The 72,089-nt window shown below is 39.0% G+C and overlaps 2 protein-coding genes and 1 long non-coding RNA gene across 7 annotated transcripts in view; 1 reads left to right on the forward strand and 2 right to left on the reverse strand.

The window, feature by feature from the left end:
* Positions 1-9,246: 9,246 nt before the first annotated feature.
* MEMO1 (mediator of cell motility 1) lies at positions 9,247-37,666 on the reverse strand. 2 transcript variants are annotated; one of them, XR_014024583.1, is made up of 10 exons: positions 37,210-37,666; positions 24,760-24,841; positions 23,501-23,569; positions 22,822-22,934; positions 20,684-20,795; positions 18,224-18,366; positions 15,446-15,522; positions 11,679-11,783; positions 9,675-9,881; positions 9,247-9,577 (listed from the first exon to the last, which is right to left on the reverse strand). XR_014024583.1 is itself a non-coding variant. In XM_081313576.1 (9 exons), exons 1-9 carry the CDS (start codon positions 37,268-37,270, stop codon positions 9,750-9,752), a joined length of 894 nt encoding a protein of 297 aa, XP_081169702.1. In that variant the 5' UTR covers positions 37,271-37,666; the 3' UTR covers positions 9,247-9,749. The 2 variants fall into 2 exon arrangements, 1 of the variants encoding a protein (XP_081169702.1); XM_081313576.1 differs by having other exon boundaries at positions 9,247-9,881.
* Positions 37,667-66,434: 28,768 nt separating this feature from the next.
* The window catches only part of DPY30 (dpy-30 histone methyltransferase complex regulatory subunit), a 50,077-nt gene continuing 44,422 nt past the window's right edge, over positions 66,435-72,089 (reverse strand). Inside the window, exons 1-5 of one of the 3 annotated variants that reach the window (XM_081313583.1) lie at positions 68,831-68,966; positions 68,371-68,432; positions 68,231-68,278; positions 67,150-67,292; positions 66,435-66,649 (exon numbers count right to left, since the gene is read on the reverse strand). In XM_081313583.1, coding sequence (XP_081169709.1) covers positions 66,577-66,649; positions 67,150-67,292; positions 68,231-68,278; positions 68,371-68,406 — 300 coding nt within the window. In that variant the 5' untranslated portion in view covers positions 68,407-68,432; positions 68,831-68,966 and the 3' untranslated portion in view covers positions 66,435-66,576. The other 2 variants (XM_081313582.1, XM_081313581.1) reach the window with 2 other exon arrangements.
* On the forward strand, positions 68,952-71,730 carry LOC308659696. Of its 2 annotated transcripts, none has more exons than XR_014024587.1 (2): positions 68,952-68,993; positions 70,815-71,730. It is a non-coding gene; the product is annotated as an uncharacterized lncRNA (long non-coding RNA). The 2 variants fall into 2 exon arrangements; XR_014024588.1 differs by lacking the exon at positions 68,952-68,993 and adding an exon at positions 69,052-69,094.

The raw sequence follows: 72,089 nt of genomic DNA on the forward strand, positions 1-72,089 counted from the left end.
CTTTGTAATATAAAATTCCCTAATTGAATGTTCCACCTATGCCTTCTCTCTGGACCCCCTTTCTATTCCTCACCAAACATCCAGTGACCACCTAACAATAGTTGTCCTTATCTTCCACTTTTTCGGCATCTGGGTTTAAACAATATAGCCATTGTAACCTAGCATCTGAGTATGCTTTGACTTAATATCCACGATTACTGGGTGTTATACTCACTTGTGTATATGCCATAACTGTGTCATTGTTGCTGCTGAATCATGTGCAGGAATCAATATGAACCAACGAGCATCTCCAGAGTGGCTGCCTGCCTCTTCCACTCTGGGGAATCTTCGCAGGAGAACAGCAGCTGGCTTTGCACTAAGGAATCCAGGGAGGGAAGCACTGGCTATATTTTCACATGCAGTATTTTCTCCCCGCTTGATCTTCAATTTCTCAGAGTGAAATATTATCAGGAATGTTATCTAGATCATGAAGAAGATGGACATAAAAGCAACTTTGTTGTAGGCATCATCATTTGCTTGAAAGACCGAAGGACACCCGATCATGGGAAAGCTCAGAAATGCTGAACAGGAACCTAAGAACACATCCAAAAACAACTCATATAAAACAGAACTGCTGCTGTTTTTCTTATTTCAAAGAAATAAGCTGTTTTCATTGTTTCCCCTATCTTCCGCTGTTGACACTATGATTTATAATTGCTGTGTTTGTCTCTCTTGTGCTTCAGTGTGTTTTTTTATTTAAACACTGAGATGCTGATTGGTTTGCGAAGTTTAAAAACTAGATTCCTTTTCCAATGTGCCATAAAACAAGAGACATGCAGACAACTGAAGAAATAAGATAAAATCTTTCAAACACAGGACTTCCTCCTCATTACTGAAAGCCCAGTCAGACATTTGGGTGGGCTATCAATCTCCAGACGTTCTCAGCTCCTTAACATTTACTAAATTTGGAGACCTTCCTGTATTTTTTGGGCAGAACAAGTTGTTAGCTTGACTGCTGTGCAAACAAAATGTATTGAATATGAAAAATATCTCAAATGCTAAATCCCTTGAAATCCAATAAAACACCCACTGGTGAGTTAATCCAACAGTATGATCCAACAGAACATACTGGAATGCTTTCAGACAAGCACACAAGCTGCAGAAGACGTGAATTTAGTCCATGTTATTTGCCAGATTCTTTAATGGAAAGTGATCAACATATAAGAAATATTACAGGTTTTATTACTTTCTGGGTCCTTCTTTGTGCAACTCACTCAATCCACTCAGTCACTAATTCAGACAAATCTTCTTGCCAGTGGTTCCAGCAGCACTCAATCACATTAACTGGAAATAAGAAGTCATTACTTTGTGTATGCACTTTCCGCATTCATTGTTTCTATGAAAAGACTGGTACTGCCCAGGCCTTCTACCACCAGAGCATTGGCATGGATTCATGACATCAATGGTTTGTACTCTATAGGTGGACACTCAATTTGTCTTTGCCATTCCAATCAGTCAGTGTTTAATAGGTGTATGATGGTATGTTGTCAAGCCCTGGAGGTGAGTTCTGAAATTAAGAGGGTTGTTTTTTCAGTTACTCTGTCTTTTCAGCTCTTTTCCTTGGAGAACTAAATAGACAAAACGCTATTGGGGGTTAAATCTAATGCCCTTAGAATTAGTTTATTAAATCTGCTGACATCTTATTAACCCATTCAGGTATTAGTGAAAATAGGACATACAATGTATGTGTCTTATGTAGAAGACCCAGTATTTTTTTTCATTTCATTCACACTCAGTTAAAGTGAGGATGAGCAATCTTTTGTTGTTTAGTAGCCACATTTAAATATTTGAGGTGTACGTATTGAGTGTAGATTCGAATGCAAATTGGGTGGATTAACATCATACCTATGGGGGACACATTGAAGTTTTAGTTTTCTGGGACAGGAGTACTGAAAATGTCAATGACTGTTATTTAGTGCTAAGTGTAAAAAAATACGAGACAAGGTTTGGATTAAATCCCGAGAATGACAAAAGAAAATGGTACTGAGTTTAAAGATAAGAGAAAACAGGGGGGTGTAACTTCAGCTAGCACAGGGCAATCCATTACTTGAGGTGAGTTCAGTTTTAATGATTCCTCACTAGCTGTTCAGTAATAGGTGTGACAAGTTTTAGCCAAGTTTAAGCCAGCTAAGAGAACAAGCCTGACGGGCCACATTGGTAGGATAGAGATTTTTCAGGATTTTGGTTGTTGTTAACTACAGTAAGCTTATTTTCAGATTTATACTATGCTACTGTGTTCTTGTTTGTCCCCACCCGGGAAATGATGCCGTCATATTTTGATAATTGCACTATAATGCAATTACCAAAATTTGTAGTGAGTTCCCATGGCCATTAAAATAGGTCTTGCAGGGTTGCTCGATCTTGAATTTAAAAATGTCAGAGAAATAATTGGATATTTGATTGGGACACCAACTATGGGCGTTTAGTAGATAGATCTTAGAGTTCTGTGGCATTTCCAGTGTCCACTCCTAATACTTTTTGAATATTCTTTAATTTTAATCCATTTGTCCTTGCCTGTTACAGGTTTCAACTAAGCATAAGTGTCAGTTTTCAAGATACTGTAAATGTTTACCATATAACCCCTTATCTTCAAATTTTCAAGCTAAACATGACAACTCCTTTAACCATTCTTCACAGAGTTTGTATTACAGTTCCAGAAACTTTAGCATACTATCTTCTGAACCTACTCCAGCTTCTCTATGTCCGTTTTAAACTGCAATGCTCCAACTGGATGTAGCATTCCAAATGCAATTTAATAGAGCAGTGCAAAATGCAATTATTGCATTTGTGTGATTTGGGTCAAATGCTTCATAAAGCTCAAGAGTGCACTAACTTTTTAACCTAAGGTGGACTTTCTTGTTTTTTCCCCTTGAAAATGTTTCATTTCTCATCCAAGAAGTCTCTCCAGTTCTATCTTTTTAAGGTGCTCATCAGATTACTTGCTCAAGTTCAGTTGGTGGTCTCTTAGGTCTCCTAGATCTTTCTGTCACATCCTGCAGCCAAACCAAGACTCTGATGAATTGTACATTGCATTTGATTTTTCTACCCAGTTGCAAGTTGCCATTGGCCCTAGTTTGGTTTTATCTGAACATGTAATCAGATCCCTTTTATTCTATCCTCTGTGTCATTTAACCATCCTGATATTCAATATCTACTTAAATGATGATGATGGAGCCCTGGGAGACCTGATTTGATTCTTTTTTCCAGGACCACACAGAATAATTTATGAGCATCTATTAGGTGCAATTGTCCAACCAATTGTAAATCCCAGACTGTATTATTTTCTGGCCTACATTTATCCATCTTGTTTACAAGGATATCAGTATTTATTTAACTTTCTCCTGAAATCAAGGTATATTTCATTCCCCCCCCCCCATTTCTATGATCTATCAAAATGTCATCAAAAGAGAAATTATTTTGATATGATTTATTCATGCTGGCTCCTGGTAAGGCTAGCATTCTTTATTAAGTATTTTGAGACATGGTACTTGACAATCCCTTCTAATACTTTTCCAGGATGGACATAAAACTGACTTGGCTGTACATTTCTAGGTTCTCTCTCTTATTCTTTCTGAATACTTAGACTAAATGTCTCGGTCTTCTGACACTTTTCCAGTTTCCTAGATTTTTCAAGAATTACTCAGCAGTTATCAATTCAATTCCTTTTGAGATGTAATTTGTCTTGAGTATATTTAACATAGCAGGGTGAATTAACATGCCATCCCCTTCTTGGAACTGTATTGCATTCTTTACCTTTTTCTCATTCATATTCACTCACTTTCTTCCTCTTGTGACAGAAGACAAATATAAAAGAGAAAATCAGTTCTTTCTCCTCCCTATTTACCTTTACTACTTCCCCATTTCCCCTGTGTAGCAGACCAACAATCTCCTTGATTTTTTTTGAATGGATATATACTTCCCAATGATAGGGACGCAGTGGCTCAGTGGGTTAGGACGCTGAGCTTGTCGATCAGAAGGTCGGCAGTTTGGTGGGTTGAATCCCGAGTGCCGCATAACAGAGTGAGCGCCTGTTACTCATCCCAGCTTCTGCCAACCTAGCAGTTCGAAAGCACGTAAAAATGCAAGTAGAAAAATAGGGACCACTCTGGTGGGAAGGTAACAGCGTTCCGTGCGCCTTTGGTGTCTAGTCATGCCGGCCACATGACCACGGAGACGTCCTCGGACAAGCGCTAGCTCTTCAGCTTTGAAACGGAGATGAGCACCGGCCCCTAGAGTCAGAAATGACTAGCACGCATGTGCGGGGGAACCTTTACCTTTACTTTATACTTCCCAATGCGCTAGTATTACATTTTGCATTCCTTATTTCTCAACTCATTCCAGGCTTTAAGTTTCCTGACTCTGTCTCTGCTTACACAAACTATCAGTCTATATAGCTTCTTAGCGACAGCCCATTTCTATTTCATACACAGCTCTTTGTTGCTTCTTAGCTTGTCAGTGATTCCCTACAGTCATCTTAAAATATTTTTTTATTTTTCCTTCTAAGTTTTGTTTCTTTGCTCTTTGTATCTCATTTTCTTCTAGTGTCTCCCATCATGTTTATTTTTTAGGATTGCAAATCAAGGTGTGCTGTTTACCTTGCTTTGAAATTTATCAAAATGTATCAGTTTCAGTCAAAATTAAAACTTGCTTTCCTGAAATCTAAAATATGTAACTATGTCAGCTTTTCCTCCTCTAGTTATCTAGACTTCAGAAACTACAGGGGTATTTCACGTTGTCCATCGCAGGCAAGATTTTTGCCTGCATTCTCCCGAACAGACTGTCACTGTTCTGAAAAGAAACCTCCCAGAGACACAGTGGGGTTTTCAGTCAAAATGGAGTATAGCAGACATGACATTTCTTATGAGGCAAGTCCAGGAAAAGTGCATTGAGGAGAACAAACCTCTTTTATCTGTCTTCATTGACTTGACAATGAAGTGTCATTTGGCACTGTAAATAGGGAGCTTTCTAGATTGCCCTGAGACATTATGGATACCCAAGAAAATTGATGAAGTTAATTCAGCTACTCCATGATGAAATGATAGGACAGGTCCTTTACAATGGTAAAATCAGCCACACATTTGCCAATTCCATGGAGTGAAACATGGTTATGTGACAGCTCCAGTCCTGTTCAATCTGTTCTTTGCTTGCATGCTGTCCAGGGTCTGTCTGGGGAGTGTACAACAGGTACTGATTAGATGGCTCTCTCTTTGATCTTTGCCACTCGAACACATAGATGAAATACCTCCATTCAGGCATTCAAGAAATCCTCTTTCCTGATGATTATGTGCTTTTGTCATACAAAGATGGCAATCTACAGTTGATGCTGAACAAATACTTTTCAGCCTATCAGTCTGAAAAAGACTGGAGTACTTTATCAACCCATGCCAAATATCAACTCAGTAGAACCAAAAATAACTGTTGATGACACCCAGCTGACAAATGTTAACAGCTTCAAAACTTGGGAAGCATCATCTTGAGCAATGGACCTTTGGACAAAACAATTGACTCCATGATCAGCAAGGTCAGCCAGGCTCTGGGCTGGTTGTGTACTAGAGGGCTAAATCTCCACAAAGCTAAAAGTCTACAGGGCTTTGGTTATCCATTCTTTCCTATAAGAATATGAGTCCTGGACTCTGTACTGATGGCATATCAAACAACTGGAGAGATTCCACATACGTGCTCTCTGCTCCACCCTTGGCATTTGTTGGTAAGACAGTATCTCTAACCTGGAGGTCTTGGATTGTGCAAAGTCTAGGTGAAGACTCAATGCTAGTGAATCCCTGATTATCGGCCCAGCTGAGATAAGTAAGACATCTAATCAGAATGGATGACCACTGATGCCTCACCAGTTGCTCTACTGTCTCCTGGAGCCTGGGAAGAGACCTCAAGGTCAACTACGCAAGCACTACAAAGACTCTCTGAAAGAACCCCTACACCACTGTGATATCCACCCAAGGGGATTAGAAGTTGTTGCTGCTGACAGAACCTGCTGGGGACTCTGTGGTACAAAGCTTCCATCAGCTGTGAAGACAGGTGCTGCCAAAAACTGATAGAAAACTGTGCGGCATCACACAATAACATCCACCATTGTTACGACAGTAGACTTCCAGTGCCCCCATTATACTAGATTCAGTGCTCCCATTCTGGGATTGCAGAGCTACCTCCATTATCTACAGATGAACTGCACATTAGTGTGTCTTTTTCCAACTTGAAGGACTACCTTTATGTCTTGAATTCCAACATGGAATAATTAATTTTTTCCAAGGTGCCGGACATCTTCAATCCCTGGACCAATTCCTCTTAGAGGCTTTAATACAGGTTAAATTACTCCTTGCTTCTTCTTCTACTTTCTAAAAAAATGAAATTGTCTGCAAGAGAGGGCAGAAATTTGCAAGACTTCCCACTCCTAATTGAGTTAGTTTTCCAACAGATAGCAGGAGTGTTGAAATCTCCCATTGTATTTGTTGGCTTCCTTTTCAAGAACTTGGTAAGTTGCTTTAGAAAGGTATTGCCCTTTTCTTGGAAAAGTGGTCTGTAATTAAATCCTACAGAGATAAAAGTTTTTTTTCTTTCTTACTTCTTTTAATCCTGTCCAAGTCATTTCAACAACTTTCATGCTCAGGGTTATTAACCCTTGTTTAAAACCTAATACAGACCTAGCTGTATAATAATCAAAATTGATTAAGGAAGAAGTCATATTGTAAAAATTGGTCTTATTAGAAAATGGAGCTTTCCAGCTAATTATCAACTAGTTTGGAACTTTAACACGAACAACAAATATAGCTTATTAAGCAAGTTTATGCATTCCAGAAATCCAAATGCATCTATACATAATGACCAATCAATACAATATCTTAAATAATGCTTGAGATTAATGATATAGATCAGGCATGTCAAACTCGCGATGTCACGTGACGTCGCGTGACGTATCGGAACTTTTTCCCATTGCCCTCTGGATGCCCTGGGATGGGCGCGGTTTTTCCATGACGCTCTGGCCCGCGGGCTGGCAGTTTGACACCCCTGATATAGATTAAAAGGCCATTAGATAAGCAGTTGACAGTTTATGGGGAATTTAGCATAAAGAATATTTTAGTCTAGCATAAAAAAACCAATCAAATAAGCAGTAATTGATCTACAGTATGAAACGTAATACAATCAGTTTAATGAGAGAAAGAACAAAAACTGACTTCAAAGAAAGGTTGGGAACATACATAAAGTTTATTTATAGACTAGGAAACAAAAAAAGCTGCAACATTAAATGTTTCTTCTGTAAGAAAGACATCATCTGAGAAAAGGGCAACAGGAATTCCAGTTTAGGCGGGAGAGGAACAGAGAAAAAGGAGTTTTTTTCTTTTGCAGAGCTGGAGGGGTAAAATGTCCCCTGAGAATGTGGATATTTGCTTACTAACAATAGTCAGTGGACTTTCCAAGCATACCTAAGCAAATAATCTGCAGAATTTCAAGGGGACAAGCCCAAATCTGGCATTATTCCCTCAAATCAACCATGAAGATAAAAAGGCAGAGGATGCTTGAACCACGCCTCTAGGAATTTTTAAGTTATCTTTTTATTCACGATTTGGCCAAACACGGAGCCAAACTGGGAGGACATGCTAGGCGGAGAAAGCAAAATAAGTAGCAGCCTATTGTTTCTCTTTAAAAGTGGAAAGAAATAATTTCCACAACAGGCTGTTACTTATTTCTTTCCTGAAACAGGATGAGAATATATTGTCTTCACTGAGAGGGGGGGGGATACATTTGGGGGAAAGAGGACGATGTATGGTTAGTGGAACTTCAATGTGGAAGAAGGGGCATTTTTATTTTATTCAGTCCCTTGTTTTTTGCGGGTACTTTAGTGGCTCCAACGTAGGGAAGTAGATAAAAATCCTAACGTGTGATCAGATGCTTGTCTGAATACCGTATCTTTTAGAAGAACAATGCATAAGCAAAGCTGTCAGTTGACACTACCTAAAGTCAATGCTGAAGATACACATTTGTAGCAGTAATTAACAAGGAGCAGGAAGAATAATGAATGTTCTCCTTGCTATTAATTGCCTTTGGAATGGAAGGGAGTACACAGTTCAAGTCCTTTCTTTCCCACACAAACCCACAGTACAAGCAGTATGTTCACAAGGGGAGGGGGAAGAATACTACTTGTTCTTTGAAAAATTGTCAGCTGTTCTTTGCTTGCTCATTCTTTTCAAGCACAAAGGTAACAGCTCCCTCTATTGTACACAACTGGTAAAAGCATGCTACCATCCCAAATACTGTTAGGAACTGTCAGTTTCAACAAAATAATCTTAAGAGAAAGGCATGTCTTTATAGATCTTATCCAGGATTCTTGAGCAGCCTCCCCCTCTGCAATACCCTCTGGATGCCCTGGGTTAGAACTCCTCAAATCATCAACCTTGCTGATTGGGAATTGTGGGGGTTGTAGTCCAACATATCTGCAAAACAGGTCTGGCCAGTTATATCTAATGAAACATCAGATTAACCTTTTTGAGAATTGCTTATAACGTAATGTGCTTATATGTTGGCAAAGCAAGTCTATCAGCTGTAACAGATCAGGCTAGAATTCTCCCCAATGAGCATCAACAATCACTCCATAAGCACTCCACCCAGTTTGTGCAACTTACGTGCATGTGATTTACTCTGCTCTTCTAAAGGCAGTTTGATACAGGGTTTTTTTTTATCCTGTTGCTAGAAACAACCTGTATGTTAGGAACTTTGGAAGAGGTGGAGAGTGGGTTCTCTAAATTAAGACAAGAGAGCTTAGTTATGCTTTAAAATCTTTAAAGCCACAGCAAACTCAGAACATTGCACTCCTATGAATCAACTTGTGGGAGGAAAATATTGTCAATCCATGCAGATTGAGTCTATGCATGATCCAAGCTCTCCAATGAGAGTTGCAAAGAGCAGTGAAAGCCAAAATATCAGGAGACCACCAAGTTGCTCTTGATGAAGACATAGTCCAGAGGTCCCCAACCTTTTGGGCACCAGGGACCAGTTCCGTGGAGAGACGTTTTTCCGTGGACCAGAGGGTGCGTGGTTTTGTGTGCTACCTGCATCTCGCAGATGGGGCTTTGCTTGTTTGTGCGGACCGGTTGCTGGCATGCTGTGGCCCAGTACTGGTCCACGGATCGGGGGTAAGAGACCCCTGACATAATCAATTTTGTTTAGCTTAATGGAAAAAAAAATCACATGTAGCCATTTTGGTTGTGCAGCCCTTTATTAGCAACTAAAATAGAAGATATTTGTTGTACAACACGGGTAGTAATTGACTATACTGGAGTTTTATTATATTCTAATACAGGATCTTTTATAAATGCATTTTTTTTATTAAAAAGCTTCCATCCTTTTCTGTTTAAACTTGCAAAACTATTCTGAAAGCAGAGTATGTGCACAGGTCTGCAGAGTGCAAATCTGGGATGTGGTAAATGCTTTACATGTTGTATTTTGCAAGGACCGTCTGTCACCATACCTTTATAGCCACTGGTTTTTAGAAGTCACAACATTTTGACACCAGCCTTCCTCCCTTGTCCTAAACAAGAAAGCATTTTTAAAATGAGTTGTAACTAAGGAAGGACTACACCTACTAGAAAAAAGAAGAGTTCTATTAGTTTGAGGTTTCAGTATACCCAAAGATCAGGAACTGCATCTTTGCAAGGGCAAGGCTGGGACCCCATTGAGTGTGCAGGTGTCATCCCTGAGGTTCAGTGGACCAATAATGCTCCTGCTGCATAACTCACTGAGCTATCTTGCCAGTTTCGACACTGGCTTGACTGAGCATAATTCAAAAATGAAAAGCTCATGTTCATGCCATTCTTCTGGAGCTCTGTGATAGCCTAGATGGAATAAAAAGAAAGTTTTATAAAATGACTACTCAGATCATTTATGACACTTCTTACACATTCGCGATACTTGTTTTTTTTAATCAAGAACTTTGAACAACAACAAGTATAGGTTGAGAAGTATTATATAGTATTTGAATAATTCTTTTTTCCTTTTTTTTCTGTTCTTTTTTTCTCTTTCTATTTTGGGGTTCTTTTTCCTGTTTTTAATGTATATTTAATATTATTAAGGTTTGTTTTATTTTATATAAGCTAGAAAGTGTTTCTTTTATATTTTAGTTTTTTATATATATTTAATATTGCCAAGGTTTGGTTTATCCTATATAAGCTAGAGAGTGATGGATTTTAGAATTTATAGTTGTTAGTACATGGTTGCTTATATTTGCCTTTCTTTTTTTTTTCTTTTTATATATATACCTTGTATTCAGCTCTGGGAAGTCGGGGGGGGGAGGGGGGAGGCAGGGGGGGGAGGAGGGAGGGAGGGAGGGGGGGAGGTAGGGGGGGAGGAGGGAGGGGGAAGGGGGGTTTTTTAAAGGAAAATTGTATTTTAAAACTTTTCAATAAAAAAAAAAGAACTTTGAACAACTTTTCTCATGGTTGTTGAAATAACCTTTCATATGGAAAACTGAGGCAGATGGATGCACAAATTTACTTCGAAACACATTAAAAACACTGCTGATTGTCAGAAGGTAAATTAACTCTCAAGAGTGCTTTTTAATCTCAACTGGACCTTAATGGGGCCCACAGGCAATCCTGCTAATAAAGATTATGTTCACTTTGCAGCATGCCATCTTCCACTGTATTTGTTTTTATTAAAACAATATTTTTTTAAAAGTCAAGGGGGACAAACAAAGGACGTGTTTGGGAATGTATCGCTTTGTTTACTCCTGACTCATATAGAAAGGCACATAGTCCTATATTTCTACTAATTGCGAATCTTCCTGAGTTCTGAGGAACTTAACAGAAAGGGCTTTCTGCTGAATGCCTGTATGTTTGTTTGCTCTATGCATGCATGCATATCACCCACACACAATCCAAGAATATATTTAAAGTTAGCAAAGGAAAAAGTTTCGTCCCTTTTTCACAGGGAGATGGGGCAGTTTTGGATGGATAACCCACTGGTCATGGTAAAGTTATGGCACCAACTCCTCCATGCACTGGCAAATAGGGAGGGTGCAATTCTACTGGCTCTTATCAACTTTTTCTTGCAAGTACCCCAAGGGATATGCTCTCCTATCCCACAGCTAGATGAAATTACAACTGAAAAAATTAGTTGGTGGGACTTTTACTAAATGAAAGGGATATTTTAAAAATTCAGAATCTATCAGTTCTATCTTGCAGATTCTCCCTCCTGAACTTCCTCAATTAGTTTATTATTTAATCAATTAGCTGCCTCAATCACTGAAGCTTCTCTAGGTAGGGGAAAAAAGAGTATTTAAATTGACTAACAATTAGTCAATATGGCCAATATAACTGACGACCATGGGAAACAACAGTACAAGGCATATATCAATGAGATCATAAATCACCCTGTCCCGTCTCTGTTGAAAAAGCCCAATCAGGGCCACATGGACTTACTACTATTCCCAAGACCACACATGGAAGGTGGGTATCTAGTGTCCTGCACAGTAGCAGGGCTTTCTTGATGGAACTGGAGTATGCCAACCCTGCCAGATCTTATCAATTAGGCAAAAGCAATCAGAAAGCAATAGTCTTGACGGCAGGAAGAGCTTTTATATATTTATAACTTGAAAACGTCTACTCCATATTGCATTTAACAACAGTACTTACATTTAGTAAAACACCAATAGGATGTCTTCCACATATTGTATTATGGTATTTCTTCAAGTAATTGCTAAAGGACACAGGGTCAAGCTGTTCTATAATGTTCATACCCTAGGAAGAATTATAAAGTTAACATTAATTTTTAAATGCCTCAAATATAAAAATATATTATTTAATAAAAAAAACTAGCACTATGGTTGACAGATAAAACTAAATCACGGCATACTATGAATATAACAACACACATTGATAGAAGAGAATATTTGTAGCTCAGGGTTGAACTGTGGGGTCCCTGAAGCTCTCCGAACTTAGTTGTTTTCTTATAGAAGTGGTCTTGGTGGTTCCTTCATTGAGCTATTAACCATTCCCACCAATACTGACAGGGTAAGCCACTAGTACATAAAGGAGAACAAGCCCTACTCCCCACTAGCACTGGTGATGCTGATGATGTTATCTAGATTGGCAATGAAATGTCTGGGAGAGAGCAACCAAGCTCAGAGAGCACCAAGGACTCTAATGGTTTATATCTGTGGAAAAAGCATTTATACATTATATTGACTTTTAAAAACTAGTAGTAAGAGTGACATTGGGTGTTTGAGTGTTTGTGAGTCATAAACAACTCTTGTATTGTATTGATGTTTTTAAATACTTTGTAAACCGCCCTGAGTCCTACGGGAAAAGGGCGGTATATAAATTCAATAAACTTAAACTTAAACTTAAAACCAATAATTATTTTCTTTTCTTACAGGTTCTATTAATTTTTTTCTTCTATGTTTTATTTTCAACACCAGAGTCGGCACCCAACGATAAAGTGACAAGGCCTAGGACAAGAACAGCTTTATGACAATTTCCAGTAACTGATTTCATCCAAGTGTTTCAACGTCAAATAATGCAAATTATAAAATTATAAATTATAAAAATATCCTTTGTAGGAAAGGATATGGGCTGAAATCTTTAGGTTCTGCTGAACTACACTGAAGATCCAGTCACTTTACTAGTGCCTAGGAGGAGGACAGAAAGGCAAGAGCACACTTCTTTTGGCAACCTTAGTGCCAAGGGTCAGATCAGGTATAGGACTGAAATGACATTGGTCACATTTGTGGATAATCTACAGAAGGACTGGGGTGGAAGTAGCGCATCCATCCTTCCTCTCCTTTATTTCTCACCAACCTTCAATGCCAACAACCATGGAATTCTTCTGAAGCGGTTCCAGGGCACAGTAATTAGGGGCACAGTGTTAAGCTGGTTCCCCTTTCCTTTCATTCTTATTGATGATGGAAGCTCTATTGTGTGGGGTGGCTCATGGCTCAATTCTTTCCCCACTATTGTTTAACATCTACATGAAACCTCTAGTGAGGTTATTTAATGGCATGGGATGAGATATCATCAATATGCAGTAATGCCCATTTACATAACTCCATCCCAGTCAGCCAAGGGAAGCTGGAGGTATGAGGAGTCTGGATGGGGATGAAGAAACTTTAGTTCAACCCTAACAAAGTGGAGTGGCTTTTGGTATTTGGGGCTCCTGGATCTGGCTATTTCTCATCCTTAGTTCTGATTGGGACTGTATTATCCCAGACAGAAGTAATGTTAATTTGGGGGTTCTTCTGGACTCAGAGTATCTTTTCAAAGAACAATTGGTAGTTGTGGTGCAGGGAGGGCTTTGCACAGCTTCATATTGTGCACCAATTGTCCTCCTTCCTGGATCAGGAGATACTGGGCACGGTCATCAGAGTTCAGTTATCTCTTGAGTGGACTACACAATGGACTCTACATGATGCTACCTTGGAAAAACATTCAGAAACTTCAGTGGCTCCAGAATGCAGTAGCATGAGCAATTATGGGTATGTCTTATCTATTTTACACCTTGGATCCATGAATTTCACTGACTCCAAATTTGCTTCTGGGAGCAATTCTGGTGCCAGTTATTAACTATAAAGCCCAGCATGGCACAGGGCCTAATGCCTGATTTATATTGTTTCTACTTGCCCCATTAGATCAGGCAGAAGGGGCAGGCTTCAACTCTGGTCAATTAAAGTTTGTCATTTAGTGGGACCCAGGAAGCATGCCTTTCTGTAGCTGTGCCTGCCCTTTGGAACACTAAGGTCCAAGGCCTGCCTGGCTGACCCTGACTGTGCTCACCTTTTGAAAAACCTTAAAAGACTTGGTTGTTTTTCCAGGCATGGGGCCCAGGACAGTAACCGAGCCCACACGGCTGAAGAATGGTGTTTAGGAAAAGTACCTTACAGTGCTCTATTATTATTAAATAGAATTAGAATAACAGGGTACTATGCCAAAGACAAACATATTGCTTCATTTTCAAAAATACATTTTCAAAATCCAATCCTTAATATCTGCAATAATACTGCTTTTCCAATTTCTCAAAATAATTCTATTGGTAACCCCCACACCAGGTGCAACCATACTGTAATTGTTCAAAAATGGTCAGAAGAAAACATTTATGAGTAGTCTCTCTCTCTCTCATTGTGTATGGTGAGAGTGAGATTACATGTTACATATAACTATATATTACTAAAATTCTTATATTTGTAACAAAGGCTATTGGGCAAAACGTTTTGCACTGAGATACCTTAAGTGGCCTAACTTACAAAATAATCCAAAATCTAGGAACCATGACTCTCATGGAATTGAAATTTGGCAAACTTTAGAACACATTTTATAGCATAAAATAATAAATCCATTTATTTCATAATACAAAATAGTATAAAATATTTCCTATGATCAACTGCTGATGTTTTACTATGTTCAACTATGTTCAAATAGCCCAGTTCAACATGGGCTATTTTCAAAGCAGATAAATCTCTGAATATCTCCCTGAATTTTTAAGGTAGAACGTTAGAAGCTCTGTCATTGTTGAAGACATTGAGGAATCTGGTAAGGAAATACCTCTGAAATGATCATTCAAGGGGGTCACAGGTTGTATAATACAGACACATACATACATACACACACATATACTTGACAGTTATACTGCCTATCACACTAAACATTAGTGCTACTTATTTTAATTCAAATAATTCTTTGCTGAAATCATCTGCACTCTAATGTGTATTTATATTCCCTAGTATCCACCTTCAGTCCCCAACTGCTTTTGTAATTCATGTCCAATTAGACCTTCACTGTGTGGTCATGTTAATCTTTCCTAAAGCTACATTTCTGTCATCTTATTCCCAGTTTCAACAAATCTTATACTGTCAATAAATGAGTATTACTTGCCTATTCCTGGCTGGCTGGCTAAATCACAAAGGATTAGTTAAGCAACAAACTGCTCTATTTGTTTTCTGGCTTAATGGGTTGCCAAACTGGCATCAAGAAGACAGCATTCTTGTTTTTAACACTGAGAAAGGTCATTAAAAACTGCCTGTGGGAACTGAGGAATCAATGAAGCATGTTCCTGGGACGTATGCAGATATTCCTTATTGTTCCAATGTTACCATTGATACTGAATTTGTATACGAAATATATATTTGCTTTTTCTTTTTTTTTAATATTACCACTAGTTAGCTTTTGTACTTTGCTTAGACTTGTTTGCTTAAAACAGCATAAAAACACTTCTAATAAAATAAGACTGTCTGGGTTCATACAATAAATAACGATGATTGACAAACCTCAGTGGTTATGTGCACACAATGCAAAAAGCCCTAAACAAACAAAAACTATAATACTGTATGAATTGGTTCATGCAGAGCATAAATGGGTAATGCTTTGATCAGATTCAAGACAGAAAATATGCAGGATATATTTACACTTACCATTTTATCTAAGTGTTCAATTGATCTATAAATCTCTCCTTGAGACTCATCATAGTAACTGTATCTGAACCTCTGACCTTAAGAGAAAAAGCCATATGAAATTAAAGACCAAATGAGTAGCTATATACATATTTATGGCAAGTCAAATGGAATTACATTTGTTAAAAATCCATACAAAGTAACTCTCCAGGAGATATCATTCAAAACACTTGACACAGATAAAACAATTGCTTTAAAGCAATCTTTAAAGTAGAACAATATGATCACACATGTAATAATTTCAGGAAATCTGATTCATGAATTGAACACACAAATACTGTGTCTGTGTGTGTGTATGAGAGAATACACACACACACACATATAAAGTATATGAGTGTGTGTATGTGTGTATTTTATGCATAGTGCACTGGCACAATAGCACAAATTTTATAAATACATATGAAAATTTGTGTTATTCTGGAATACTGGCAGTTGTAAGAAATTCCTTTTTTCCAAAATGCCTCTAGTAAAAACTGAAGAAAGACACCCCAAACCACATTCACAAGTACATGCTGCATTGAAAGATCTGAAATATTAACCTAGGAGGAAAAAGCACACAAGCAAAAAGTGCAAATTTTGAAAAGGTTTTATGAATCCTACAATGATGGAATTGTTCTATGTACAACTGAAAATACTTTAGCACATGGAAAATACATTTCTTTTGTACAAGAATCTCACCTCTAAGGACAAAAAATCCTGAATGTTAAATATGCATCCAGGCACTATTCTCACTTCAGACCTTTCTTTTATTGTTCACCAGGCTTCCTGCTCACAGATTTTAAATTGCTAATGCTTCTTTTAATTAAAACAAATGGGAAGCTACTCTGCTGGAAGTAGAGCTGCACAAACCAATCAGGGGAAACTTAATAAAGCACTTTCCTACTGCTTAAATTCAACTGCTCGTAGTGTTGAAGTTATTCTTTGCTTTTATTTGGTGGAAACTTGGTGGAAGTACCTTCTCTATGTGTACACGCATGCTAAGATGATAAAGATTAATCTCCTGGTGTTCACTGAACTTGGTTGTTTTTCTGCAGATGTTTTATTACTACCCTAGGTAACATCATCAGTGAATGGGGGAGTGGAGTTTGCTTAAAACAAGTAAAGCAAGCCTTCAAATGACATGGGTATCTCAATGTTATGAGCAGTAGGTCTGGAGAATCCCTTTAAGAAGTATCCCTCCAGATGGTTTGCACAGTCATACTGCACAGAAAAGTGACAGCCTGAAGCATAGCCTAAATTTTCAAGAATGTTTTCGAGCATTGCATAAATCTGAGAACTATTTTTTTGAAAATAAAAATGATAAGGGAAGGAGAGAAGAATGCAATGTAGAGCATTGTTTAGAAGTACGGCCTCCTGCTTAAGAAAGAAAGAAAGATTAAGGTAATTATCTATCCATCCATCCACTCAGCCACCCACCCACTCACCCATCCAATTTATATGGCCATCCATCTCAGTGAGCGTCGCTGGGTGACAAATAGAATTAAAATATAATAAAAACCATTATAAAAATTTAAATGCAGGCAATTCAATACAATAAAGAAGTAGGTCCCTGCACACACTCAAGGCCCACAGATGGGACTTTAGGGCTTTATAAAACATCAGCAGGGTTGGATTCATCCTGATCTCCAGAAGGAGAATGTTCCATAAGGCGGCTTATATCAAAAAGGAAAAAAAGCATGTCTTCTAGCTCCCACCAACTGGCATTATTTGATTGATGGGACCAAAATAATGCCGATCCTAGTTGACCCAGATTGGATGGACCGAAACAACTGAGGAGAGACAGTCCCTTAAGTAACCTAGACCTAAGCAAAGAAGGGCATTAAAGATGACAATCAACACCTTGAAATGCTTCTGAAAGCACACTGGCTTTCAGAGTATTGGTGTTAAAAAGACAAGTAACCAGCACCATATATTACTTATGCTGACACATTGTGCACCAGTTGAAGCTTCCGAATGCTCTTAAAGGACAGCCCCATGTAGAGGGAATTGCAGTAATCCAGACAAGAGATCACAAGGGCATAAGGGACAGTGAGCAGGGTCTCCTGGTCCAGAAACAGACAGATGGGTTAACAACCTAAAGATGTGCAAAATCCCTCCCAAACGTGAATGCCACCTATCTTTTGAGAAGGAGCAGTAAATCCAGGAGGACCCCCAGATTACATGTGATCATGATTTTTGAAGTTCCCTACTGGCTTCCTACAAAATCAATGAAGAAGCTGGCAGGAAGTTACTCCTGCTGCTTTTTTGCTGCCTGCACTCTGTAGCGCCCTTTCTGTAGCGCCTGTACACTCACCCACCAGCCTGCTTGCTTGGGACTCCTGCTTCTTCCTGATTAACAACGTGCATAGATCCGGGATTATGACAGCAACTGGGACCACCAGGATTGCCATCACTAAGCAATGCAGTCATATGACATTGCATTTTACAACAGCATCACTTAGCGATGGAAATTTTGGTCCCAATTGCCATCGTAACCAGAGTACTACCTGTATTCAAGAACACAAGATAAATTATCCATTCTGATGCTCTTCAATTGCATTATAATTCTACAGTTATAATCCTAGTTGTAATATACTGTAATTATGAATAATTCATCGCAACAGAAAGGCAACAAATTAGAGAAAGTTAATGGGCAATCATCTTTCGTTTTATTTTCCTGAAGCAGGTTTTGTTATTTAAACTACATTAATTTTAAAGGAGTTCTTTTTGGAACATGTGCAGATACATAATTTAACTTACCCCAGTGACAAAAGTCAGAGGAAACCACAAAAAGATTACAAGGATCTGCTAAATATTTGCTGAAGAGTTTTCCAAATTCCTGTTCTTTTGTCTCACTCAGTGCTCCAACCAATACAGGAACAATAGTAAACTCATCCTTATGGCTAAAAAGAAAAACAAGGATTCACAAAGATTCAGAACTTGATCTGTGCCATTCTACGTTTCTCCTCACATTCTTATTTAACCTGGCTTCTTATGTAAAATCTGCAACAAACAGGTTCTCATCTTGGATGCAAAAGCTTGCATAAATACACGGAAAAGAGTAGCCTGAATCACAAATCCTTTTAAAATCAATATTGCTTTTAAAAATAACATATTTTAATCCTATTTCCCAATTTTTAAAAATCTATGCACCTCACAGGCAATTCAAAACATGATTTAAGTTTGAAATGTACAAAAGCACAGGTTATCTATGAGCAAACCAGATTCTTTTCTGCATATTTACTGTGTACTCATATTATCAATTGTGTATACAATTTTATCTTAACGAAGACATAGGAAACTTCATTATAACATAACACTGCACATGAACATACGTGTTCATATTAAGCACAGGGGACATATAATTATGATATGTTTAATTCTCACCTATAAGCTTCATTCATTTGTCCAGCCCTCAAAGAATTCTGTAGGGCCTGGTGAGGTCATTGCAAAAGACTGACCATTCCTGACGATGAATAGAGTTTGGCACATATTGCAAAAAACATTTAGATTTTGAATTTCTGCCGGGATCCCATATATGATAGTCACAGATGTCAAGGTGCCTGGCAATATTTCTCTTCATGGGACACCTGGTTTTAGTTCACTAATTCTTTTAATTTGGAAAAATCTAAGTTAATCCGTGCAAAACAAAGCACCAACCTCAACCTCAACCACACAAAGATTATTAGAAAATAAAATGGCATTGGTAGTTGCAAATTAATAGTTTGCTAGAAAGATTGCCCAAGTGCCAGGAAAAAAAGGCAAGCTGCAGGAGAAATCAGAAAACATCTTAGGGACATAGTATGCAGCAATGAGCAGCATTACCAATTTACCTTCCATAAATTTTCAGTCCAGGTGTTTGGTAGAAGTCGAGCCCTAGACCTGCAATGTGGGATGTCCCAGGGCTCAAGCCTTTTGTAATTCCTTTGTCACATCTACATGAAACTGCTAGGGGAGGTCATCAGTTGGTATGGAGCTTAATATCATCAATATGCTACTGAGACCCAATTCTCACCCAGAAACTTCAACTAGTTCAGAATGCAACAGCACATATAGTAATGGGGGACCCTAGGCTTATCCATGGAACATTTTTGTTGTGCAAACCACAACGGCTTCCAGTTTCTTTATGGGTGCAATTCAAGGTGTTGGTCATCATCTTTAAAGACCTATATGGCACAGGGCCAGGTTATGTGCAGGACTTCGTTTCCCTAAGGACAGCAGGTCAGATGAGGTGGGCATGCTCCTAGTCCCTTCCCCTAAATACTGCCATCTCTGAACTAGGAAGTGGGCCTTTTCTGTAGCAGTCCCTACCCTATGGAACGCTCTGCCCCTGATGTTTGGCAGGCCTCCACCCTCCTAGTATTCCATAAAGATTGGAAGACCTGGCTTCCCCCGCCTCCCAAGCACTGGGATAAGACTTGATAATTGCACATTAGAAGGTTGACCTTGTGCCAAGTCCTTATTGTTTTTAATCTTTTAGTCTGTTTAGTTGTAGTTTTAATAAGATTTTATATGTTGTTTTAATCTCTACCCAGAGGATTATAAGATGGTTGGCTATCTAAATGTTTTACATAAATAAAACAAAACAAAAATAATAGGCCAGTTTCCAATGTTGGACACAGATCATTCTGGAGAATATTATCTATGCGGACAATAACTTGATGACCCATGATAAATTAAAAATTAAATGAGTAGTCCATGGCTAGCCAGTATTTCATGACAGTCATTTTGTGAAAGTAGCCATGATTCTCAACATTTCATATCTGCCTATTAATCTAAAAAGATAAGAGACCCCAGGACTGAACTATGCAATTTGGATAGTTTATGATCTTTATTCTTGCCAATCATTCTAAATTATTTCAAAGAATACATATATGGGCTAAATAGATGTCAGGAGCAGAATATTTACAGATTTCAAACCTTTTAATCTCACTTTAATTAAAAATGCACACTATATTTTCATTATTAAAAGGATAGACATTTCCAGCCTTCTCTTCCTGTAAATTCTATTTTGCTCAGTCCTATGCTTTTCTACTCTTTTAACATATACTCTATGTGTCTAAAAGTTTCAATACACAGTCCTCTCATTTTAATTGGTTTGGTAATCAAAGCCCTAAGGATTTTGAAGCCACAGACGTATTCAATGTTAGTGAAAATGGATTTATTATTATTCCAAAATACATCTAATTTAATATCTACAATTTTAAATGATCCAAATACCTTTCCATGGCTTTAGCAGTGTAAGGCAAGTGCATTTCAATACTGTGTTCATCTTCATCTGTTTGCAAAGACATACGCTCAAACATTCCAGTCTTCCACAAATCTGCATAAACTGAAAAGTTTCAAATATATTAATATATTAAGGAACAAATGGATAAACAACTGCATAAAAAAACTTCCCTCTTTTCTGCTTCATATGTTAGACTTATGGTTCCTAATTATCACAGGAATCACAGCTTGTAGTAAGAATGCTATTCACAATGGTTCTGGTAAACGTTCCCCACCTCTGACTCACAACAGGAATACACTTAGCCTATAAATAAAATAGGGCACTCCAAACAAACACATATTAAAATTGGTATTTTGTTGTGGAGAAGGTTTACACATAAAAAGCAGGGAAATACATATGGAGATATCCTACTTTGATTTGCATTTGCTCATACATAAGTTTGAGAACACTAATGTAAGATTTTAACTGTATAAAATAAAAATACAACTGTGGAATAATGGCACATTTAACAGCTTTTAACGTTTATAAAATAAATTATAGTAAGGGACATTTTTCATACATAGCTGGTAATTTTTTTTAGAATCTGAAAACTTTTTTCATTGTTTCTCTCTAGTTCCTTTGTAGTTGTGAGACTGAGAACATTAGTCAGAGCTAGGTATGCATGAAATTAATCAATTTGGGAAATGTCATTTAAGGGGTGGTTCAACAATTTCTATAAGTAAATTTTACAAACCAGAAGTAGTTCTAGGTATCCCAGACATAGCATTCCAAATAAGCATTTCATCTGGATCACTTCAATCAGCTTCTAGGCCAGAGTCTTTATAATATCCTGGAAACTACCAACCACCCCTGGAATGACATTGTCAAGGAGGGTATTTGGTATGATCTGCAGTGGGAACAGGATGTTTTGCAATGCTTTAGAATGCCCTGTTCCCAAATGGATGAGCTTTTCACATTGTCATTTAAACTAACAGCTTAATATGGGTCTCCTAACTGAAAAATGTGGTTAACGTTTAGATATATATACTTTTGAAAGAAACATATTTACTTGTCATTTTGTTGATTAGGCTTAGTGAATCAACTGAACCCAGGCACATAGTTTTCATGTGGCTATGAATAATTTTTACTTTTTCCACTTCACCTTAATTTGGTTAATTAAGTATCATCAATCAATGTAGTAACTGAGAAACAAAGCAGAATTGCTTCCATTGACATTATCTTCATTGTTCTGGTTTATTTAATCATTCCACGCAGGGTTCTTATTTTAAATGAACTAATGGCAGGATAAGACTTTGCTCATTCCAAACATGAATGGTCTATGACTGATTAGATCACTAATATGCTCCTGCACTTTTGTTTGAAATATAAAATCTTGCAACTGACAGCTGCCAGTTACCAAAGATATAGAGAAGTAGCTGCAAGGAAATACAATCAGTAAAACAACTGCAGGTTGTAGTAAACTGTGTTGTATATGGCATGCACTATGGTTAGTATACGAGTGCCGCATAACAGAGTGAGCGCCTGTTACTTGTCCCAGCTTCTGCCAACCTAGCAGTTCGAAAGCATGTAAAAATGCAAGTAGAAAATAGGGACCACTACGGTGGGAAGGTAACAGCGTTCCGTGCGCCTTTGGCGTCTAGTCATGCTGGCCACATGACCACGGAGACGTCCTCGGACAAGCGCTGGCTCTTCGGCTTTGAAACGGGGATGAGCACCGGCCCCTAGAGTCGGAAACGACTAGCACGCATGTGCGGGGGAACCTTTACCTTTACGGTTAGTATTAAATTATACTTATATGTAAATATATCTAAGCTAGTCACCAATAAGTTTAGCATATATTGTAGTTCAGGTACTGAGTTAAGTATTAACATGATTTGGGTTTTTCCTCAGCACACTGTATGAATTCAGTCTTTGTTTGTTAAAATTCTATGCAAACTGAGCCAATACATAAAAGAAACACTAAGTATTATTAAAACTTTCTGCAAAATATCCAACATCAATACAGCTGCCTTTTTGTACAAATAGTTAAGAGATAAACTATGCAGAATAGACAGTCTCAGAAAAATAACAGACTAAATTTGCTAAGAATTCATTTTGTTTGTGTATTACATGAATTGTGTACAGTTACCCTTTTGATCAATTCTCAAATCATATAGGGGAGTTCTATATATATCCACACTGGAAAGTGCACATCTGGAGAGGGGCACATGATGGGAAGGCCCAAGGATGAAGATTCGCCGCCTGAAGATTAATAAGAGAAAATATTTGAGTACCACATTTCATGACTAAAGGGAAATGATCACATCAAGACTTCTTTGATAGATTCTCTTGTTTAACTTCCACATTATACTTGCAATGTGGTTGATTGTGGGAAATTGAATCACATAACAACTGGCTCACATGAAGAGTTTTATAATAGAATTTGGCAAGCACAATCCCAGGCAAAAAGTAATCTGCATTGAGACAGATTTAGATTTGGTCTTTGAAAATACAAAGGCTTCTTCCGAACACAAAATAAATCTTTAGATTCTTTTTTCTATTGCAACCTCCAGTTCTCCCTTCCATTTAATTCAAGATGATTCCCCATCCACAAAAATCAGATTTTAGAAAAGTAAAAAAAAATGCTACAGGTTCCCTACATGGTTTACGTGACCTCAGGACCCAGTTGGTTATGCTTGTATCTCTGATAAACAGATTTCCTCTCCTGACAAATCCACCCTAAATAATTTTTTGTTGTCTTAAGCCAGCATCTATACAAACTGCATCTGGTTGTACTTAGGACAAGAATCTTTTTGGATGTTACTTACGTAATTGAAGGATCCACTTGTTTGTATGCATGAGCTGCACAAGACCCACAGTAAGTGTATCCTGCATGTCTGCCAAAAACAAAAGACACTTTCTTTGAGGCTTCTTTTGAATCTCTGTAGAAAAATCTCAACAAAAGAAATATAACTGAGTTTGATAAGCAGATATATCCAATCTACAGTTATCAGATGAGTGAGTGCTTCAAGCTAAGTACTAAAAAAAATATGGAGAAAAGGTTACTTATGTGGCAGAAAATAAGGTGGGTACTAGCAGTGAGAAAACTATGACAAAATGATCAGATCTGGCCTCCAAGACCTCCTGACCCAGCCCAGTGTGATGATTATTCATTCAAAAGTAATTCTTTTATAGGAAAAGGGACTGGCAAGTAAAATCAGGCCTATTGGGAACTATAAAAAAAATACAAACTCGTTGGAAGAAAAGAACCTCAACCCTGATGTGTATGCCATATCAAGATTGTTAACTCTGAGCACAGAAAAAGAAAGTTACATCTGTATATTTTAATTAAAGGTTAAAGTGATTTGAAGATATTAATATTCTACTTTCTCAAACTGCAGGCAAGAAGTTGCTCAGAAGACTTAACATTTCAAGTATTCCAAACATTGCTCAGTTGAGTAGCAGAAGATGGTTTTCATAAAGTCTAATTTCCTGTGATTTGGGCTCAAAAAAACCCAGCATTTTGAGAAAAGAATATGGATGAACATAAGAAAAGGATTCTTAATAATAAGAACTACCGAAGTGTCTCTCATTGAATATATGATAGAAACTGAAGCTGAACATCTGTAGGAGATATTTTAATTTAGATTAAAGATTTAATTTGCCCTTTCCAAATGCCTAATTTCATGAAATGGTTAGCTATTCTCAAAGAAATTAAAAATAAGACAGAGGTAGACTTATTCTTATGTCTTTCATTCAAACTAGTTTGCCCTCACACGTAGCCATAAACAAATTGCTACTGATATTTTATCAGACTGAGTTCAGAGTAAGCCAGAGCCAAATGTCACAATGAAACCAAAGCAATTAAAGTGTACCTGTTCTTGTAACCCAACAGTCAACCCTCAATAAATGGTAAGAAACTGCCACCAAGAAGTCAGGGGATAAGACTAGCTTATTATCCAATCAATACAAATTGAGATAAAGAAGATTGTGCTCTCTCTATTTATCTGAGGGGAGTAGTATCTTTTTCTAATGTCTTTATATGAATTATCTTCAGTGAGTGGGAGGGAGAGGGGGAAAAACTTACGGTGCAATAATGGCTCTAGCAGGTCTTTTTGTAGACTGTACTTGAGAGAGCCAACCTTCTAGTTGTGCACTCAGCTGAGGTCCTACAGAAAAAAAATAGATTTTTAAAACAATGTTATCAAAGAATTATCCCTTGTTACAGTTCCCACGTATTTAATTCTTCCTTAGAGCTGTACCAGCAATAATTTAAAACAGTACAAGCTTGACTTTCAATCAAACCTGATTGTATTTAACAATGTTTTTAATCTGAAAAACTCATTAAGAGATTATGGAGCTACTAATAAGTAGCTGTTAACATTTCCTGCTTTGCATTTCAGCCAAAGTTGATCTACTGATGCATTAGTTTTACTAATACTAATTCTATGGGATGGAAAAATAGAATAGAATAGAATAGAATAGAATAGAATAGAATAGAATAGAATAGAATAGAATAGAATAGAATAGAATAGAATAGAATAGAATAGAATAGAATAGAATAGAATATTTTTTATCTACTGATGCAAATGACTTATTCAGGTACAAAATAAACACTGGGGGAAAAGAAGACTCAGAAAAGAAAAAAAAGAGTCAGATTTCTTGCATAGGTAACAAGAGAGTATGAGGCAAAAATCTCAAGCATATTGCAGTTTTAAAACCACAGTTTCTCATTTATCTCACTTGTCATTATTTCTCCAAACTTTGCTTGGCCAGAAACATATACCCAGTTGCTGAAGATAAATCTCTGGTTGTACAGATAATACTATTCAAACTTATTAAGAAGATCAACAATACCTGCTGAGTTAGCACACTGCTGAATGTAATTTTACATCTGCCATAGCCTCTCTCAAATGAGAGAATAGAAAACTAGTTTCCTTAACATGATGGCTAGGCGACATCTATCAGTGAGAAAGAGTTATTTCAGGCTAGATTAGAGCAGCTTGAAATTGCCTTCCAAGATTAGTTTTTCCACCAATACTAAACCCAGGAGCAATTTCCATCTTTTAGAAGATAACTTTTCCATCTCCTCAGAAGAGCATCTTTTTAACAAGATGCTTTTTAACATTTATTGTGACTACAGTATATTCTACAGCAGGGGTGTCAAACTGTCAGCCCGCAGGCCGGATGCATCATAGTGAAACCGCGCCCACCCCACTGCCAGCAATGGCAAAAAAGTCGTGATACGTCGCAACATGTCACGTGACATTGCGAGTTTGACACCCGTGTTCTACAGTATATTCACTGTAATCTCTATGCACCCTCTCCTTTCAATGTACTTTATATTCCCTGGTACAATTACTCTGTACCCATAATTACAGCTGCTAAAATTTCAATTTTGAAAGAGGACTGGTAAATGTATTAAAGTAAACTGTATCATATGGATAGTATTTAAAAAGCAATGAGCAGTGTTTTAAGTCTGGCTTAAGGTATGACTGAAAACTAAAGCAAAACCTTTTTAGACAATTTGCCTTTATTAATTAAAATAATGATAAATGTGTTAGTATTTACTATGCCATGAACATTTCATTCTTTGAAATATTGACTTAATGCAACATTTTTTTCCTCAAAGGTTTGCCTAACTGCATTGGCCAGCAAAGCCAGCAGCAGTAATTATGGAAGTTGTGCTCCAGAAGAGCTAAAGGGCGCCAGGTTGTCCACCAGAACCAAGTTAAAATCCATTTTAAGGAACATAGTAATCCTAAAGTAAAGAAGGGTCGGGATCCATATTTAGTAACCCTGGCTATGAGTGATTTTTTTTTAATTTTAAGTATACTAAGCTATTAAATATTTTAACTCAAAATAATTGTTATGAAGCAAATACTCTGATATTAAGTAAGAAAGTTTCCTCAAGACATCCAATATAAATGGTGTGAAGAGAAAGATGAATAAATAAACTATATCTTAATTACTAACCTTGACATACCGTATATACTTGAGTATAAGCCGACTCGAGTATAAGCCGAGACCCCCAATTTCACCCCCCAAAACTGGGAAAAGTTGTTGACTCGAGTATAAGCCGATCCGCCGTTCTGCAAGCCTCGGAGGCTGGATCCGCGCTCTGCAAGCCTCTGCCGCCAGCAGAGGCTCGATCCGCCATTTTGCAAGCCTGAATACACAGGAATACCCTGTGTGGCCGCGGCTCTCGGGGAAGCCCTGGCTGTCCGCTTCCTCACTCCACGCTGCCATTCGGGGCCTGTGCGTTCCCCGGGCAAATCGCGGCGCCCAGCAGGCGAGGAAACACGCCCGTTCCAGTCGCCCCCCCTTCCCTCAGGAGACGCGAAGCAAGTGACTGCCCGGAGCTTACCGAGGACTTGCGCGCGGCCGAGGCTTCGGTGCTTCCAGGATCGCGCGCACCTCTCCCAAGCCGCCGCCGTCCGGAGACCTGCGCGGAGGAACGGAGACCTGGGGAGGTTTGGGGAGGCGCCCAAACCTCCCCAAACGTCGGCAGGTCTGCGCGGAGGAACGGAGACCTGGGGAGGTTTGGGGAGGCGCCCAAACCTCCCCAAACGTCGGCAGGAGGAACGGAGACCTGGGGAGGTTTGGGGAGGCGCCCAAACCTCCCCAAACGTCGGCAGGTCTGTGCGGAGGAACGGAGACCTAGGGAGGTTTGGGGAGGCGCCCAAACCTCCCCAAACGTCGGCAGGTCTGTGCGGAGGAACGGAGACCTGGGGAGGTTTGGGGAGGCGCCCAAACCTCCCCAAACTTCGGCAGGAGGAACGGAGACCTGGGGAGGTTTGGGGAGGTTTGGGGAGGCGCCCAAACCTCCCCAAATGTCGGCAGGTCTGCGCGGAGGAACGGAGACCTGGGGAGGTTTGGGGAGGTGCCCAAACCTCCCCAAACGTCGGCAGGAGGAACGGAGACCTGCCGACGTTTGGGGAGGTTTGGGGAGGCGCCCAAACCTCCCCAAACGTCGGCAGGTCTGCGCGGAGGAACGGAGACCTGGGGAGGTTTGGGGAGGCGCCCAAACCTCCCCAAACGTCGGCAGGAGGAACGGAGACCTGCCGACGTTTGGGGAGGTTTGGGGAGGCGCCCAAACCTCCCCAAACGTCGGCAGGTCTGCGCGGAGGAACGGAGACCTGGGGAAGCGCCCAAACCTCCCCAAACGTCGGCAGGAGGAACGGAGACCTGGGGAGGTTTGGGGAGGCGCCCAAACCTCCCCAAACGTCGGCAGGTCTGCGCGGAGGAACAGAGACCTGGGGAGGTTTGGGGAGGTGCCCAAACCTCCCCAAACGTCGGCAGGAGGAACGGAGACCTGCCGACGTTTGGGGAGGTTTGGGGAGGCGCCCAAACCTCCCCAAACGTCGGCAGGTCTGCGCGGAGGAACGGAGACCTGGGGAGGTTTGGGGAGGCGCCCAAACCTCCCCAAACGTCGGCAGGAGGAACGGAGACCTGCCGACGTTTGGGGAGGTGCCCAAACCTCCCCAAACGTCGGCAGGAGGAACGGAGACCTGCCGACGTTTGGGGAGGTTTGGGGAGGCGCCCAAACCTCCCCAAACGTCGGCAGGTCTCCGTTCCTCCGCGCCCTGCCTGCCTGCTTCTTTCCGCTGCGGAAAGAAGCAGGCAGGCAGGGCGCGGAGGAACGGAGACCTGCCGACGTTTGGGGAGGTTTGGGGAGGTGCGCGCGCACCTCCCCAAACCTCCCCAAACTTCGGCAGGTCTCGGACGGCGGTGGCTTGGGAGAGGTGCGCGCGATCCCGGAAGCACCAAAGCCTCGGCCGCGCACAAGTCCTCGGTAAGTTTTTTTGTTGACTGGAGTATAAGCCGAAGTGGAATTTTTCAGCCCAAAAAGTGGGCTGAAAAATTCGGCTTATACTCAAGTATATACGGTACTTAAACGGTTTATAATTTGACTGTCTACATTTATCTGGCTGTTAAAAATCTGAGGTTTTTCTGACAATAGAAGTGAGCCTTCACTTGTGTTACTCCCAAGCTTGGAATGCACTCAGTCAGAAGTTGTATTCCACCCCACTGCTTGACGTTTGTGAAAAGAAGATATACCACCAAACTTTTCATTGTCAAAAGTTTTAATTATTGTTAAAAGTAACTGCATTGATTTTTAACTTATGTTTTTAATTGCTTATATTGATTTGTATTTTAATTTTGACAACTGTGTTAATTGTTCATCAGAATTGAATAATCAATTAAAATTGCCAAGCACATGCCATGCTTTACAGGATATAATGTTTATTCAATGTGCTAAGCTAAAGTGAAACAAACCCATTACAGTTTAGGCGAATATAAACTTAGTAAATGAAACAAGTAAAAACACTGTCATTATGACTATCTATCTATGTATCTATCTATGTATCTATATCTATAATCCTTTTTGCATAGCATACTGGTTCACATACACACAATGCTTAATAGTATATCATATTAGATGATACATGCAAATAAAAAAATTCAGGCAGTAATAGCATAAGCTAAATGCTTCTTGAATAGGTGAACTTTTCCCAATTGAGGAAAGCATACAACTCAGACAATCAGAAGACAACAGGAATACAACAGATTACTATTTGATGTGACACTATTTGTAATTAAGTTCTCTTTTCATAGGCCTTCATCTCACGGCATTATTTTAGAGAAATAAAAAGAAACATTTACAATATAAAATGGTCAAATGAAAGAAAATAATAATTTTTAAGATTTTCAAAATACAACTCAATAGACAATATTTTAACACTTGTTAGTCAATCTATCCAAGAAAGTATAAAAATATCCAGAGGGTATTTTTAAGGTTTACATTAAATTGTCAAATGTTGAACTTTTAGAGATTTTTTGTCCCACGAATGAAGGCAAATATATATGTCCCAGAATGATGTTTTGAAATTGAATTTGGGTCGGTCACCGCTGAGCAACCCAATTTCAATTTGTTTACATATTTTCAGTTGTAACTATATATATTTATATTTATACAGACAGATAAAAACCTGCCAATTGTGGATAAACCTCTGTGTGCCTGAAGTTGATGGTCCCAAAGGTGTCACCACACTTCTTAAAAGAACATTTGCTTGCAGATCATTTTATACTTTGATGCTTAATCAGCATTTGCTTCAGCAAAATGGGCTGGCATATACAAGTTCTTTTGTAATTACTGAACTCATGTCAGATTATTTTTTTGTAGAATAAGCAAGAGACCACAGCAAACCTGTCTAGCCAGCCAGTTCAGTTTTCTATCTTGCTGCCAACTCCCTAGAGTATGGAATGTGTTTATTCTGCAGTACATACAAGTTTGGACACAATAGGAGTATCTCCATATCATTTAAAACCTATTACTTCATTTATTTAAAATTATAATTTGCCTCAAGTAATCTCAGGAGTCTGATTTAATTCTGTGAAAAGGGAATGAAAACATCATTCACCTTGACTTTTTTTTAAATTTCCACATGCAGTGTATTCAAGACCTGGTATGGAAGGAAGCAAATCTGAGGTATTCATACATTTGTGTGTTTCTCCAAATTTATAACGCTTATCTTCTGCTTTTCAGCTGAAGACTGACATATATTTCTAGGACTGTGCAAAAATATGGACTCAAAAGGAAACACATGATTCAAAAAATGTAAAGCACAAACATTACATCTGTTAGCAAATCTTTAAGGAAGCTGCATCCTTTCCTAAAAAATGCAATGTGCATGTTTCTATGTCCTCTTCTGAATCACTTTTCCCTTTCAAATTCAGACTGCTGAACAATTATATTATTGCTTTGACAAAACAGGCCTTCTGTCTATTTCCCCTATCCTCCTTCAAGATCTGTAATATACACTGAGAATTTATTAACAGGAACAAAAATCTTCCTTTATTTCAACTGATGTAATAGGGTTTTCTCCCTCTACATTAAGCCTTCCAACTCCAGTTATAGCTCAAATCTGACTTCATAAAGAGATGCTAAATCCATTTCTGATTTAGTTATTTCTGTTCTATACGTTTATAAACAACTAGGAAATGCAGATGTATCTAACTGGAAAAAAACAAATAGAAGGGGTCTGGTAACAAATAGAAATAGTCTAGGAGTACCTTTCCCAACAAATTTTATTAAAAAACATAACCTTTTGTGAGCTGCAGCTCACTTTACCTTGTCAACAGAGGTGCACCTAAAAATATATAACTAAAACAAAGCTGAGAAAAGACATCATGAAATGAGTGAGAGGTTCCCTAACAAAAAAAAAATAGACAGCAGCAGTTCAAATTTTCCCCCTCTAGCTTCTAAAGTTAAGACTGCACTCTTATACCGACTCTTCCATCACAACAAACAATTATTACCCACAAAAAAGGCTCAGATTAAAAGCCCAAGGAATTCTGAGCCCCTGCAAAGCTCATCACATTGGCAATCTGTGGTATATAATCTAAGGCCTCCCATTTACAGCAAATGTAAAAGGTATAATGTTCAGGAAGATAAATAGCTTTCACTATAAATTTAGTCTTCAGATAAATAGTACGATCTAACTGTGTCCACTGATATTAGGAGAGTAGCCTGATTTATATTCTTCTTCTTCTGTTTCCATGTGTCTTACTGGTTACACATTTGTTATTACAATGAAATGCACAAGTACCTTTCAGGTCACCAGATGACAGATCCAGTAAGAAAGGAAATACAAGCTTCTTCCTAGCCCAGGGGTAGGCAACCTTGGCTCTTTTATGACTCGTGGACTTCAACTCCCAGAATTCCTGAGCCAGCATGGCTGGCTCAGGAATTCTGGGAGTTGAAGTCCACGAATCATAAAAGAGCCATGGTTGCCTACCCCTGTCCTAGCCTATGGAAGAAGGCTCATTTCTTTCGGCAATGTATTCACTTCAGCTGATTCAACTTCTTTCATTGTGTATTTCATTGTAACAATAAATGTGTAATCAGTAAGAGACATGGAAACAGAAGAATATATAGTATAGCAAAGTAATGCACAAGAATATATAGTATAGCAAAGTAATGCACATTCTAGATACTGGGCCATTTTCTTAATCTACTTCTCTTTCTAACTAGAGTTAAGATCATCAAATTCTCCTTCTTGTGAAAAAGATACCGCTGGTCTTCTTGGTCACTGAAGATGGATCTAAGATATACTACAGCAGGGGTGTCAAACTCGCAATGTCACGTGTCACGACATATCTTGACTTTTTTTCCATTGCCGGCAATGGGGTGGGCGCGGTTTCACCATGACGCATCCCATGGGATGGCAGTTTGACACCCCTGTACTACAGCATCATTCACAGGTTGGTCAGTTGGTTATTATGGGCGCCCCAAATCTGTGTCTGAGGAAATGAACATATATTCTATAATGATTTTAAAGGTAGGTGATTCTACTCCAAAGCTGCTTAAAATGTTTATTAACATTACTCCTGCTGTTAAGTCTGCCAACAGTCATTCCTTTATAGAAAGGGCTAAGAACAAAGAAAACATTTTCTTGTTGAGAACACCAGGATTATGTATTATCCAATTAATCTGTTAACTGTGGGACAGAAAACTCATTTCCCCAATTTCCTTTTTAGTAGGAGACATTCATTCCTTTGCTGGTATATTCTACATTTAAATTAGATCCATAGTCATATTCACATGTTGGGCTCAGTGAAATCTGGAAAGTGTTCTAAAATCTAAACCATGAAGGAAAGATGTGGCCAGAAATACCTTGTACAGGTCCCCAAGAACACTCCTACCTCCCCAAACCTTCAATCCAAGGCTTGGGCTATCAAAGTCCTGGATTCCTGGTAAAAAAAGTTCATAGAAAATTAGTTCAGGGGGTGTCACTAAGAACTTGTATATTACTGACAAGACCCATGTAGGGAAATGGGATGGCAGGAGCATGTCCCTAGAGGTTCAATACACATGAATTACCTAGAAGTAGAGCTGTTGGCTTGTCCTTGAAGTTCCATGCTGTGATAATCATGCTTTATAAGATTCAGCCATCCAGATAGTAAGTTTTCTTTCTTGGCATTGCATCCCTGAGTCAAGAAAACCTTCCTTCCTTCCCTCTTTATTAATTGTAACTGCAGATGTAGAATCAACCTATTGTATGCGGTGCCAGCATACTTTTAGCTAAATTCAAACAAGGCCTAGAAACAGTTAACGCATCAAGCTGAATTTTTGCCATAGAGGACATTATGATGAGCAGCTTGTCTAGGTAACCATAAATGTGGAGCCACTGGATTCTTGAATGGCCCAGAGGAGCCATTTTTACATTTTGATGAATAGTCTCAGTGACAAAGCCAGACGGGAAAAAGAGAACTGTGAAGTGAAGCTGATTGCTCTTGCATACAAATCTGAGGAACCTTTGGGAAGAGAGGAGGGTTCCTGGTTGGGATGTTAAGCAAGTTTCTGACAAATCCATCAACATTAGAAAGTTAATTACTCTATTTTAAAGGTTCACTGCCTGATAAATTCATTCTGAGGCCCAGGGTTCAGTTCAAGAAAGTATTTTGGCAATGTAAAGAGAAAACACCAATGTAGATCTCTTCTGGGATATGTACTCTTAATCTACCTATTCTGGTAGGTGAGGTTGTAGGTATATCTGTATTTCTGCAGTGGTAGGCTCACTTAAAAAGTAATGGAATCAAGCTGGGAAATGTGTGCTAAACCTGGCAACTGATGGATGTTTTGGCTATTGAGTCTTGGAATCCAAGAGGGTACATCACTCAAATGTCTTCTGCCCAGAACAAAGTAGGGAATTCGATCTTTGGTGTGAAAAGAAGATGCAGGACAATTCTTGTATTTGCTTTCTTCCTTCTACTGGGCTATAGGCAAAATCAGTCTTAGCAATACTATTGGTTATTCTAATAGCTTCTTCCCAATGAAGGGCTTTTCTGCAAGTTTGACTTTCCACTATTGGTTAGTTCAGGCAACGTCTGAGTCTGTAACATACCTGGGAAAGAGTTTGGGAGACAGGGGAAAAAAAATACTACGTAGGGAGTGATCAGATAAGAGACACCATAGCTGGATACTGGGCAAGGCAAGAGACTCAGAAGAGACCCTCCCTAGTTTCTCACAGGTATTCCCCAGTGCCTTCTCAGCCGTCAGGGGAGGAAGAGGTCCAAGGGGCTATCCACTGTTGTCTCCTCTTGTCATCCTGTCGGTCTCTTAATCAGCCTCTGCCTTCTGAGTCTCACTACTCCCATTGCAATATGTGGTGGGATGTTCATAGACTTGCCCACATTATGGCCCTGCCCAAGTCCTTATTTACTGTAGTACAGGAACTGGCCTTCAACCTTGCAGGATTATTCATAGGCTCGAAGCCAGTGTTGCCACTCATCTCCATGCTGTGCCCACCTGGAGACCTGATCAAGTTCTTTCCCCATCTCCTACACTAATCTGTCAGCTTGGCAATGTGGCTACAATCTCCTGCTGTCATATTAATCAGCCTACAGAGAAGCATTTTTGTAAACTATAGTGGACAGAGAGTTTGTTATCAATTTCTGGCCTCTCCCTCTTGGTCTCTCTCGTTCTTGGTGCCAGAGTAGAGAGTTGATGGAACATTTCCTTTGAAAATTCTTCTAGAAGACAAGGACAGTTAAGGGGGAAAAGTCTGCTTTCTAGATGTAAAAGATGGCAATCTTCTTCCTTGCAGCTTCATCTCTGATGACTGAGAATAACATCTGCCTGTGAAAGGATTTCTCCTTCTACTTGCAGTCTACTTTTCATTTTAGGATTGAAGGCCAAAGAGGAGGCTACTGGCAAACTGTGAGAAGAGTTCCAAAGGGCTGAGAAAAGTAGGAGATGCCATATAAACAGCAGCAGATATAGCTAGCCATTTAAGACCATAAAAAATACAGTCTCTTCATTACTTTTTTGCTCCAACAACCTTATCTCCTTGTTTTTAATAAGTGATATACTGACCTTTCATGAACTACTAACGTTGGCTCAATGTATCATATGGATGTGAAAACCTAGTAGCCTGATGGGAGATTGGGTTATGCTTCTGTATAATCTTTAGATCATCATATCATCCAATATAATAATTGGCTTGGAATTAGTCCTATTTTCTGACCTCCCATGAAGAGATAGAAAACTAGAGTAGTTGCAAATATGGGATGCTTCTGCTGAATCATCACTGTAAGTACATTAAAATATATGTGAAGTGGCTGAAATGGATGAGCTTTCATTACTCACTTTTTTAAAAAAAGCTTTTAATTTAAGAAAAGCAGGGAAGTGACAGCAATATACCAGTCAAAATTATTGCTCCTATATAATTGGAGAAGCCCTCAATTTTTAAAATCATCTACCTAAGATCACCGGATAGAATACTGGTGACAGTACCAATACCAGTGTATCATACCTGTATAGAGTGCCAGATATAACAAGGTATGTTTTGGCAGCCAACTCCTCTTCAATTCTGCTTAGTAGGAAGCCTTACTGTGTTTATCATCAGGCCTTCAAATGGTATGAGACAGCATTTTAAGCCTACCTTCCACTCTTCTGAAACCATGACATATGCTTTCTTTGATGGATATAATAAATATTTGTCTAAAAAGTAATACAGAACCCAGTTAATCACATCTTCCCAAATACCTAAATAAAACTGCAAATATTTTGCAAAGATTTTAAACTAAAAAAGCAAAGCATGCTACAAAACTAAATTATAATTGCTGACGTGAAAGATTTAGTTTAAATTTCTAAGCATTTAGCAACTAGCCAGATGTGCTATTTATATGCTTGCAAAATTTGATGTATTCCCTCTCTCTATCACATTTTTCAGATGAAAATATACACCCACAAGCTGGATGAAGTGAGTATGTGTTGCTTTCACTGCTTTGTCTTTCCCTAGAGTGTTTTTTTTAGGCCAAGTGAAATAAATATCTGATGAGCACATACAGAAAGAAATCATATTGTAGACAATGTGAATCTTACATCCTGCAGAGGGCACTCTTGTGCATGTTTTCTCAAGAAACTACTGTATAAGAAACAAAGGTGGGGGGGGAAGAAAAATATTGATAACTGGTTATTTTACACGATACTGGAAATCAAGGGACATCTAAATGCACCCCGAGAAGCATCGTCTTCTTTACAATTTCACTGCCACTTATGGTGCAAACATTCAAATATGGACAAACAAAAGATTTTAAAATAACCTTTCCAAACATTAAATCTCGCATGCACTACATCTTCAATTCCATGGGATTTCAATACAGTATTTAAAAATGTATTTTTTCCAAATTGTTCCCCTGGACAGTAAGGAAGAAGCCTGAATAGACAACCGCCTACCAGCCTGGTCCCGAGTTACAACTACTGCGTTCCCACAATGCAATTCGCCCCCTCCCTCGCTTTACCCTAAATGACCCCTTTTCATTCACACGTATACTTCGGATCTTGGTGGGTTCCCTGATTCTACATGAACCAACCACCCCCCTCGAGAGGATTCCTCATCGGTTCTTTGTCCTAGGCACCTTCCTTGAAAAAGGCGCCGTCCGCTTCCTCTACAGGAGAATATTTTAAAGAGAAGCAGGGGAGATTTCCGGGGCCAGCCTTAGGAAACATCTTTTCCTCCAGGCTCTGTCGATTCCCTGGGAATCGAACCTCGGGCAGGCCAAGCAGTTCATTGTCTGGGGCAGGCAGAGGAAGATTATTATTTTTGGGGGGGTGGGGGGCTGGGTTGTAATCTAAAAGAGGATCCCAGCATTCCCGGCGAAAAGTGCTGATTCAGTCAAAAGGCCCACCCGGCCCCAGCGACCATGGGAGGAGAAAAGCCTCTTCCGCACAAACCAGGCCGGCTCCCGCGATTATCGCTACCACCCCAGAAAGCAACAGGCGCCTCCCGGCTTCCTGGCAGGGGAACCTCGGGCGATTTTGCAACACAGCTTCACCACCCTTCCTTGGTCAGAGCTGCCTAACGGCGATTACACACCGAAGTGAAGCACCGCTCGGGCAGCGCCCTACCGCAGCGTTTCCCAACCTTTAGGAACTTGAAGATGCGTGGACTTCAACTCCCAGAATTCCCCAGCCAGCTATGCTGGCTGGGGAATTCTGGGAGTTGAAGTCCACGCATCTTCAAGTTCCTAAGGTTGGGAAACGCTGCCCTACCGGATTCAATGGGATCTCCTTCCCAGCAAACGAACGCGTCCAAGATCGCAGCCTTATTAGGACAGGGAGGGAGAGGGGGGGACTTTGGGGAATGACAGTCGACTTTTTCGGTCGGCTGCAATTTAGCGAACGACTCGGGACTCTCCAAAGCTGCCGCCGCCGCCGCCGCAATAGTTACCGATCCGTCTCTTGTGGGGGTGTATGTAACTGGCCTACGGGAAGGAGTCTGGCTTAAATGCCTCGGAGCACCGTTGACCCTCATTCTCGTCCCCCGTCAGCCTTAATATTACACTTTTTTCCCCCCCATATTTACAGACCGCATCAAGCATCCGAGCGGTTCCCCCGTCGGAAGAAAGGGGGAGTTTCGAGTGCTAAAACTCGGCCCGACAGACCCGCCGCTCCCTCAACGTGGCTCCTCGAGCAGGCCCCGCAAACACCCCCCCCACCTACGGAGGCTTGTGACCCAGCTCGTACCTGAGGCAGTGTACCAGCTGCCGGCATGGCTGGCCTCCCGGCAGAGCGCTCGGTTGGACATCTTGGTGCCTGAGCCGCCTATGGTGTTGGGGGAGTGTCGGGAGGGGGGAGGGGGCAGGAGACGAGTCCGGCCGCGGCGGTATTAAGTCCCCCTCCTCCCCCGGCAAGAAGTAAAACCCCCGGGACGGGGGACGGTGCTGCTGGAGGCACCCCGGGTAGAACGGAAGCCAGTGGAGGCGGCAGGCGGTGAGGAGCTCGAAGCTGCCGAAGGATCCGCCGGCCTGTGCAGACACCAGAGGGCAGGAAAGGAGGCGGAGGAAGGCAGCGCCTAACGGGGACAAAGGCCAAGGCAGCGACCGCCGCCCGGGTGATACCCACAGAGCAGGCGGCAGCCGCCGGGTTTGGCCTAACTCGGCTCCTGTGGCATAATAACTAGACCAGCGTGGCTCTCCATTGGGCAAGGGAAAGAAAAAAGGTCCTGCGGCGATTGGGTAATGGTTTTTCCCTGTTCGCCGGACGGGCATCATCGCCGCTTCCCATTGGGCGGCGCTCTGAAAAGCCTCCCCTCGATTGGATGAAAAGAAAGGTGCGGGCGGGATCACTTAAGATTGGTCCGGAGAAGTTGCCGTGGCGATGGCATCTGGCCTCCCTGATTGGGGGGTTGATGTCTCTGAGGTGAAGGGAAGATTAGAGGAAGAGGTGGGCTTGTGAGAGAAGGAGGCGGGACCACTTCGAGGGGAGGACAGGGATGCCTACTAACTCGGCGGGGGGGGAGGGCTGTCAAGGGAGGGGGTGAAAAAGCGCGCGTGAGAGTCGCTGTTTCTGCTCCGCAGAGTCCGCTAGAAAGTTAGAACGCAAAAAAGGTGGATTCCTGGAAAAGTATGTCGCCGCTTAATATCCCGGGAACTGATGCACCCGGATGTGTCGCACTACAACGCCCATAATGTGTGCAGCTAAGCAGTGGGTATTGGAAGCTTTAGTCCAGCACAGGGGTAGGCAACCTCGGCTCTTTTATGATTCGTGGACTTCAACTCCCAGAATTCCTGAGCCAGCTATGCTGGCTCAGGAATTCTGGGAGTTGAAGTCCACGAGTCATAAAAGAGCCGAGGTTGCCTACCCCTGGTCCAGCACATAGGAAGGCTTCCAAATTAACTCAGTATTTGGCAGCTGCTCAGTTTCAAATTTGCAAAAGGGATGGAGAAGGGAATTTCTTTGCATCTGAAAGAACATAAGATATCATATAGAGGAGGCCTTAAATAATGACAAGTGAGTATTAGAACGATGCTATTAATATTCAACACCTTAGAGTTTGCCTTATTGTATTCAGAATAATCTCTTTCCAAATCACATCCGCAGTTGAACCTAGAAATTTCAGAAGAATCATCTCAATTTTGCAGGGGTTTTTTTATTACCAGACATGAGTTGCTCTAAGATTCTTATTATTTTGGAGCAACCAAGAATGGTATAATTATTTAAATATGTAATATTTATATGGCATTGATTTATGGACAGCCATTTGCCTGAAATGGTATAGGGTTTCCTGCCTGAGCAGGGGGTTGGACTAGATGACCTCCAGGGTCCCTTCCAACTTTATATTATTATTATTATTAATATTGACATACTAGTTGGACATTCAGTCAGCACAATATTCATCCAGAAACAGTTAAAGCACCACCCTAGAAAGCAAGAGACTGAGTTCAGTTTCCACCTTAGGCATGAAAGTAGACTCTCTCAGCCCAACTCACCTACAGGGTGCATGTGATAGCCTGGTAGAACAGAACAACATAAGTTGGGAGGGACCTTGGAGGTCCTCTAGGAAATTTCTCCTTAGTTCTAGGTTGCTTTTCTTCTTGATTAGTTTCCGTCCACTGTTTTTTGTCTTTTCTTTTGGTGCTTTGGAAAATAGGTTGATCCCCTCCTTTGTGGCATCCCCTCAAATATTGGAACATTGTAATCATGTCATCCCTACTCCTTCTTTTTACTAGACCACAGGTCCGCAACCTGCGGCTCCAGAGCCGCATGCGGCTCTTTCAGCCGTCTCCTGCGGCTCCCAGTCCTTTGCTATGTGTAGTCCAAAAAAAAAGTGGGACTAAAAAAGTTCAACCAATCAATTCAAATATGCAGGGTAGGTGCATATCTTGCCTTGGCTCCACTCTTCAGTCAAACCCTGTTCTGCGCATGCGCGCATGTATGCGCATGCACACACATTTTTTTGCGGCTCCGAGTTTTTCCTTTTGTGAGGGAACCGGTTTTGAGTGGCTCTTTCACTGTTTCAGGTTGCTGACCCCTGTACTAGACTAAACAAATCCAATTCCTGCAACCATTCTTCATATGTTTTAGCCTCCAGCCCCCTAATATCTATCTCTCCTTCCTTGAAGGAAGACCTTTTGCAGCTTTGTTACAATAGCTAGCCAGATAGGTACTTAAAGCAGGGCTTTTCAACCAGTGGTATGGTACCACCTGTGGTACATTGGCACCTGGCAGGTGGTACGCGACTATCCTAGAAAAGTGGTAGCGGGGGAGGGGAATGAGCTGAACCAGTGGCAGCATCGCACAAGCCTGAGCGAGAGATGGCTGGAGCTGCAGGGCTGTCAGGGCTCAGCGGAAGCGCCAAGATCAGTGCCAGACTCCAGCTGATCCCGGTGCTTCTGCTGATTCATATTTATGACGGTCACAGTGTCCCAGGGTCATGTGAAGTGACCAAAACCTGCTGCAACCACCCAGCAGACGGGGGAAGTAAAAACCAAACACCCCCCCCCACCCCATCTCCGCTGCAATCCTCAACAGAAATGCTCACAACAATGAAAACCTCAGACAGGAGGAAGAGTGCTGCTGGGCTGACAGGCAGGTGTCTTGCTCGGATGTGGCTTGGAGGGCATTTTTTTTCAGTGCCATTGTAACTGAACAGTCACTAAGTGAACTGTTGTAAATCGAGGACTACCTGTACTTCATCATTTTTTTCCTTTTTGTTTTTTTGGTCATCACGTTTTTGACACCTTGCTAGGCGACTGGTGGTACTCAGATGTTGCCATATCCTAAAAGTGGTACAATGGGTGAAAAGGTTGAAAAGCCCTGACTTAAGATATCGAAAATGATCCATCACTTTAATATTAGAAAACAAGCTACGGCCTGCATTTCTTCATGGTACACTGACTGCCAAACTTCTGGCTAGAAAATTATCTGAATGCTTCTATCTCATGCTATTCTGTGATGGAGCTGAATAGCGTGGGATAGAAGAAGCAAAAGAAGGGACTTCTGTCCATTAGGTCTAAGCAAATAAAGGATTGAACCCAATTGGGTAGAGATTCTGATCTACCCCTGTTTCAGAGAATTTTTTACGGAGTCAAGCTAAGTACTGAATAAGAAGCTGTGTGGCTGGAGGGTTAGGATTTACTGTTGAGACATGTGAAGTCTGATAGCTCATGGGGAGCCCTGTTAGCTTTGCAAAGGACACACCTGTTTCAATAATTCAAAAAGAAATATTCTTAGTTTCTACTCAAGTTCTATGTGAAATACGTCTTTCAAAGGTTTTGCACAGCCTCACAGATACTGCTTCTTTTGGTACTACATCGGTTTAGGCTGAATATGAATGAAATGCTGTGCTGAATTTCTTCCATCCTTCTTGCTTTAATCTTAAACCAAAAATCACTCTGTATCCTGTAAATCAGACCAGTGACGGTATAATACAGGGCTCTCCAGACTTGACAGCTTTAAGACTTGTGGAATTCAGCTCCCAGAATTCCCCAGACAGCATGTCTGGCTGAGGAATTCAGGGAGTTGAAGTCCACAAGTCTTAAAGTTGCAAAGGTTTGGAGACGCCTGGTGTAATAGAATATATAAATTCTTGGGCATTGTTTATGTTTATGACTTTGGCTGCTATCATACATCCTTTTATTTAATAGTAAGCCCCAATTGAATTCAGTAGGATTTATTTCTTGAATAAGTATGTCATGCAAAAGATCATTCTGTAAAGCAGTGTTCCTCAACCTTAGCAGCTTTCAGATATAGAATTCAGCTCCCAGAATTCCCTAGCCAGCATTAAAATGATCTAAAATTTTAGGATGTAAGCATTTACAGCATACAGATGCTGTTCATGTGTTAGCGCTTCTAAAAATTTTATTCACCAATACTTGTGCTTGTGTACTGAAGACAAATTCCTTCTGTTGCTAATCACACTTGTCCAAATAAAGTATTCAGTGTGCTTGTGTATATTTGTTTTTTTTATAGAAAACGTCCTGTATTTTGCTAAGTTAATTGTCCAGTTAGTTTTGTATTGCTTTGATAGCAGGGTCACTCCTCCACTATTTAGCTACCAGGCACATAAATGTCATAATAAATGCAGATTGAAAAATCCAGTTCAGGCTTATTAATTAAGTTACTAATTTAGCTTTATGTGCTTTTCTGCTGTAAAGCATCTAATTTTATTATAAATCAACATTTATGTAGCACTTAAAAAATATTAGAAATAACACAAATGATCAAAACAAAAATAACAAGCTTCTGAGGCTAAAGACTTTTTTATCTGTTCTTTGATAAACTATTTTACTTAAACAGGTTCCCCCTCAAATATACAAAATAGCTTAAACCATTTCAAAATGAGCCTGTGGTAGATTCTGAGTAGCCCAGCTTAGACTCTTGAGTCTCATGTTTAAGAAGAGATTAGAAGAACAACTGAGTGTTTTGATGCAAATCTTTTTTGGAAATGCCATTTGAGTTTCTAGTTCTACACCCTTCCTTTATTTTGAAAATCTACCAATCAGAATTGGCAGAAAAAATTATTAACAAGGCAAATATCTGAACAATGAAACTGTTTTATGCTAACTTATCTAATTAATTCAGCATTGATAGCTCTGCCTGGTATCAGCTGTGTTAAGGAATTTGTTGTGCAGAGGTCTCCTTGTGCTACCAAAGAGTTGCACAGACAAGGAAGGGCACTGAGAGCAGTAAAAGTCACACACAGAAATACACTGAGTTCTAAAAGCAAAAAGTATTTTACTTTGAGGTGGTGTAAGAACAAAAATGCACAGTCAAAAATAAACAGTCCAAGTCATACACAATAGCAACAGTCCAAGGAGTAATCCAAACTACAAAGTCTTCTTACCGGTCCAGAGGTCAATACACAGTTCAGGTTTACAACAGTAGTAAACCAACAGCAGAGCAAAAACAGTAATAGTAGAGATCAGTGAATTCGGAGAGAGAGAGAAGCTACTTTCCTAGCTTCCTCTTATGGCCATGAGAACACTTACACACCCATTGGCCAATTAACAACTTAAAGACATAGCATTATGGTTAATATATTTTCAACCCAACATTGTAGGCTAACACCATATGCCTAACATTCTCCCCTTTGGGTAGAATAATATATAACTCTTACAATCTTATGCACATTCTTTCACAATTAGCATTGTGTTTCACAGCACTTTGTACCTTCGTAAAATGGTCTGCAATATTTACATCAGATGGACAATACTCTAACTGTATTAATTTATCTTTGACACATTGTCTGACATTTAAATAACGAAGATCAGTATGTTTAGATCTTGTTCTTACTGCAGCATTATTAGCCATCTTTATCGCAGCTTGATTGTCCTCATACACAATAAATGGATCATTTACATTTAAACCCATATCTAACAATAATTGTTTGTACACTAGCAGTTCTGTACATAACACTGATAAACATGAAAATTCAGCCTCCATTGTAGATAAGCTTATGTGTTTTTGTCTAATAGACTTCCATCCAATTAAAGAATCACCCAACATTACAGCCAACCCTGAAGTAGATTTACGAGTGTTTGTATCAGAGGCAAAACTCGCATCTGCATATGCAGTAAGGATTAACTCACGATTTGGCTCTAGATATAACGAGTAGTGAATAGTTTGCTTCAAATACCTTAATACTCGTTTAGCTGATTGCCAGTGTCTAAAAGTTGGATTATTGTTGTACCTAGCTAATTGATTTACACAGTAAGAAATATCAGGTCTAGTCCAATTACTCAGATACATAAGACTTCCTATCAAAGATTGGTACATAGTCTTATCAAATACAGGACTCTCCACATTAGTGTCCTTAAAATCCATAGCCATCGGAGTTTTAGCTGGTTTACACATTTCCATATTGTATCTCTTTAATAACTGAGATATCTTACTGGCTTGCGACACCTTAAAACCCCTATTCGTTTTCACAATATCTAACCCCAAATAGTGGCTTATTTTCCCAAGATTTCTAATTGTGAATTTATTTTGCAATCTTGAAATGATAGTTTGTGCTTCTAACTCAGTTTTTGTTATTATTGCAATATCATCTGTGAATAATAAGAGAAAAGATAATGCTCCGTTGTGTTCTCTTCTAAACAAACAAGGATCAGCATTACTGGCTACAAAACCTATTGCACTTAACTCATTTACTATACATTTGTTCCACTCATAGCCTGATTGTTTCAATCCATAGAGGCTTTTCTTTAATTCCCAACAATCATGGTCTCTATCACTGGTCAATCCTGGTGGTATTCTTAAATAAATAGTATGTTGCAATGGAGCATGTAAATATGCAGTTTCAACATCTACATGATTAACCATATATTGGTTTTTAGCCGCCCATACTAAAGCTGCTCTTAAAGTAGTTGCCCTTAAACTGGGTGCAAACACTTCGTCATAATCCTCAGTAGTTTGGGCAAAACCTTGTGCAACCAAACGTGCCTTATGGGTTATAGTTCCGTCTACACCCTTCTTTATTTTATATATCCATTTACAACCTATAGCTTGCTCACCAGGTGGCAGTTTTGCTTTCACAGAAACCTTAAGATTCTGCAAAGACTTCAACTCCCTGTTCATTGCAGCTTTCCATGATGCCTGTTCCTTTTCAGGATACATCCTGATCTCATCATAGTTAGATGGCTCTACACTAACTTGACATACTATACTAGCTTCATAGCGATCAGGTGGATGTCTGATACGCATTGAACGCCAAGGAATTACAGGGCTTTGAATTTCTGTCTCCTTTCCTTCCTCTGATTCATCTATTATCTCCCCTATCTCCTCTTCATCTTTTATATTTACAGGAGATGTATTATCATTACTAGTTACGTTATCAGAGGAGTCCTCAAACACTAGAGGATCAGTATTAACAGCTTCTTGCTCTAACCTATCCCAACCAACGTGCTCAAGGAATTTTGCACTAGCACTGTTATATACATTAGTTGTGCCTCGTTCCCAGAAACGATATGATCTATGGTTAGCTTCATAACCTACAAAGTATAATTGCCTAGCCCTATGTTGGCCTTTACTCCTGAGTTGTGCAGGAATGTGGACCCAAGCTGGGGTGCCAAACGTGTGCAGGTAATCAAGGTTTGGCCTTCTACCATGCCATATTGTATATGGTATTTTACCAGTAGAAGTATTAACAACTAAATTCAGAACATGGTTTGCACATTTTGCTGCCTCCCCCCACAGTCTATCTGTTAAGCCAGAATCTTGTAACATGGTTCTAATCATGGCTTGTAACGTTTGCCCACGTCTCTCAACAAAAGCATTATGTTGAGGCCTATATGGGGCTGAACGTTTATGCTCAATACCAGCTGATTGTAGCATATCAACAAAACGCTTGTTTGTAAATTCAGTACCATTATCAGTAATTATGCACTGAACCTTTCTCTTTGTTTTTCTCTCCACGAACTTCAGCCAGTTTGCAAATTGTTCGAAAGTGTCTGCCTTTGACTTAAGCAGATAACAAAATCCATAACGAGAGTAGTGGTCCAATATACTTAAAATATAACATGACCCTCCTAAACTTGGTTTCATGGGTCCAATTAAATCAGCAAACACAACTTCCAAAGGTACAGTTGTTTTGAAGCTGTTTATCCTGTTTGCCGGACTTGCCTTACTCTTTTCCTGATTACAGGCATTGCAATTCAAATACTTACTACATGGCTTCAGTTTAATTCCTTCTACTAACTCAACTGTTTTACGTAGTGAGTTAAAGTTTACATGCCCTAACCGCCTATGCAATAAATGTATACACTCATCATGTGGCTTCTTGTTCTCACATATCGAGTTAGCTTTAACTGTACTAACCTGGTTACTTGTGAGAATGAATAAACCATTTCCCTTACAGATAACAGGTTGAATCTTAGTTTAGGTATATATAACATAGGTAACTGTTCATCAATGCATGGACAATAGGAATTACCTTCACCAGAGGCCTTCATCCTCCAACCGTTTGCTAGTGAAACATATTGGTTGCTGTTTTTCATAGTAATAAACCTCTTTTTCTCTTTAGTAATGCATTGTGAAGCCCCACTATCAACAACCCACAATTCATTGTTTCTGGATGTTGGTTCACCAGAAATAGCCAAACCAATGCCCTTCTTAGCCTTCCCACTGCTATTCACATTCTGTTTTTTACCCTTTCTACAGAATTTGGCTATATGCCCTGTAGCCCCACAAGAATAACATTTCTTGACATTGTGAGCAGTGGTAAATGGCTGCTCCTCTTGTGGCTGTGTCTCTCTCAGCTGGTCTCTGTCACGCCTTCTTCTGGACTCTTCCAGCAGTCTCCCAGTAATGTTAGTCAATGTCAGTTCCTCTCTGGTCAGGACTTCCAAAGAAGAAACATATCCATCATAACTCTCATCCAAAGATGACAGAATAATGTAGACCTGATGCAACTCTGAAAAAATCAGCTCCTTTTCATGAAGCTCTTGAAAAGTTGCCTTCATGTAATTTGAATGGGTCAGCATATCTCCATTCTTCTGCAGACGAGCCCTAAACAGCTTACGTGTAAGGTGTATATGTGCACCCACACTGTCACGAACATAAAGCCTTCGCAAAACGCCCCAACACCTAGCAGCAGACTCCTCACCACGAATATGGACAAGCTGCTGGTCATTCAGTGTTAGTCCAATAATGCAAAGAGCTTTCTCGTTGCTTCGTTTAAAGTTGTCTAACTTCTTTGCATCCTCTTCGTCATCTGGATTCCAAGCAGTAGTATCTGGTGGGTTATTTACAACAGTCCATAGTCCTTCCTTGCGCAAAAGCAAGCAGCATTTCGTGGACCAGGAAACATAGTTTGTCCCATCCAACCGGGTTATCCAGGAGATGCCTGACAACAGGTCCTGTGCCATTTTACACCAAATAGCTAACACAAACTCAGCTAGGAATACTGTGTGTACTAACTCTCAGTACAGGCCTGGGCCCATAACCAGTGTTAAGGAATTTGTTGTGCAGAGGTCTCCTTGTGCTACCAAAGAGTTGCACAGACAAGGAAGGGCACTGAGAGCAGTAAAAGTCACACACAGAAATACACTGAGTTCTAAAAGCAAAAAGTATTTTACTTTGAGGTGGTGTAAGAACAAAAATGCACAGTCAAAAATAAACAGTCCAAGTCATACACAATAGCAACAGTCCAAGGAGTAATCCAAACTACAAAGTCTTCTTACCGGTCCAGAGGTCAATACACAGTTCAGGTTTACAACAGTAGTAAACCAACAGCAGAGCAAAAACAGTAATAGTAGAGATCAGTGAATTCGGAGAGAGAGAGAAGCTACTTTCCTAGCTTCCTCTTATGGCCATGAGAACACTTACACACCCATTGGCCAATTAACAACTTAAAGACATAGCATTATGGTTAATATATTTTCAACCCAACATTGTAGGCTAACACCATATGCCTAACAAGCTGTCTAGGATTTTGTGCAGAGGTCTTTCTCATCACCTGCTACCTAATCCAATAACTGGATTCCTTAGAATGTTACTCAGAAATTACAATGATTAAATCAGTCTCTCCTCTCTCTCTCTCTCTCTCTCTCTCTCTCTCTCTCTCTCTCTCTCTGTGTGTGTGTGTGTGTGTGTGTGTGTGTGTGTTTGTGTGTGCAGAATATCTTTACATATATAGAATCAAAGGACATATATTTTGCAACTCCGTATTGGAAAGAATGTCACACAAAACCTATGAAGTTATGGATTTAATGTATCAATTTATTGAGAGTTCTTTTGGAAGTTGGGAATTTCATTTGATTAGGAACTGTAATGACATTCTTGTGGACAGAGTAACAATTCACGTATAAGCTGGCACTGAATATATTTTTACTTGAGCCATTTCAATGTTTGCTATTAAACTTAAGTTGTTTAGTTTCTTCTAGTTGCTATTTTTTTTAAAAAAAATGTAATGTATTGGCCTTTTGTATATGTTGTAAGTGTTTGCTCATGTTGCACTACTTGCTAATTGCTTGAATTCAATTGCTAAGTGCTAGTTCACTGTATGTTGTAAGGTTGCTAGCCGGCCCAGACTGGTTGTCTCCAGCCGGCTAAGTAGGTCTTGGGGCGGGAAACCTATGCTTCAAACCTATTGGTCGCCGCCTATCGGCCAACCGTATAAATAGCTGCGCAGCAGCTCCCTTGTTGCTTCAGTTATGTTTGACCTTCAATAAAGCCTGTTGCTGCTTTGAACCTTCCGTCTCGCTCAATACTTGCAAAGAACCGGCTACACAACAAAAATATTTTAACATTTATTTGTGTATTCATTTATTCTATCTAGCTCTCCATCTCACATACATGACTTTATATGTTGTAGGTACTGTTTGTTTGCATGCGGTATGATTGTTGGACTAAGACTAGGGGATCAAGGTTCAGCTCTTTATTGAGCCATGGAAACTCATTGGGAGACTGAGTACTCTCTCTCAGTTCAACCAACCTCAAAGGATTATTGGGAGTTAAAATGAAGGGAGACTGTCAGGTATGCATCTCAAACTCCTCTAGAAAGATAGTATTTCAGTAACAACTACTATACTAATATATTGCACTTAAAATATTTATATGTATTATGGCTGTGGCTATATTTCATATAAATCTAAACTTTAGTAGCACATATAAATGAAATATGTGTATGGTTATTTTTATAATTATTAGTTTAATTGCACACTATTTTAAAAGGTATTCTTTTAAAACCTGTACTCATCTATTTTTTAAGGTCTGTGTCTCTCTTTTTCCCTCCATTGCTTTTTATTAAGTAGCTTAGAGCAAGCAAGAAGATCAGGGCACGAGTGCTGTGAAGATTGTTGTTTCATATTATCCATTACAAGAGGAAAACGTATTTCACTACCAGCCGAAGGCAGACATCATAACTATAGATACATAGTGTGTTGCCTGGAGTTAACAACTGAGTTACTTGTTGGTTTGTGTTTTGACCGAAATGAAATACAACTTCAGATTTATACTGATGCAGAGAAAAGCCACCCAGAACTGAATTCAAAAAAAGGACAATACTTCCATCAAATGCTTTTTTTCAGGATTTTTCAAACAAAGGTGATGCCTTTCTTTCTATGAAAAAGAGGGAAATAAGGGAATACACATTTTGGTAGTATACATAGAATTATGCATTTATGGGTTTTTTTAAATGGCTTTGAATTAGTGTTGATTCCTGACAATTGCCTGGACTATTCTTGGCAAAATTTTCAGTTTGTCATTGCCTGCTTCCTAGGGTTGAAAAGGAGTGATTGGCCCAAGGCCACCCATTTAGTTTCATGCCAGAGGCAGGACTCGAGCTCCCAATCTCCTGGTTTCCAGCCTGATGCCTTAACCCAGGTGTGTCAAACTGCCGGTCCATGGGCTGGATGTGTCATGGTGAAACAACGCCCACTCCATTGCCGGCAATGGAAAAAAAGTCTTGATACGGCGCAACACATCACATGATGTTGCAAGTTTGACACCCCTGCCTTAACCTCTGCACGGGGTTGGGCCATTTATATTTGCACTGTATATAAATATAGAAACAATTACTGCAAATACATTGTAGCTATCCATAGTGAGGAAGATTTTGTCTTATTCTACTCTACACAGATGTTATATCTCATCGAACTGTCAACTGTAGGAATAGCCAGCATGCGTGTCCTGTAGAGATTCTGTAAAGATAGCAAGGTAAAATCTGAAGCCAAGTCTAAAGTTTGAAATTAGCACAGGATGGTGATACAGTAAAGATATGGCCAAAGTCCATTCAGAATTAAGGTAAAGTGTTCCAGAATTGCAATGTATTGGCATGAATCTGGTAGAGCTCAAAATATACACATTGTTAGAGCAAGGTCTAGATTAAAGGCAGAATATGTATAGCTGAACATACATGCCACTAAAGAGTATGAGTTCAGGGAAAGGTTTTTATCTTAGGTACTCCTGATTTCCACCAAAGCATAGATGGGCTGTTAGATTAAATTTGTTTCTCTACTTGGGAGCAACAGCCATCTCCCAACTAGATTGTCACATGTCATCACTTCTATTACTGTGTTTGGATGCTCAGTTTAGTGTCAAGGCCTTTATAGTATTGCCTACTTTTCCCAAAATTATGAAAGATGTAGTTTATGCTCATTTTGTAAGAAGTGTGGATATTGTGTATCTCTCTCTGTGTCTGTGTGTATTATGGGGCTCCTACCAATCTGCCAATGGATAACTATAAGACCCTGTAGCCTAACCCAGTTTGTGGCTAAGCCTCCAGAGTGTGACCTCCAGAGCATGGAGGATCATCTTAGCCACAACTTCTATTCCTGGCTTGTCATCAGTTTATTTACCTAACGCAGTCTTACATGTCATGTAATCCAGACTGATGAATTAATTCCTCCTCCTGATTTCCCAATAGACGAGAGCCCAGTGTAGCTACAAAATAGGGCAATTTGTGCTCCATTTTGTTCTCAAGTGTTGTAAAAGTGAGATACACATAAAAGGTATAAGAAAAGCTTGGGGGTTTTTCAGCCTATTTTCAGTGCCTCCAACCCCATTTATTTTAATTTGGTTTTTAATAGAAATGTGAAATAACCAAGATATGTGTACTGGTATATGGCTAGAATAATGGTAGGTATCCAAAAAGCCATCATTGGCTGTCATTTGCCATGTTACCTTTGGCTGAACCAATGGCTTTTGGGAAATGCCAGACTTGGTGTTGCATATTATGTAAATGTTTCTATTGTCTACATTATACCTCTTTATCTAGTTCTAAGCAACTTTGACTTAATAAATTGAATATCCTCAGTAAAATTGTTTGCATGGTGTACGGTACATACACTTATTATTCTCTCTGTGTGTGGTGAGCCTTCCAGTTGTTAGATGAGCATGTTGAGACGAAATTGCTAGGCCTTCTAACAGAAATAAAATTCTATACCAGCATCAGATCCCCAAAGAGGTAATCTCCCCAGAGGTGGAGCTATTAAGATCCACTGGATGACAGTAAAGAGAGATAGAAAACTTTTAACAGCCTAGATTTGTCAGATCAAATTTATCTCATTGATTATTGTGATTTCTCTTTGTTCCCTATCACAGCTACAGGCACAGCCCTGTACACCCATAGTTCTAAACTGAGAAAGATTACAGTTTAGCAGGGAGGGATTATGCCTCTTTTTCATTCATAAGATCTGAGAAGGATACCACTTAGTAAAAGCAATCAGCCAGCCATCACCCTAAAATAGAGAATTGTTCATGAATTGGCTTTCATGCTATGAAGGCCAGCTCAAATGGTATTAATAACAGATAATAACCAAAGGCAAAAGGCAAACTGATGTGGAAAAAGAACACAAGAATATAAAAAATTGACAAAATTGACAGTCACTTTCCAGGGTTTAAATTTAAACAGGTTAACAGCAGCTAAAATTGCCTCATAAATGGCAAGATCTTCTGAATAATGGCTGGGCTATCAATAGTTAAAATAAATAAATAAGCCACTCATACTGATTAAATGGCAATCTGCATGTCATTAACCTATCTCCATATGATTTCTTAATAAGGCTCAGTGATGTTTGTAGAATTAAGCCTAGCACTGAAACACCTTTTCCTGTTAGCACCAAAATATATAACCAAGGTTAATTGTTGGATGCTAAGTTTTCTTGGATACTAATTGAAAATGGCAGTTGCTCCTGGTTCAGATTATATTCTTAGCCATAAGAAAGCAACCCAAGTGATTTAAGATCTCATAAAGATCAATCTAACCCAACCCCCAAGCTGTGGCCTGGTACTGGGCCATGGCCTGTTTGGATCTGGGCTGTGAAAGCAGCAGGCCCACATGCTTGGGTGCACAGCCCTATTTGCACAAGCGGAGGGCACTCTCACATGTGTCTTGACGCTCCACTTGTGTGAGCAGCAGGTGCACAAATGGAGCTTCACATGTGTGCAAGTGTGCCCGGTGCTCAGGCAAATGTGTGGGCCTGCCACTCACACAGAACCATTTCCTCTCGCCCCCTCCGCTGGTCCACAAAGATGGAAAGGTTGGGGACAATTGATCTAATGTAAATAAGGAGCCACTGGAAAAATTAAAGATCTAGAATAGGAACAGAAAATTCTGGGAGAATATGTTGATGGCATTCCATCTTCTAGCTAAGAGAAGGCTAGGGTGATTTTACTTAGAATTAAAGATTTTATTTTTACAGTTTTTAATCCAGATTTATTGAAATCTGTATGACTGGACAGCATACAAGATAAGCTTAATAGATCAAAGTGAAGAAAAAAAATATATAACAAGGAACAATATATAAATGCCAAATATATTTTGTATTTATTGTCAACTAAAGCTTATAAATGTTTTATATTAACTAAAACAACAATCAGATGACAAGGGTTTTTTTGTCTTTTTTTCTAAGATGTTCTTCTCCAAGAACATTGCAAACATTGCAAAACTTAAAATCTCTTTCAACCATTTCCTCTTTAGCAGCTTTCCTTTCCAAGTTTAGTGAGCTGATACTTTTCTTAACATCAAAAGCAAATTTGGTATTTCTTCACTCCAGGTTTTCAAATAATATTATTTCTTAATCTTTATTGGAGATGCCAGGGTTTGAAAATGAGGGTTTTTGCATAGAAACCAGATATTCTGGACTGAACTATGGGCCTTGTTCCAGACTGATGCAGCTGTATAATCTCATAAATGTTCATTTCCTTCAAAGTCTCCAATGAGCTACCATTTTCTCATGTAACAAATGCAAACTCATTACCTTGATTTTAGGATGTGATTATTGCAGATCAAGCAGATATGCCAATTTTGATTCACCCAACAAGCCCAAGTTTTAAGAGATGCCAGTGAAGTAGTTAGATGGGACTCAAAACCTACAGCCTAGTATATTTTGCATTAGAAACAGCATTATGCTTCCCCTAGCAAAATGGGCTGGTCCCCAAATAAATTGGTTATAGGCAGAGATTTATAAAAGGGAAGATAGAGTGGAATACAAACCAAACAGAATGGCAACTGAGAATTATAGCCAAATAACTTCTGAAAAGCATTTGAACGGTATGCTCAGGAGTTTCTATGTGACAGAAAGCTGGCAGGTCCCAAATGTAAAAGTTCTATAAGCACAGAAATATTTGTTTAAATAACTGAATAATTTATTAACAGGAGGACTAAAATATATACTGCTGCACGCTTGGTTTCATTTTGATGCGATGAAACAGGATCACAGTGGGTTATACAAAGGCAGGCACTTAATCCACTTCAACTGTTCACCCACCTAATTTGTCATCTGGTATATTATTGGCCTGCTGCCATGGAGACACCAACAGTTTTCAAAGGCCTCTTCTTCCAAAATAGCTAATAAGGTTGAACTGGAAAGTGCAGGCGGGCGGGTGGGGAATTACAATCATCATTGGACTGGAGAGGGGGAGTGAAGAAAGACAGAGCCAATGAAGTCAGCAAAGAGGAAGAACAGAACAACAAAAGCAAAGGAGTCTGGAATGGAATTAGTGCCTTACAATGGAATTTCCCAAATGTTCATTAAAGTTTTCTGTTGTTATTGTTATTGTTGTTATTATTGTTATTTATTTATTTATTTATTTATTTATTTATTTATTTATTTATTTATTTATTTATTTTTATATCGCCCTTCTCCCGAAGGACTCAGGGCGGTGTACAGGGCAATAAATATAAAAACAGAATACAAAAGTTAAAAAACGATTAAATATAATGCCCAAATTTAAAACAATAATTAAAAACATATTAACACCCCTGCCCTAACCCATCAAACCAGGTCAGATTGCTCAAATAAATACGTTTTTAGATCGCGCCGGAAGGAGCGAAGGTCGGGGGCCATCCGGAGCTCAACCGGCAAGCGGTTCCACAGGTCTGGCGTGCCCACAGAGACCGCCCTCCCCCTGGGGGCCACCAATCGGCATTCTTTGATCGGAGGCACCCTGAGGAGGCCCTCTCTGTGGGAGCGCACTGGACGGAGGGAAGTTGACGCCGGCCGCAGGTGTTGCCGTAGGTATTCCGGACCCATGCCATGTAGGGCTTTGTAAGTCATTACCAACACCTTGAATCTCACCCGGAGGACAACCGGCAGCCAATGCAGCTCGCAGAGCAAAGGTGTAACATGGGAGTATCGGGAAGCTCCCAGTACAACTCGCGCGGCTGCATTCTGCACCAGTTGGAGCCTCCGAGTGGACTTCAAGGGCAGCCCCATGTAGAGAGCATTACAGTAGTCTAGATGAGAGGTCACGAGCGCATGAGTGACTGTACGCAAGGCATTATTATATTTTATTCATTAGACATGGACCACAGTCAACTGAACATTCAAATTGACTGGCGCTGATGGTTGACACGGTTTGCTGCCAGCATCCTAGGTATCAACCAGGTACCTCCTTAAAATGTAAGATGTTCCAAGTTGTTGTTGTTGTTATTTCAGATGCTTTAGAATCACTGATACCAGCATCTAATATTATATGCAGGATCGTCATAAGAAACAGATTTGGCTGTTTCAATATTCTTTACTCCAGTTCATGCAATCACTATGAAATGCTGCATGTGAGTCTCATAATCAGACTTCAGCTTTATGGAATGTGTATATATATATATATATATATATATATATATATATATATATATATATATATATATTTGTGTAAATTACTAACAAAGAATTAAAGGGAAACTGAGATGCATTTCTGACTCCTTAGTCGTCATCAGTCAGCTATACCCTTCTGAGATTTGAACCTGGGCTGATTGCATACAAGGCAGTGTTATTTGCCTCTAAGCCACAAGGTCCCTCTCGCTTCTGTTAGCTTTTTTTCTGCAAGGGAAGATATGTTTCAAATGTTAACTATTTAGATTACCTTGCTAGGCCCCAAACATGGGGCAAATCTTTATTTCCTGTTTTCAGCCTATCTTGAAGGCTATCAAACAGGCAGTAGTCACACCGGACAATTCATATATTTGTGTAAATTACTAACAAAGAATTAAAGGGAAACTGAGATGCATTTCTGACTCCTTAGTCGTCATCAGTCAGCTATACCCTTCTGAGATTTCAACCTGGGCTGATTGCATACAAGGCAGTGTTGGGCCTAGCAAGGTAATCTAAATAGTTAACATTTGAAACATATCTTCCCTTGCAGAAAAAAAGCTAACAGAAGCGAGAGGGACCTTGTGGCTTAGAGGCAAATAACACTGCCTTGTATGCAATCAGCCCAGGTTCAAATCTCAGAAGGGTATAGCTGACTGATGACGACTAAGGAGTCAGAAATGCATCTCAGTTTCCCTTTAATTCTTTGTTAGTAATTTACACAAATATATGAATTGTCCGGTGTGACTACTGCCTGTTTGATAGCCTTCAAGATAGGCTGAAAACAGGAAATAAAGATTTGCCCCATGTTTGGGGCCTAGCAAGGTAATCTAAATAGTTAACATTTGAAACATATCTTCCCTTGCAGAAAAAAAGCTAACAGAAGCGAGAGGGACCTTGTGGCTTAGAGGCAAATAACACTGCCTTGTATGCAATCAGCCCAGGTTCAAATCTCAGAAGGGTATAGCTGACTGATGACGACTAAGGAGTCAGAAATGCATCTCAGTTTCCCTTTAATTCTTTGTTAGTAATTTACACAAATATATGAATTGTCCGGTGTGACTACTGCCTGTTTGATAGCCTTCAAGATAGGCTGAAAACAGGAAATAAAGATTTGCCCCATGTTTGGGGCCTAGCAAGGTAATCTAAATAGTTAACATTTGAAACATATCTTCCCTTGCAGAAAAAAAGCTAACAGAAGCGAGAGGGACCTTGTGGCTTAGAGGCAAATAACACTGCCTTGTATGCAATCAGCCCAGGTTCAAATCTCAGAAGGGTATAGCTGACTGATGACGACTAAGGAGTCAGAAATGCATCTCAGTTTCCCTTTAATTCTTTGTTAGTAATTTACACAAATATATGAATTGTCCGGTGTGACTACTGCCTGTTTGATAGCCTTCAAGATAGGCTGAAAACAGGAAATAAAGATTTGCCCCATGTTTGGGGCCTAGCAAGGTAATCTAAATAGTTAACATTTGAAACATATCTTCCCTTGCAGAAAAAAAAAAAAGCTAACAGAAGCGAGAGGGACCTTGTGGCTTAGAGGCAAATAACACTGCCTTGTATGCAATCAGCCCAGGTTCAAATCTCAGAAGGGTATAGCTGACTGATGATGACTAAGGAGTCAGAAATGCATCTCAGTTTCCCTTTAATTCTTTGTTAGTAATTTACACAAATATATGAATTGTCCGGTGTGACTACTGCCTGTTTGATAGCCTTCAAGATAGGCTGAAAACAGGAAATAAAGATTTGCCCCATGTTTGGGGCCTAGCAAGGTAATCTAAATAGTTAACATTTGAAATATATATATATATATATATATATATATATATATATATATATATATATATATATATATATATATATATATATATATATATATATATATATATATATATATATATATATATATATATATATATATATATATATATATATATATATATATATTTTACAAGATCTTGATAATTTCCACCAGGAGATATTTTCTTTCAGGTTTCAAGACTGAAAAGAGCTCCATACTGTTCTTCAGTATGGTTTTACTGCCATTGTTAAGAGAAAGAAAAATAACCTGCAAATAATTCAGATATCTATAATAAATTAAGAGCTGCCCTCTGCTTATCTCTGGTGATGTCCAGAAGAACTTGAAATGTACAGTGCATCTGGCTAATGATCACATTTTTATGGCACCTCTGCAAGACATTCTATTTACTGAATTGGGATAATCCATTTAAGTATGAAGATTCAAAACAGAACTGTCAGTCTCGCAAAGCATGGATGTATTACTACTACACTTAATTCAGTAAGACTTTGTTAGGCATAGTTTGTTAGGCATAGGACTGCCCTGCCGACTCCCGCCCGACGCTCTTCCCTCTTGAGGCAGCATCGCTCCCCGGCTCCTAAGGAGTCCTCGGGGATGCTGCCTCAAGAGGGAAGAGCGTCGGGCGGGAGCCGGCAGGGCAGTCTTGCACACGCGCACACTCCCCGGCTACACGTGCGCAGGACTGCCCTGCCGGCTCCCGCCAGACGCCAGCCTGCCCTGCTTCCTCCACAGTGAGAGGGGAAGGCGTGCCTTCCCGGGCTCGCTGATTTTCCGGCGTATAAGACGAAAAATCTTGAAAATCATCTCAAAAGTTGGGGGGGTCGTCTTATACGCCCAGTCGTCTTATACGCCGGAAAATACGGTATATTATATTTTATAATATTATATTTCTAAGTTAAGACAAATAAATCACTCTTGTTTGCCTATTTGCCTATTCTTATCCCACTGAGCTGAGTTGAAGTTTAACTCAGTGGGATAATTGCAAGATGAGTTTATGGCAATTTTACAGAAATAATATGTGGCTGCTTTACACCGGTATCCATTTCATATGCAATGGTTTACACGAGAATTTTCTGCATGTATAGTACATGTGGTAACCAAGTATATACATAGTGCTAATTAATGGAACAAAATATATATGAAATATGATCAATAATCAGTAGTTTGTGAGTATGGATCTAATTTCAATTTGTTCATATATATTTTGAGTTCAGATATTCTCTCTAGTTGATAGATTAGCTGAAATTAAGCTCTTAGAATGTGCATAACATATTAATTCCCTATTATTTTTGTAAATATACAACCTGTTCACTCTTTTCCAGGTGCCTTGAATTCGCTCAGCAAAAACTGGTACCTGGAGAGCAGGCAACAGGCACCTAAATTATCTTTCTACAAACTTTCCTACTTTGGAAACATAAATAATTGTATTTAAATTATAGTTAAGTTTGATATATTTTCACCTCAAAATTTCATAAGGATAATCAAAGAGGGTAATTCAATACTAAATGTTCTAAATTGAAAGATATGTTGCCTTTCTGCATTTTGCTTTACTTATAATAATGGCTTGCTCTGACTTGTGGATTCTTTTGATTTGTTCTATGCTTCTGTTTAAACATGTTATTTTTGTGGCTTATTTTTCCTATACACATTTTCTAAATAATTATTTACCATGCAAATATACAAGTATGATCTTGGAAAACATCCAGATATAGATATACATATCCTTTAAAGTGTTGTGAACAGTATAAACATTACATTTTCACCTGTCTATCCTACCTAAGAGGCCCTTTACAAATTATTACTTTTGATTTATTATTTTTCCTTCTGCCTAGTTTACCCAGATGATGGGTGACCATTATATTTTGAGCAACGTTGACATGAGAGACAGCTGGATGATAGCAATTGTGACTGTATACGGCAGCTGAGCTAGCAAGTATGTTAAGAAGTTTGAACTCTGAAATATAAGGTAGTTCTTTCAAAGAGATAGCTCCTAACATTACTTGAAATTTCTGCTGCAAAATGCTTTTCAAGCACAAGTCAGTATGATTTTTATTCACCAATAAATCTTTTTCATCTCATTCCCTCTCTCTCCCCACCAAACAAAGCAATTAGACATAAAATAATTTCAGTCATTCACACTATTTGAATCCTAACTGCTAAGAGGACATATTGTCAAGAGGCATGGGGAAGACCAAAAAGTTGCATCTGCCTTGTTTCCCACTCCTCTCATAAACGTATCACCATTGAAACATAATGTTTCATTAGTAGAATGGAAGTCTGTGGACTAAACAATAGGAACCATAATTTCACTGTCTCACTGCTTCAGAGAGACAGATGATCCGAGCTGTCTCAAAAAAAATCAAAATCAAAATCAAGATAGCCTTCTGTTCAATCTTTGGGATATGGAAAGCCACTTATCGTGGAAGAGAAAAAAAGAAAAACCCGAGTTTGAATATAATACTTACTTATACTTTTGCTTTAAATGTTTTCTCCATTGAATCTAAAAGAATATTGTTTTATTGCTTAATTCTGCAGCCATTGCCGTTCACTTCATTGTTATTTGCTTTGTGTCTATTCTTAGATTATAAATTTCTACATGGTAGGGTTCTGTTAAACCACTTTTTTTAAAAAAAAAGTGATATTAAATATACAGACCTAAGATTTACTTTGTGTTTGAACTACATAGGAGGACTCTTAGATTTGGAAGAGAACCTACTTATACTATAGATGCATACAAACTGAATTTGTGGACAGAACAATAACGGAAGAACATGTTTTGCAGAGATATAGAAAGAAAAGTTATCTGCTTTCCCAAGCAACCATTAATTGATCCTGTGTAATAAAATTAATCTGTTTCTATTATTTCGCCACTGGATCTTGGAAGAAATAATTCCAAGTAGTACAAGAAGTACAAAAGGCCAGGGGAAATTGGTTCAAAACAGTCAAGTATTACCTTAAAACATTATTGAAAAAGGCTCTTAATTGAATATCATGATTTTTTACAGAATGGTAGAATTCACTCCCTGTATAGCAGTCAGCCTCTTTTCTTCAACTCAGTTATGTTTTTCTTTAAAAGTTTAATTATGGTCACTCAGTAATCTTCCTTTGTATAATACACTTTACTGAGTAAAACCCAATTGGATAGATGTCAGCCCCACCAGGCAGACCAAATCAAGAAATCAACTGTACAAGAAGGCTCAAACTACTTTTATTAATATTGGCTATAATAAAAAAAATCTTGCAATCTGATAATGCTTTTCTCCCCCCATCCCGCCTGCTACATATATGAATTAGGGAGGTGTTTGCCTGAGTTGCTTGTGCATGCCTCCTTGTTTTGAGCTATGTGTTTTTCCTTTCATAACCCATCACGTCTATCTTTTCAAGATCATCTTCCTTACTCTGTATATGTATTTATACAAAATGTTGAGCACAAAACACGTATTATGAACTATACTGGCTGGTTCATGTCCAATGCTATGTCAAAAAATCAACATCATAATCTTATATGATATATATGATTCAGTCTTTAATACTCTGCTCAATTTCTCTTTACATGGAATGGTCCGTGGTACCATTGTTGTGGGGGGGGTCTTAGTTTTGCCTTCATTTTGTATGATTGACCAGTCCAACCTACATTTAAAAAATTTTACCTTTTTTTTTTGCTAAGCCTGTTCGAAGCATCCTTGGACCTAATCAGAACTATTGCAATGCAATCCATCTGTTTCTGAAGATACTATGGCATAGCAATTGCAGTTACTGTATGTAATGTAGAATTTTTATTTATTTATTTATTTTAATCCCATTTATATCCCGCCCTTCTCCGAAGACTCAGGGCGGCTTACACTCTAAGCACAAATCAATGTGCTTAGCAATAGCCTTCATTCTATGTATATGCCTGCTTATTAGGGCTTTCGCCCCCCCCCCAAGCGGCATTATTACAAAGTCAGCTTATTGCCCCCAACAATCTGGGTCCTCATTTTACCTACCTCGGAAGGATGGAAGGCTGAGTCAACCTTGAATTTAGCAGATTTACTACTTAACAAGCTTTTTGATATATGTACCTTAGCTCAAACTAGTTTTCTATCTGCTCTTATATTTAAAACTCTATGATCTAGGTTTGGATTAAATATTTTGTCTTATATGACACCCTCCCCAACTAGTCATAGGACCTAGCCCTACTCTATACTCTATATAGCCCTACTCTATATTTTATCTTATGGGAAAATAAGATTGGCCCAGAAGTCATCTGCTAATGATGTAGATTATAATTTACTTTCTATGTAATTAATTCAGCTTTTTTTTAGCCCTTAGCAGGCAAGTAAAAATATGTCTGTTTCAGTTTGGTTTTTTTATAATTACCCAGTTTTTGTCCCATCCTATTTTGATTTTCCCCAAATGGTTTTCTTTATAATCACATGATTTTAGATATTAATATTTCACAGATATATAATTTGAGATAGCAAAAATAATGAAGCACAACAATAAAAATATTTATAACTACAATAAATCAATAAAATAGGCTACAAATAAGTGAAGGCAAAAGAACCAAAAGAAATCTTATGTTATAATAACAAACATAAATATTTTTTTTAAAAAAATAGTACCAAATTGTAAACACTGTGGTTTCAATATGCATCTTGGAGATGACGGAAATTTTTTTTAGCACTGTTCTAAACAGAACAGATGTTTTTCTCAAGGGTTCCCTCTCCTGGCTACGTCCAGGTCAACAGTAACAGTAGTTTAATTAAACCAGGGCAACTTTTCTGGTTCATTTTTTTTTAGTTTTTCATCCTGCCTTTCTTCTATGAGATATGCCCAAGGCAATGCACATAATTCTTCCTCCTCCAGTTTTTCCCACGGTAACAACTTAATGAAGTAGGTTGAGACAGCTGTATTGCATTTGATCCAAGTAATGGATGAATTACAGGTAGTTCTTAACTTGCAACAGTTCATTCAGTGACCATTCGAAGTTACAACGGCGCTGAAAAAAGTGACTTATGACCATTTTTCACACTTATGACCATTGCAGCATCCCCATGGTCACATGATCAAAATTCAGACCCTTGGGAACTGACTCACATTTATGACCATATTAGTGTCCCGGGAACATGTGATCGCCTTTTGTGACCTTCTGACAAGCAAAGTCAATGGGAAAAGCAGATTCACTTAACAACTGGGTTACTAATTTAACAATTGCAGTGATTCACCTAACAATTGTGACGAGAAAGGTCGTAAAATGAAGCAAAATTCACTTAACAAATGTCTCACTTAGCAGCAAAAAATTGGGGCTCAGTTGTGGTTGTATATTGAGGACTACTTGTACTGCAGTTTGAAAAGAAGATATTTTGTTAAAGCTACTATGGTTGTGGTTTCTTATGACAGAATATGAACAGTAAAGTTTTTAACAGTTTTTCTAATGACAGCATAAAAAACACATATGAGTGGGATCTGAATGGATTATCAAGTTGAAAGAGTATTCAAATATTTTTTATAAACTCTCAGGAATCTGAAATATAGAAACTAAATATATTAGAGCAGGTTGTAGCTTCGCTGCAAAATCAGACAGGGCTATAAGAAAATATTAAAAGCATAATCAGCATAATATTACATGTCAGCATAATATTACATAATATAACTTTTATCTAACCACAAACCATTTTTTATTGTGGAGAGGTTCCTTGCTATTATTTGACAATAACAACATTGTAGCTTAGCTGGAGGAGCTGTTTATATGATAAACCCAATTTCTTGGTGTACTAAGTTGTACATGTACATATAACGTTCTGGTTTTTAATCTTTATCCTGCACCATTAACTTAGATTTTTTTCCTGATTTTAATAACTTTGTTTAAAATCAAACCTACTACAGTAAACCCATCCATATGACCACATTGTTTCTTTAATATTGGAAGATCAAAAATGGGGACTATGTGGCAATGAAAAAATTGCCTGTAAATACTGTATGCATAATAGAAAGTTAACCAAATTCAAGCAGAAATGGCTACCTTCTGTATTCAGCATAAAAGCATAGTATAAACATTCTAGTGGTTGAGATAAAAAAGAAAAGAAAGGAAGAACAAAATGGGAGTCTTCTGGAAACTTTTTTTCTTACAGACTTTGTTTTGTTCTTTTATTTTAATCATTACATTAAATTTCATCTTTTGAACTCTCACTTCAACTAATACCTCCAGTATATTCAGGCAGAGTAGGTTACTCTAGGTAAAGGTAAAGGTTCCCCCGCACATGCGTGCTAGTCGTTTCTAGGGGCCGGTGCTCATCTCCATTTCAAAGCCGAAGAGCCAGCGCTTGTCCAAGGACGTCTCCGTGGTCATCATGACTAGATGCCAAAGGCACACGGAACGCTGTTACCTTCCCACCGTAGTGGTCCCTATTTTTCTACTTGCATTTTTACGTGCTTTCAAACTGCTAGGTTGGCAGAAGCTGGGACGAGTAACAGGCGCTCACTCTGTTATGCGGCACTCAGGATTCGACCCGCCAAACTGCTGACCTTCTGATCGACAAGCTCAGCGTCCTAACCCACTGAGCCACCACGTCCCTCTAGGTTACTCTAGGTCCCCTCAATTAAACACTTCCATGTTGTAGGACGGAGGAAGCAGGCTTTCTCTGTTACCGCCCCCAACCTTCCATAGTATTCTTCAGCTTTCCTCCCGATTTGTTTTTCCTGTTGCCTTTTTACTTAATAAAATACAGGTAGTCCTTGACTTACAGCAGTTCGTTTAATGACCATTTGAAGTTACAACAGCACTGAAATAAATGACTTATGACCGTTTTTCACACTTATAATCAATACAGCATCTCAGTGGTCTTATTTATGACGGTTGCAGTGACCCAAGGTCATGTGATCCCCTTTTGCAATCTTCTGACAAGCAAAGTCAATGGGGAAGACAGATTCACTTAACAACTGTGTTACTAACTTAATAACTGCAGTGATTCACTTAACAAATGTGTCAAGAAAGGTAGTAAAATGGGGCAAAACTCACTTAACAAATGTCTTACTTAGCAACAGAAATGTTGGGCTCAGTTGTGGTTGTAAGCTGAGGACTACCTGTAATTATATATAAAAAGTTACAAGAGAATTGGGAAAACATGAACGCATAGTTATAGCCAGTGAGAGGTTCAAACAGAGACACTGGGCGGCTGTTATGAGATCATGAAGCTGTGCCTATCCACATTCATTCCTATTTACCTCCTCCTTGGATCTAGGGAATGTTGGCCACCAGTTGTTGCTGGTTAATGCCAGGTCTGTGAGCAATAAGGGTGAATTCCTACTCAATTTGGTGTGAACAAGCAAGTGAATGTGGACTGCATCATCGTAACCTGGTTTGACAAGGACAGGGCCTTTTCCACATTTTATTTCCTGTATTCCTATCCAGATGCAGTTATAGCCATGGTTTTTATGCTGCAAAGAAGGTACGGTGATCATTTTGCATGAGACTTTGTCTGTAATAGAGGTGATCACCCTGCTGATAACCTGAGTGACAAATTGGGGCTGCTGTTGGTGGTACAGTCCATGTTACTGCTTGGCAAGTGTGTCCAGGCCCTTAGCATTCATAATAGCATTGATGGCTGTCCTTCATGCTTTCAGTATGGGACTCCGCGCCCTGGGGATAGAACCTGGATGGATTTGGGATTTCATGAGTTTATGCCAGGGAACCTCAGGAATGACATATGTAAACAATCATGACTAGAACTGGTAGTTTATCTTGCAGCAGTAAAAATGTATCTGAAAAAGGTCCCTATCATCAGTCCTTTGTCATAGTCAGATCATTTTTTAATCCACATGCGTGTTATCACTAAGCTGATTTCTTGGGGGCGGGAAGGGGTGGAGACTGGTTTGTGCCAACCATTTACTGTGACAGTAGTAGAAAATAAGAGACTAACATTGGCTATGGGTGCAAGTCTGAGATCTGATAAGGTAATTATGGTGATGAAAAGATTAAGCGTACATATTACTGCATGATTTCTGCATCTGCAGATTCTTGTAAACCCGTGTTCACGATTACTTACCGTATACCTTTCAAGAGAAAGGAGAAGCAGATATCTTGCAAACTTTTAAGGTTCTTTGCAGAACCTTCTTTTCTTATTCATATTTGATACGAGTTAGATAGTACTTGAGCAGATGATGCAGATGTCTTGTGAGTTTATATGCAATTCTTTTAAGTGTTAGGAGTCTGAGAAAGTTGATAAGGATGCTTGGAAATATGAACCCCACTATTTATTATTTAATATCTATATGAAACTAGAAAAGGAGAGTAATCCATTGGTTTGGAGGGAGCTATCAATACTGCACCAAAGGTAAAGGTTTCCCCTGTCCAGGCGTCCAATTCTAGGGGGTGATGCTCATCTCCATTTCTTAGCCAAGGGAGCCAGCGTTGCCTGAAAACATTTCTGTGGTCATGTGGCCAGCATGATTATATATACCAAGGTGCATGGAATGCTGTTGCCTTCACACCACAGTGGTACCCAGGGCTTTTTTTTGTCATAGAACAAGTTCCGGCACCTTTTTTGGATGGAACCTTGTATGGTAGGCAAGGTGGGTTGTATGACATGTGAGAGTTCCGGCACCTTTTTCTTTTACAAAAAAAGCACTGGTGGTACCTATTTATCTATTCACATTTGCATGCTTTCAAACTGCTTGGTGGACAGGAGCTGGGGCAACTAACAAACATTCACCCTGTTGCATAGCGCTCAGGTCTCAAACCTGGGCTGTCAAACTTTCCAGCTGTCAAGCACAGTGTCTTTAACAACTGAGCCATCCTGCCCCATATTAGTGTGTTAATAATATTCAACTGTATTTTTCTACCTAGGACTGGACTGGAGATGTTAGGAGATCCTTACCTGGTGCTTGGAAACTGGGACAAAACAAGCTCACATTAAACCCACCAAATCAGGAAATACTGTACTATCAAATGTCTGGTTTAACTCCAGTCCCCCAAATCATTTTGTACAAGGCCTCATTCTTTATGATATAGTTCTGTGATTTGAGGTCCTCCTGCATTCAGTTCATGCTTGACAGCAGATAGAAGCTGGGAACGGAAGGTTTCTGCCCAGCCTTGTGTAAAAGTTGTAGGCCCTTTTGGATTAGAAAATTTATAGCAGCTATCCACCCTTAGCAAGCATTTAAATTGTGATGTATTTGACGAGATTGCTTTTGAAGAAACTGGCAACTACAGTCAGTCCCAAATACAATAGACTGTTAATGGGCATAAGTATAGCAGTGCAATTCTAGAGCTTTGGTTGCTGCATTGATTACCAATAAACCTCCAGGTTGGATTCAAACTCCTAGTCTTGAGCCTCAGCCAACATGGCTCCTACATATCTCCAAGACCATCTTTTGTCCAGATTTGATTTTTACCGTTGATTTTTATCAACGGTGCATACTCAACACCTTAGCCCTCCTATGCATTTACATGAAGAGGGGAAGTTGTCTTTTTTTTATTAGTAGCTATCCAGAGCTTTCTAAAAGGAAAGCAGAGATTGGAGAGACAAGAACAAAGATATATTTACATGAAAAATAGTTTATCAGGGTTATCACTGAATGCCTTCCATTCCCCCAAATCATCAGAAATTGAAAAAGGGGGGGCACTGTGAAGCTCTATTATAATGAAATGTTTTATCTATCCATTAGCTATAATCTTATATTTCAAATGTGTTTAATTCCAATGGTTTCATATGGTTAAATCATTAAAAGAACAGCAGTTTAGGCACACAAGAGCAACATTTGTACCGTATTTTCCGGCGTATAAGACGACCCCCAACTTTTGAGGTGATTTTCATGGGTTAAAAAGTCATCTTATACGCCGGAAAACACGGTAGTTGGTCATTAGTTGTGCTGTTTCCTTCACACCTTGTCATGATTTTTCTGTTTTAGCCTTAATTATTCATATTTTGAAAACAACCTACAGTTGCTATTGTGATTGAAGTATCTCATAAGTAAAGTTTCTACAAGACTGAATCGATTATATACATAGAAATAAGATGTTGCTGGTGTAATGATTTTCCAACAGTGCATATACAATAATCAAATATGAATGAATGAATGAATGAATGTATATATATATATATATATATATATATATATATATATATATATATGTATGTGTGTGTGTGTGTGTGTGTGTGTGTGTGTGTGTGTAAATTTTAAATTGCTAACAAAGAATTAAGGGAGACTGATATGCATTTCAAACTTATTAGTTTTCATCAGTCAGCCATACCCTTCTGAGATATATATATATATATATACACACACACACACACACATCATTTCCTATTTCTGCAAAATATGCCAACTATTATACCAGAGCAATCATACTTTTGGTTTTTCAATAGAAAAGTAATACATCCTGATAAATATCTTATTATAGTTTTTCTTGCATGTTTCATTAGAATTAACCTCTGGGTTCCACTGCATTTATGTTCAATGAACTATAGGAAGGACTATACTTTTGGAATTATTTATTCTCACCTGTGAATTTTCCAAGGGTATCTGAATTAGATGAGGTCAAATAACAAAATGTGTTTGTGATATAAACTCTAGCCTTTTCGTATTTATATCATGGTGGGAGAATCATGACATCTTAATACACATTTCATAATTTATATAAGGTATTTTATTAAATAATTCAATTAATGGTCTGTACATGAGAATTTTTGGTTCTGCAGGATTTATGTATCAGACAATGATTCATGTTTTTAGTATAGAACACAGCAATCAATTGTCAATTTCCAGATGAATTTAATTCCTGTCTTCAAACTGTGCCTTATTTTTTAACAGATATGCTGCTAGAAATTCAATAGGGTTTATGGGCCTGAAAAGAAAAAAGAGAAACAATAGATGTAAAATAAAAAGATCTTTTGACTTCAATTAATTTATGAAGTTAATATAAAAATTAACACGTAAGTCAAATCCATAATTGTAAATTGTAAATACTGCATATTCAATCTATAGAACACGCTGTTTGCTTAAAAAGAAATACTTTGAATGTCGTTCCAGATTGCTAAGCATTTTATTATACAGCCAGCCTCTAAAGTATATGGAATAATTCATAACTAAGTTACAGGCCCTGCTGATTTATTAATTGAAGTAAGAACTTAAATGGACCTTCTTTAAAAGATATTATGAGAGAGGAACAAGTATTATCTGACAAGATTGAGAATGATCTGAAATTTTAAAATGACAGAATGCAAGTATATGCAAAAAGATGCTATCCTGGACGTACAAAAGAAACAGCAGATGCTTTAATAATTAAAAGAAATATACAAATAAGAAATCAAGAGAGTGATTTGGATAATTGTATATATAACTTACCTCTCCTTTGCAAGGACTGCAAGGCCTTGTAATAAGATAGGAACAACTGTCTGATCCAGATATGCACGTGTAGGTAATGACTGAAGGTCCACTTTCTGCTTTGATGTTTTTTCTGCACTTGTTTTCTCATTTTCCACTATCCGCTTAAAATCATAAACATATGCTTTATGAAGGTATCTATCCCATCTTTAATTAAAATCCAAATTTCTTAATTAAATTAGTTTCCAGGCATTCCTTTTGTGGTCCTTGGAATGAGTAGAACCAAAAATGTGGAAAATTGATCTCTTGCATTTTTGAGGTTTTAAGAAACAAATTTAGTGTCCTAAAATATCGAGGTATATAAATCACCCATGTTCATCCAATTAAAACTTCTGAAACCGCACCCATATGCCCTTCAAGTTGCACGCCCCCTATCCAGAATATTTCCAAAGACCTATGCATTTTATTGTAATCTACACAAGCAAAATAATATTCTTCTGAATGGTACAGAATCGCAAGCAACAAAGCTGATTTATTTGCTTGAAAATACTCACACCTTCATTCAATAGATTTATAGGTGTGATTGAAGTCTTGTTGTACCAAAGTATGCAAATATATTTCATAGAATTGGGTGACCGATTCAGAATCCCATGGCTGTATGAACCTCTGGAGTCCCTGTACTGTAAAACTGTAACACCTGAAACTCACTACTGCAATTTTCCACAATTTCCAGGCATCAAGCAGAACCTAAAATAGGTTTAGTACAATTTCAAAAATGTCATAAATGCCCCATAAGTACTCCCAAGACATGGGGGGGTGGGTGGGTGGGAAACAGATTTCCATCTCTAGCATCTCTCCATGTAATTTGCATCATCACAGAGCAACTAACCACAGCTTTTGCAAGGCAATTGTAAAAACTCTTTCATTAAACTAATAGAAACCTCTCTAATTTTCAATATAGTATAATTTCAGCACCAATCAAATATTCTAATACAAAACATGAGCCTTCATTCAGCAACTCTATGCAGTTCTGTATCCTAAATTATACACTCAAGAGCAGTGTATCATTAACTTCAGTTAGAAATAATTTAAACACAATTACCTCTACATTTTCTGTAAGGCCATATTCTGCATGTGGATTTTCTGGAACCTGTAAAGCAACACACAACCATAAAATAACAAAGGAATATTTGCCTCTTTGGAAAACAAGAATTATTATTATGCTTGCTCTTTTAGCCTTACCTGTGGCTGGCCCTCGATAATCTGTTCGGTATCCATGATGTACAGAAGTTTGTCTGAAAGAACTTTTAAAAAAATGACGATTATCAAAGTTAATACACTGAGATACAAAGTTAACATCCGTAATCTCAAAGATATTTTGCTACTCTCCCGGATTCTGAGTACTTTTTATATTAAGTCAGTAAAACAAAACTCCTTAAGCGTGAGATATTTAAAGTGATTTCACTGCTTCGATTGGGTTAATCCCATAATTTAAAAAGACCGCGGATGAGACATATATTAATTCAAAACGAAGCCCGATTTATTTCAAGTAAGCGGAGATTGGATGCAGCTTTTGCTCGGCGCCCTAACAAAAGCTTTTTTCTTTTCTTTTTTTGCAGTTAAAATCAAGCATGGAGGAAGTAAGTGGTTCCTTAGGTTCCCTGGCCTAAGGCTTCAGAGTGCCTCTACTCTTCTTACTTACACTTGGTCAACTAAATTCGGTTGGAAGATATAACCGGCAAGAAACGGCCCGTCGCGGAGCAACAAGAAAAACAACCGTCGTTACAAGTCGTAAAAAGATATTGGTTGTCGTACAATGTTGTGGCCATGGAAAGGAAGGATGTCGCACTTCACAGGCCACGGAGGTTTGTTTTTTTTGCTGATTTGTGCGCCTGCGTAATAATAAAATGTCTCCTCCCTCAAGCGCTGCGCCGAGGGTGAAGGCTGTTAGGAAAACACCTCTCAGGTTGGTTTGAGCAGTGTAAAATGCAGGCTGTGCATCCTCGAAATTAGCATGGTGCTTAGTCACAGAATTAATCAGGGTTAAAGAATCTTTATTTTCAGACGTTTGTGATAAATTTGACAATACAGAAAAGAAGCTGTCACCCTAAAGAGCTCACAACGAAGCAGAATTTTGTTCTGGATTAAGTACGGATTCATTTGTTCCAATAGGCTTCTTTAACTTGCAAGCATTCAGTGTTTTCCTTGCTTTGAAAAACTCAGATGGGAAAAGCTGGGGCTGTCAGAACTGGGCAGCTGAAGTCCCGTAAATTTGATGTTTCCTGTATATTTGGTGTCTTCTAAAATCTAATTGATAGTCTGAATTGTTGCAGACCAGCTCTCCAAATGTAGAGTCTGATGTTTACAGAGGCAATTTGTGTATATTATAAACAGCTTGATCCCAAATGAATTCTAAAATGCAAAATTAGCGCACTCCACTGTTCAAACTAGGATACACTATCAAACACATTTAACTCATCAGCTCTTTCCCCTGGCCACAGGGCAAGAATGCTTCTTTGTGCCTTCAAAGGACAAGTCATAGTTGGAGAAGAGTATTTCTGGCAAGGAGAGCAGAAAGCTCCAGCTTCTTTGAGTGGGTGGAGCAGGATTGATCATTATATGAAATCCCTTAGAAGGAAAGGATGCAGTTTTCCACTCCTTCCCTGATTTATTGCCCAGTTTAGAATAAATATATCATATTGCACTAATGTGTCACAAGAAAATTTGATAAACACTTTTTACAATTAAGCTACTAAGAACATATCACTTTATGCTTCTTAAAATGAGATCAATTACAATATACAGTTAGGGACATAATCTCAAAATTTGGAAGGAATGAGGATTTATGTTGCATGAAATCTTAAGAAGCCTATGTCTGCAAAGCATATGCTTGGTAAAACAATACATTAAGCTCGAATTTGTTTTACTTGATTTTAGTTTAGTGCATCAAGTAGACTTGGCCAAGTTTGATTTATTCAATATGGCAAGCTTATTCATTATCAGCCTTTCAAGATAGGCCAGGACCAAGAATACATAACATAAGGACTACTGGAACATTTATTTTTATAGGACATAATAACAGAGTCTTGAAATTCTGCAGAGTATCTATCTGCCTTCTTTTATACCAAATGGAATCAAGGCAGGATTATCTTGAAAATATTTTTTATCTTGAAAATATTTTTCATCCCTTCTGAATTGTCAATTATTTAATGGTCTTGCATTTCTTCTTCAAGGTTATCAACATACTCCTCTGTGGCTTATGTGAACTAGGCATAGTTCATTAGTACTGACTTAACTGAACCAAGGGAGGGAGAAGAGGATACTGGGATGCAGTAGTGACAATATTATCCTATAGTGTGGAAAGCTCAAGGAGTCAGTGTGAGAGATTGCCATTTTTCCTCTTTCTCATTCTAGCCATGTTTATTTAAAAGTTAGGTCTATTACATTCACTGTGTTTACAGAAAATTGGATTTGCAGCAATAGTTTTAAGAAGAGGGAGGTGATAAAAATGTAATTTTGTACATTGGAATGAAGTTGTCTTGTTTAGTCAAGAGTAAATTGTGCCATATAAGCACTTTGAGAAAAATTGTCCAACCTTGAAGGTGTTTCTATCACTACAGATGTGATGACAGATTCAAGAGAAACAGGGCCTACAAGATATTTAATCTGACTGCATTTTGTTGCAGCATGGTTTCACATCAGGGGTGTCAAACTGCCAGCCTGTGGGCCGGATGCATCATGCAGAAGCCGCACTCACCCCATTGCCAGCAATGGCAAAACCGTCCCAATACGTTGTGTGATGTCATGTGATGTTGTGAGTTTGACATGTCTGTTTTACAGTTAGAAACAATAAGAGATGAACTTTACCTTTACACATGATTCATGATATATATTTGCCTTCGTACCCCTATAAGTGATATGTATGTTTCTAGCACTGCACTCTTTTACACTTGTGATACATATATATTTGCCTTCTTACCCCTATGAGTGATATGTGTGTTCCTAGCACTGCATTCTTCTGGATAGAGAACTCTGCTGTTGTTCCTGGGATCTGAGAGAGGTAGTCTCCCAGCCCAGGAGTCACAGCCTAAGTGCTCCTACCACCACTGGGAGCACTTTGGCCTTTACTTTCCACCTCCTTGCTATTTCCTCCTTCAGTCCTGGTACTTCTCCAATTCCTCATACTCCTTATTCCTGATGTTGCTGTTACTTGGTACGGCTACATCTACAACCACTGCAGAATGTATAAAGAGGCCTCAGAGACAGTCCAATACATAGCAGCAGAGTGTAAGATGCAGGCAGGAATAGCATATACTGAACAGCATAACCAAGTAGCTGGCACTGTGTTCAGGGACCTCTGCGGTGTATGGACTAGATCCTCCCAAGTCCAGATGGGAGATTCCACAGAGGGTCATGGAGAATAATAGGGCTAAAATCAATGTTTTCTATTGTTCTGTTCTCACATGTAATCAATGTACTTTACTCTTTGATCACTTGTTTTGTTATGTATCCCATATACTTAATGTATGTATCATTTGTTTCTGTACCCTATAAAAATACTTGACATCCCCCACTTAATAAATACTTTTTGCCTTACCTGAATTATTTGATTACTATTTTGGGATGGGCAAAAAAGCCACTTTGCACAGGTAGCAAGCAAACTCAGTGCCTGACTTTCTAGGCCACATCTGGAATACTGTATTATGTGTTAACAAAGTGAAAGGAAAGAAAAGAAAGGCAAAGTAGCGTAAAATTAAACATAAGGCTATATAGGAGTTACTATATTTACAAATGATACATTGACCAAACCATAATGGCATAGCTCACACATAACAATCCTTCCTCTTTCAATATTCAGCTCAAACGACCACATTACTATTTATTGGGATATGCAAATCAGGTCACGGAGTTCGATGCAACGTATAGCTTTGCTGATTTTGAAAGCATGAAAGGAACTTGCA

Source organism: Vipera berus (genome assembly GCF_964194415.1).
Source record: "Vipera berus genome assembly, chromosome: 1".
Classification (NCBI taxonomy): domain Eukaryota; kingdom Metazoa; phylum Chordata; class Lepidosauria; order Squamata; family Viperidae; genus Vipera; species Vipera berus.

Bases quoted from the DNA above. Each gene is read 5' to 3' on its own strand.
- MEMO1 (XM_081313576.1), bottom strand. From the start codon at position 37,270: ATGTCCAACCGAGCGCTCTGCCGGGAGGCCAGCCATGCCGGCAGCTGG. The intron at 20,796-22,821 runs GTAACTGTACAC...GAAACTTTTCAG, and splicing joins TTTGAGAATTGATCAAAAGG to TTTATGCAGATTTGTGGAAG. The intron at 9,882-11,678 runs GTAAGTACTGTT...TATTCCATCTAG, and splicing joins CTATTGGTGTTTTACTAAAT to GCTATCACAGAGCTCCAGAA.